This window comes from Melospiza melodia, chromosome 3 (genome assembly GCF_035770615.1).
Source record: "Melospiza melodia melodia isolate bMelMel2 chromosome 3, bMelMel2.pri, whole genome shotgun sequence".
NCBI classification, from domain to species: domain Eukaryota; kingdom Metazoa; phylum Chordata; class Aves; order Passeriformes; family Passerellidae; genus Melospiza; species Melospiza melodia.
In genome coordinates, this window is record NC_086196.1 from 17330413 (window position 1) to 17402501 (window position 72089).

General features: G+C 41.5%; 1 protein-coding gene across 1 annotated transcript; it reads right to left on the reverse strand.

Annotated features, from left to right (window-relative positions):
- Positions 1-27460: 27460 nt before the first annotated feature.
- Positions 27461-34835, reverse strand: OSR1 (odd-skipped related transcription factor 1). The gene is made up of 3 exons (XM_063150884.1): positions 34541-34835; positions 28509-29201; positions 27461-27965 (listed from the first exon to the last, which is right to left on the reverse strand). Exons 2-3 carry the CDS (start codon positions 29153-29155, stop codon positions 27830-27832), a joined length of 783 nt encoding a protein of 260 aa, XP_063006954.1. The 5' UTR covers positions 29156-29201; positions 34541-34835; the 3' UTR covers positions 27461-27829.
- Between the last annotated feature and the right edge of the window lie 37254 nt (positions 34836-72089).

The following is a 72089-nucleotide window of genomic DNA, read 5'->3' on the forward strand; positions in this document are numbered from 1 at the left end:
AAGATTCCTGAGAAGATTAGAATTTGACAAACAGACAACATTTTATTTAGGTCTCTCATCTTGTAAATGACCATTGTAAAATGGAACCATACCTCCCACTGGATGAAAATTCAGTTTGTACAGTTACCCATGCAATTTATCCCAAAGAGGGTCTGGTAGCCGAGTATATTTTTGAGGTCAGAATTTCCTTGTAATGTTCTCTTGCTGAGAATTTCAATTTGTTCCAATTATTTTTAGTTTGTTGTTTGTTTTTTTTATGGGGTTTTATGTTTTGTTTTCTTCCTTGTGTTCTACTTATTACAAACTAAAAGAGTGAGTCTTGAGTTAATGTAAATCAGTAATTGTTGGGCCCTCTGAATTTTTAACTAAGCAGTTCTGCAAGAACAAGAAGTAAAAAAATACACAAATGGCAAACACAAAAGTGCTGAAGGGGATACCCATATATGGTAAAACATATGAGTTAAATATCAAAATATTTGGCAGAAACACATGACAAGAATCCCTGTCCAGAGCCAAAGCCTCATAGACAAAGGGCAGAATTTACCACAAGCTCCCCTATCTCAGCTGCACACAAAGCACGTTTCTTTTTTGGATGCATCTGGACCATCATCCATTATGCATTCCATATGACACACATCTCAATGGGGTTTACTTCACCTGCTTTCATGAAATGAACCTTATTCTTCTTGCTCTCATATAATAAGAACATTTGCTACTGAATATTAAAATGTGTGCAACATGTGGCAGACATCTGTGGTGTGCTGCCATTGCACTTGACTTGCACAACAAAGTGAGCCATCTCACCTTCCAAAATCAACCCTGCCCCCTTCAAAATACATCTTATTTCACAAACACAGGTGCAAGGCAACGCACCTCAGCAAACACTGAACAGTTAAGAGCTTCAAAGAGGTTTTTTTTCCGCCGAGTTTTGCTTAGATGTGTCATGAAACAGCACAGGAATCAGTTTTCACTTGGTCTATTCCAGGAGCTTTCAGTAACTTGGGCTTTGGTTTTTCTTTTGTTCTGCTTTCACTCATTCTTTTTTTCACCAAAATTTAAAATGATCCCTAAACATGCAGGTGACTGTTAGTGGAAGGCAGTTTCGTGGATCCACAGCAGTGTGGTCCATTGGCCAAATCATGGCCATGAATGGATTTTTTAAACTCCAGTGGTGAGAGTGATGTGAAACACATGATCGTCTTTTACAGTAAAAGGGATTTGAATGAATACATCTTAATTCAGAGTTCCAATGTCTTAAGTGCATGCACATGCCAATACTTTGTAGAATGTGTTCTTTTAGGAACCAAAATAAGATAAATATAATTGAGATCCTTTCCTATTACATGGGTTCCTGAAACCTTTTCGTTATCATTACCTAATCCACTTTACCATCTGATTCTCACTGCTTCTCCCGAGCATCATTGTCTTCATCAAGTTCTGGCTTGCAGATTTGGAAAGTGGAAAATCTGCCTCTGCTCTTAGGCTGCACCCACAGAAGATGTATATGCGAATGTCAAGCCTCTCGTGCCCAAATATCAGCATGTGCTGCCTCTGTTCACATAACTTGGAGTAATCACTTGCACCTGTGCCATATGAGTTCAAAACTCAAGGGTTTCACTCTTATTTATTATCTGGCAATGCATGGACTTGAAATTTTATTTTTTTAAGCATCATTCTAATCAACTTGAAATTTAATTTTTTTAACATCATTCTAATTGACACTAAGAGCATATTAAAATAAGTTCTCTCTCTCTCATCACCTCCTTCAGTGGTATATATTTACACTTGCTTTGCACTTGCCTGGTCACCAACTTGAGGCACAAGCCTGAAAAACTCAACCCATTTTGTGCAGAAGCTGAACTTTTTTCTTGTATTAGAAATTTTTCCCCTGATCAGATATTAGTATGTAAATGAAAAGGTATTCAAAATTTGTTCATCTTGCATTAGAATGAGAAAGATCATTAAATAAATTCAAAACAGACAGGGTTTTTTGAATAGGTTCAAGTAATTCAAAAGGAAACAAATTAATTTCCAACACATAAGGAACTTCTACAAGCAGGTTATGGGTCATTCCAATCTGGTGTCTGCAGTTCCAGGATAGACAGTTCCAAGCTGTTCCAAGATAACTGCATCTACCACCTGACTGTGACCCTGTGCAATCTCTGTCAGTGCAAGAGGAGGTGATGTTCTGGCTGTTCACAGACAGGAACAGGAGCCACTTTAGTGGATACCATGTGCCACAAGGTCTGTGACAGTGCCAAAGTCCAATGCCCGCAGACACATATGCAGTAAAACCCTTACCCTTTGGAAAACAACTGGAGCAATGTCTGACATACATCACTATACTGGCTCTGCAAGGTTTACCACAGTGAGCTCTGTCATGAGTGTTGCAGGCATGGAACTCTTGTAATGGGTCATAATTACCATTATTAAATTAATTATTACAGAAATTGAAAGCAATTTTGACTGAAAAGGCCTTATTTTAATTCACAATTGGAGCACTTCCACCACCCTTGCAGCACAAAAATACCTTAACATGGATATAAGTAATCCAGTAATCCTAATCAATCCCTCTCCAAGGGACATTTATGCTGCTTTAGTGGAAAAATGAAAGTTTAGGCTGAGAACAATTCTGTGTGTAAGGCATTGGCTTTTTGGACCCATTGCTGATTGTTTCTTTGATGGCAGCACTTCAGGGCAAAGTACTTTTATGATTCTTCACAGCTTCACCATATCAAATTAAATATAGAAATATGCATATATTTCCCAGAGGGATGATCAATGCCCCATGGCTGTCAATGTTTAAGAGACCTTTGGAAAATGCCCTTAACACTAACTTTTGGTCATCTCTGTAGTTCTCAGGCAGTCGGAACATTGCAGGTGTCCTCCAACTGAAATATTCTATTCTACAGCATATAGGAAAATAATAAATCAATGGAAGCTATATACAGCCAGATCCAAACTCATGCTACAGTAAAATTTAAGATTGCCCTAAAAGCATGGTAGAAATCTGAACATACAGTGAAAAAATTATGCAGAAAAATTAGTCTGGTCTAAACAAACACTGTGTATTTACTTTAAGATACTCTGAGGCTTTTAATGATGTCTGATACCACAGTATTGTCATGAGGGAACCATTTTCTAAAATCCCCTGCTTGCAATTTCCGGCATCTCCTCACTGTGTTTTCAGGTGAATCCCAAGTTATTTGTTCCCTAAGGTGCTGTAAACATTTCCACACCTTATGCTTGTCACAGCATAAGCATGAAAGAACAGTGCTTGACTCTTTCCCCTGTCACCCTGCACTGCCTTTTGCAGTGACCAGGCCAACTGTGCACTCACAGCCATAGGTTGTGTTGCCAAGAACTTGTTTTGGTGGCTGTTTTGGTGACACTCAACCACAGAGCCACAGACCAGCCCCTACATCACTGTTAGATGTCTGTAGTTTGATGGACACAGGTGGGTATAGAACAACAAGTGTGTCCTGGCTTCCCTTGGTGTACTTGTGGAGGCTGACCTAGAAGAGAAACTAGACAGAGTTAAAGAACAAAGTAGGTATTTATGAGGAGGCCTCAGCAGATCCACCTCGGGTAGCACAAGAGCTCAGCCAGGGTTACACCCAAGATGAATCCAAAATGGTCACCAAAGGGGACAACTGGTCATGGGGTCTCACACTTTTATAAGTTCTGTCCATTTGGATATTGTCCAATTATAGTTAATATAGTTAATATAGGTAATTGTCCAATTATATCTTTAGCTTATGAAGTCCCATCCTTCTTGTCTTACTTTCTTCAGTCCACCATTGTTTATGCTCTTGGACCTGAAACTTGGATCATTTGTCTTTGGTCCTCAGGTAGAGAAGGAATTGTTTTGTCTACCTACTCTGTGAAGAGAGCTAACTATCCCCAAATATGAAGCTCAGAACTACACACTAAAGCAGTACAGAATCTGAAATATATAAAAGCTAAAACCTGAGGCATCAAGAGCACCTCTAAGCAGCAGCATCCAATGATGCCTGGAATAAAACACAGTCTTTCTAATACTGCTAAAACTCTTTAGGCATCACCAGAGGCATGAGGGAGCTGGTTCAGTGCAAATTGAAACCCCAGCATGCCAGATACCAATCTGCTGCTTTGCTAGGCAAACCCCTATTCCTCCTGCTCTATTAGAATGGTGAACTATTCAAGGCAAAGTCTTTTACTGGATGTCAATTTGCCACCTAAGTTCATTGAGCAGAGTTACAGAATCATAGGATGGCTTGAATTGGAAGAGACCATAAAGATCATCCCATTCCAGCTTCCCTGACATGGACAGGGATAGGGACAGGGACACCTATTAGAATAGCTTGCTCAGAGCCTCATCCTGGTCTTGAACATGGGCCATTCACAGCTTCCCTTGGCAGCCTGTTCCAGTGCCCAACCAACATGAAATAATTTTTTCCTATTTGGAAATTTATTGATTTTTGTTAAATCCAATAAAGAAGTCTATATAAATGCAGATATGGTATCTAACAGGAGGCATCATGTAGACAGGGAATTTGTCTAAGTCCTTGCAGAGCTGAGCAAGTCAGGGCAAGGCTTTGCAGGAAAAATTATGTGAATGTTGGAAGTAGCAGAGCCAAGTTAGCACATTGCTGCACCTGAACTAATAGTGCTGGCACCTGAACTAACAGTGCCATGCTGAGGTGATCACATCCTGATGTGGGCAAAGTTGGATCAGTAGTTCTGCATTATACTTTGTAATGTATCTGTGCCACAGGCTGTCCTTCCTCAGAAAAGTCATCATAACATGGCTGGCTCCAAGCTTTAAAGAGGGGCACTTTGTCTGCTGTTTGACTAAGCAAGGAAGATGCCATCAGTCTGTGCTGCAGGTACAGCTGTAGGTGGTGTGGCTCATGCCACACTAGGGAGGAATGGCTTCCCTGAGGACATCAGAGCCAGAGAAATAGGGAAAGTGAGATGTGAATTCAGTTGCATTCATTTTTTCCCTGTCCCAGCTGATGTGTGCAGAGAGTGAATGATCCTTGGCAGCAGACCAGGATGAAGGATATTGAGATCAAAGGAGTAACCAGCACACTATTCTGTACTTCACAGGATAGTGTGTATTTGGCACAGAAACACCTCTGATAAGCATTAAAAATATCTTTTTAATGGATATTATATTCTCTTGACAGAGACTATTTAGGTTTGAAAGTGACACAAAAGTAATTTATCCTCACATGTAAAAATGCACTCTGGAGATAGAGATATCACATTAATTTTACTTATTCATGTAACACTCTGAAAACTAATCTTGGGTTCCTCCCTCAACACTGTAGAAAGAAAAAATTAATTAACTTGAGTACAAGACAAGGAATTAATCTCCACCTGCTTTACTTTGAGATTCTGCTTTCAAAGTAAAAACCCTAGGTCATCTGCAAACAATCATTTTTTTTCTACTATAAATAATGCTTCATGATATATTTAATATTTCATTTACTTATTAGCACATTTGTTCATTAATTTCTATTTCACAGCACACTCCACAGTCCATCATGTTTTTAATATCTTCAGTCATCTGACATACAGTGCATAATGCTGCCATGGTTGCACTTTATATTTATGTACTCCCTTTCAACCGGAAGAATCCCAAAGCAGGTTCATAAACTAGCTTCTATAAACCCAATGGTTTAGGACAAATGTAATTGTGAATCCATTATACCTTCATATACATTTTTCCTGTCCTTTTCTAACAGGATATACATTGCAGATCTATCATAATATTGGCCCTTTAATACTTATTTTTCATGCTAATCAGGAAGCTTCTTCTCCTCTTCTTCATTCCAAACTTTCTCTTGGTTACTCCTGGTGTTCTTATCAAAATTATGAAGCATGGAAAAATTTAGCAAGATATTGCAAAGCTAGAAAAACTGACAGTGAAGGCTACAAGAGAGAACATTGTGTGCTTTCTTTGCAAGACTTCATTGCAACAAAACCAAAACAGAGGCCTGTGTTTGAAAACAGAAGTCCAGAATTCTTCTTTAAGGAAGCAAATTACACTTCAGAGGTAACAAAGGTAGGAAATTATTGGAATTGCCTATCTCCCACGGGGCAAATTTCAAGAGCTATTTACACAGCACTGCGAATTATCTAAGTCTCATGGAGCAGAATGAGAAAACTGCAGTTCAATGTGTTTCCTTGCTTAAAGACAGACAGACCCAAAGCATAAACCAGTACTTTTTGAAAGCTCCAGAAAGAACAGTTCTTTTATGTGGAGAAAAGACAATTTTGCTTTGAAATGAGATTAGTAAGTTGAAGTCAGTGTTACATTCATCTATATATAAAGCAACTGAAATAAGTATACCCCCCATATTTTTTGTACAGGTGTGTTTAAATATGGGACTGCATCCTTGGACAGTAGATCATACAAGATATGTTCCCTGAAATGAACATTAATATATTTTGGAGAGCATATTTCTCTTGGAAAATATTAAGGGCAACAAAACTTTTTCATCGATTTTTTCAAGGAAATCAAGCAGAATCATAGAACCATAGAATATACTGAGTTGAAAGGGACCCACAAGAATCATCAAGGTTCAATGCCTGGCCCTGCGCAGGAATCACATGTGTCTGAGTGGGTTGAACAAATGCTTCTTTAACTCCAGAAGCAAAACAAAATTTTAGAAAACACAGCCTCTGAAATGTTTTGGGGAGCTTGAAAATGAGCAGTTCTGATGCAAACTGCCTTCCAGCTCTTTCTTAGGGAAAGCAAACACTTTCTCTTTCATGGCTACATTTAGAGACTAAAGGCCTGAAAATATTAGTCTGGGAGTTTTTGATGAGCCATGCAGGCTGGTGAAATTCAGAACCAACCAAAGCTTTCTCTACTTAACTTTTGGAACTTTTGGACCTTTTCTCTGAAACAATGAGTCATCCAGCAGCTGGTCACACACCTTCCCTTTCCTTTATTAGCATCACCACCAGTAGATATGCTGGATAAAGTTCCTGTCCATGAATTTTGACTGTATTCCTAATGAAACAGGACAAGGTACAGGATCAGCCAGGTACATTCCTGTGATTTTCCCTGACAGTGAATTCCTAAGGTGCTTCAAGGTACAGCCCTGCATACAATGACTCACAGTGCCTCAGCACAGCTTGGAAATAGCACAAACCAAGCAACATTCCCACCCTGGACAGAGCCACCCTCTTCAAGGGGTGTTGAGGACAGGAACCACCCTCTGTCACTTAGCTTCAGGACCAAACAGCAGCTCTGCCTTATTTCATTTTAGAGTATGGATGTGATTGTGGTGAGATGAGTGATCCTACAGAAGTATCCTCCCATACTGCTGTTCGGGTGCTGGGAGCACTCTTCTGCAAACACAGTTGGAAAGTAGGATGAATTGACAGCCAAATGACTGATGGTATTTTATGGTTTCCCAAAAATATTTCATGTTGCAGCTAATATCAATTACCCTGTGAGTCTGATAGATCTTTAGGTGGTAGGTTTTCATCCTCCGAGTTAGGTTACATGTATCCATCAGACATATTTTATTGGTGAATTTGATTCTGCTATTAGAGTCTTCATATTTTTAGCTCTGATGGTCCTCAGTTTAATCCACAGAGCATCACAATGTCACTTTAGTATATTAATCTTCAACTGTTGATCTTACACCACTGTTGATTTCTGAGACAGAGTGTCCTGGATCTCTAATCTTACAAGGATCTGATTTATCAATAAGCAGATTAGGAGAATTTCATATGAATGTTCTAAATAAAAGTATCACAAAACATTCTCTGATGACACTGTTACTTACATGAAGTTATTTGGCTATTTTAGTCACTCTTAAATTACTCCCTTGTGTATGAAAATGTCCTTTCTACACCAAAAAGCCCTGAAATGCAGGAATGGCATATGTGCAGAGTAGGGTTAGATGAGATTCATCATTCATGCATTGAATTTCATAACATATATACAAGGCTCACTGTCTTCTGTGGTATTTCAATAAGACTTGAACCATTGCTTCGAGTCAAAACGTTCTGTGTTGTTTTTCTGAGCAAAATGGGCTTACATACATCCCCCATTGGTCTGCTGAACCAGCAATTCTAAGAGCAATTAGTATCAGCACAAAGACCCCCACCAAGACATGACACTGAAATTCAGCAAAGGCTGGATAAAATTGCAGCTTGCATTCTTTAAATATTTATACAGTACATCAAAACAAATGAAACTGGAGATTCCATTTCCAGCATGAGCTGCAACATTGCTCGAATGGGGTCTCCAGTGTCATGCCACTTATTTTCATTTCTTTGATGATTTTTTTTATGACACTTCTACTGAATTACTAATCAGGGACAAGGGACAGAGTCATACTGTTTAAAAAGTTCAGTATTCCTAAGAATAAACAGATATCCAGTGAAGCAAGTTAGTGCAAGCTTTAACTCTGAATTATTTTGAGAGCATGAAAATCACTTGCACAGATCAAATTCATCACAGCATGAAAAGATGTGTTTTTATTAAAATTTGTATACTCAAAAAAAACTCACCTAAGAAAAATATACTTTTTTAAAATAAATTCCTCATTTAATTGATCAGGCCTGAGATACATAGTTTCTCATGGAGGTTAATACTATCTCTGCAGGAAAAAAAATTGAAGTAGATTTTAATAGCAAGAATAATTTATCCCCTACTTTATTTCTCTGTTTTGATGCAATGTGAATGCAGTAGTAGATCAGCTGTAATAGGATTGACTTCCATGTGAGTATGACATTTCCAAATATTTAATAAAGTATTTAAATAAAAATTAGAATAGTAAAGTGTAGTCCTGCCACAGCACCTTCTTACAAGCTCTTGAACTTTGTGGTTACACAGAATTGTGGAATCCAATCCAAAGCAATGGTCTGTAAGGATAAAGTGCTGCACACACACAAGTTTCTGCTGTTATTACTTTAAATACAGATTTTTTTTCATCGCTTGACATAAATTTCTTTTACTAAAGAGAGAATGGAGTACCCAGAGTAAGGTCATATCCCAAATGTGAACTCAGTGTACAAAATAAAACTCTAAAAGAAGGGCATAATAACATATAATAGACTGCATCCAGGAAAATGGGAATAATACACTTTCTACTGAGGCTGAACAGACCAATAATAGTAGTTTGATAAAACTGAAATATGGAAGAGCCATTTTGGACCTTAGGCAATCACATTCGAACAGAAGTAAAATTTCTAGAGAAGTTGTAAACTCTTCATTATTGAGGGTCTCTAAAATAGATTAGAAGGACTTGTGTCAGAAATTACAGAAGTACAACCCTTTAAGGCAGGAGAAATGCTGGCAGTTTCTTGAGGCCATTCCCAGCTCTGTGATTCTGTAAGCAGTTCTTCTGCTGGTGCTTGGAGGAGGAGATGGGATGCTCTGAGTTTTCATCAAAATGATGTCCGTAAAGTTCATCCAGTTAAATATTGGAGGAAATGCCATTATCATTTTTCTCATCAAAAGAAAGCAACAATCCAAGATCTCTTGGGTTTTTTCTTCAGTTTCTTCATTCAGAAATGTAGTAGCAGAACACTGCCATCCAGTTTTTTGAATAGTGATGATTTCTATAGGAGAGAAAACCACAGAACCAAGTCAATAAAACCTTCAGCTGGTCCAGCCCATGGACTCCAGTAGTGACCAGTAGAAAGATGCCTACACAGGAACAGAGAGCACATCTGAACCATCATTCCTTGTTTCCTTTTACCTTTCTTCACAAGATTCTACAGACTTTTTCCAGTCCATTTAGTTTCTTTCACTGTAATGCACCATACTGCCCCATTTTGGAGAAGAAGGACAAGGCAGAAATGATAGCTTGATTCTTTTATTCTTTCTCTGGTAAGAATTCAGCATTTTGAATTACAATAATACCATTAATTTTAGTGAGTTAACATACTTTATTAAATGTCTGAAACCTTTGACACTGAAACTCTGCAACCATGGATGTCATTATTTCCCTGCATGGGGAGAGGAGACTTAGATTCTGTCCAAATTCCACAGTTTATCTTCTAAATAGTAGTTTAGAATTCATTATATGCCAGGAGGATGACTACTTACCTTATAAATCTTACCTACCTTACAAATCCCATAGATGAAATGCCATGTTTTAAAGCCTGTATTAAAAAATATTAAAATTTTATTCTCTTATGTCAGTGAAAGCAATTTTTTTCTTGCAACTTTGTTGATAAAGTTACAGTCCACTCAAAACTATCCAGAACTGTGTTGAGCCAGAAATAAAATTTCAAAATAATCTTCCAAATGAAGTGTATTTTCCCAACAAGGGTGTCTCATGTAAACGTGATCTCAGAGCACCAAAACTAAAAGCTGTGAATCCCCTGGCTGAACTTAATTCTAGAGTAATTCCCATCAATATGAATTTGTGCTATCCCAGGGACTTATGATCTTGTGCAGAATTTCTTCAAGCCCAGGTTCATTCAGCCATTTAAGCCTGAGTTTCAGAGTTCCTACTTTCAGAAACCTCCCCCTGCAAATTCAGAGCAAAACCAAATCCACCAGCTGAATCTCATCTGTTTATGTATTTAGGTATATGTATCATTTATTTATTTATTGGTCCTAGAATAGAAAGGGTATGAAATCCCCTGCCTGCTACTAGATTTTATTAAACACCATCTGCTTGAGCCAGGTTTACTAAAGAATTGCTAAGATTTGTATTCTATCCTTCCTCAGTTCATTACAGTAGTGGCCAAAGGCCAGTTCTTTCCTTTTCTTTCTCCATTTTCTCTCCCCAGCCTCATAGCAGAATATTACAGTGAATTTGCAGTTTCCCTCTGCCCCTGATCTGAGCATGCTCATGAAGTTTTCAGCTGTCAAGTTCCTGAAGAAATTCTGATTTGGCACAGCTTCAATTTCTACTTTTAAACACAAACACTACCTTCCTTGCCTTGGCACTCTCCTTGTTTTTTCTGTCAGCCTTTTCCCCTCCCTTCCTCCTTGCTCTGTCTGCCTTCCCCCTATCTCTCACTCAGCTCCTCAGTGAATTAAGCTAACACTCTTAGAAAGATCCATGTTTATACAGTGGTTGTCTTAGCTTAGAGCAGTGCTACTGGGCAACATCATAAATAAAACACTGTTACAGGGCACTGTTAGAAATCAATATCTTGCTCTTTCCTAAACTTGTATGTGTTTCTCTCATTTGAAAATTGTTTTACTCCTTGTCAATGTTTCCAACTGTTCTAATTTTGTAGGTTTGGGATGATGCTGCTTAAGGCTTGGCCTCACTATTGCACTGATTTTAGGAAACTAGAATTCGAGACTGAGCACTGCAATTTCCAGCAATGATAAAGTACTTCTGTGTGGCCTAAACTTTTCTGTGGTAAAAACTCAGAAGAAACATCTGTACCAACACCAGGAGCATCAGTGCAGACAGACCAGGAGCTGCTGAATGATCCTTGCGACAGCTCCACTCCCAACACCGAGCATTCTGCACTACGTGCCCAAGCTCCCAAGGAGCTCTGGATGCAGTCTCGCATCTGGGTACTAATGGAGAGGAGAAAATGATGTAACTGAACTTTGCCAACCTGTTACACAAAAGTCCTGCTGGAAGGAGGCTGTTTTATACCTTCTCAGCCTTTCTTAAGTGTACATGAGCATGCATGGTTAGCTCTCACCTAGTGAAAGAGGAATACTGCTGTCCTTGTGTAAGGAATCCTGGTAAATGCCTACTAAAATTAAGGCTGGGAGAAGCTGCTGCTCTGATGGTTTCTGTGGTAATTTTGCAATTGATCTCAACTGCGTGGGGATTGTCTTCTTTGGTTAAGATAAATGAGGTCTGTGGAAAGTTCTCAGAAGGTGACAGACATTTTATGGACAAAACAGAACTTGCAGACCATATTTGGGCTTTTCAAATATTTTTCTGACATGTGTACTAATTTACTAGGTTAAACTGCATTAAAAATATATCTGCTTATATGCATACTAATGTAACTTTTTAAATAGAGTATTACCACGTATTAAATTACAAAGATAGCCTTTGGGTTTTTTTTCCCCTTAGGGACTACATCTACTATTTATGATGTTTTCTTTCATTTACATTTGTGTTTTGAGACTTTCACAGGATCAACTAGTTGCTGCATTCATTGTGATTTATGTGCAAAGGGAAGCATATTCATATTAAGCATATAATAAGAGCCCTGGAGCATTAGTTTACATTTTGCTGGCAATCACAGTGGCTTTGGCAACAGATTTTAGATGACCTTGACATTCACATCTACAACACATGCAATAGCCAGCCTCAGCTTTCACCCAGCCGTTGCTCTTCTAAAACAGTGAACATAAGATAAAGATCTGTTGTGGTTCTCTTCTCAGCTCTCCATAACATTTCATAAATAGGTCAGTTTTAGCATGTTTATATAAATTGATTCCCCTTCTGGGAATGCTCAGCTGTGATAAACAGTTTTTTCCAATTAGTTGCTTTGGGTTTGTTTTTTTTTTTAATAGTTAGGGATTACTATTACAGCAAAAAAATATTTTAAATGTAACTATCTGCTAAGTCAAGAAATTTATTTTCTGTCTGTAAGTGACAGATGAACTGCAAATGCCTGCTCCTGTTCAGTTTAAAATCAATATATCAGTCTTTATGCATGTGGGCATCACTTTTTTTGACAACACAGAGCAAGATGAAGATCTAGTGGGCAGCACAGTGGCCACTACCATGAACCATTTTAGCCATAAAGAATGAATGATTGAGGCCAATGAGGCTTCTTTGGTTTCTAATCCCTGAGTTTAACAGACACAGTTGATCTTGTCATACTTGCTTTAGAAGTCATTCTGTTGGCTTACAGACTTGTGCATTCCTTCAGATGCCAGCCATCCTTTTAATTCTCATTAATAACCTATTTTATTTGATTTTGTTAAGTCCATTTCTAGAAACAATTTGCATGGAAAGTCATGCAATTGGTGAATCAGTCATCCAATAACTTTCATCAGCAATGAAGATGTAAGAAATGGTAAGAAAGCATCACACAGAACACAGTGGATTTCTAAGTTTTCAGCCATTATTACTTATCTTGATGATCATATCTTTCTTCAGAATACTTAACAGAAAGATGGTGACAAATCTTGTGCCTTGACTCCTATTTTATCATACATTGAACCTTGAGGGGAGAGACAGAGGCTCTGAGTGAGTCTAGCTCTGCTGCGCAGTTTGTGGTAGGTTAGATCTGACAGCAGATGGAATCCCTGAGACATGTCAATTTAATTTTAGGTTGTGTGTCAAATGCACATGTTGCCAATTACAGCAGTGTATGATGTCTTTCTAGGGAGGAGGTCTTTCTCTCTCCCACTGGGTGAACATTCTAAGGATAAATTTTGCAGAAGTTTTTTTAAATCTGGGCTCAGTCAAGTTTTAACAGCCCACATGAATAGGGGAATATCATTCAAAGATTATTTCTGACTCTCCAGAAAGAAGAGATGCCTCTCCCTCTACTCTCTTATCCAGTCTCTTAGTACTAAAACTCCCAGAAACAGAGCAAACCCTCCAGGTTTCAGATGGACTTCAGAGTTCATGTGGTTGCACAGTTTTGATCAAGACAGGAACTTCAAAATTCATTTGCCAGAGTCCCATGACCATACATAGGAGGAAGAAAAAATCCCTAAATGGGCTCTCAAATGAGTGTTCTGACCCAGATCGGTGCTACCTATCTTCTTGGTGGAGAAAAATACAGAAGAGACAGGAAAATAATATTAGTGTCCAAGTCAATTTACTGTTAAATGCAGGAGATCTTCTGACAGCACTTTTCCCTGGGAAGGAGGAGGAGGTGACATTTCCCTTATCCAAGTCTTCTAGCCCTTGGGAGCAGTGAAAGGAACGCTGCCTAGCAGAGTGAGGCAAATCCTTTGCCAGAGAAACTGTGGTGATTATTGAACTGCTGGGTAATTTTTTCTTTGAGAAAATATCATACCTAATGCTGGTTCTCTGTTCTAAAAAGACCTTGCCTGTTTTCCTCTCTATCCCATCACTTCTGGAAGCCTCCATTCCCTCTCACTGCATTGGCCTGGCTCCACAACCACACCAAACCATCACAGGACAGGACTCCAAATTAAGCTTTCCGCAGACTTCCTTTTATCAGGAGGTTTTAAAAAGCATTGCTCTTTTTCCTAAGGAATACATTCATGATACAACAGCTATAATTCCCAATTTTAAACATTGTCCTCCAGACATCATAAAAGGTTGAAATTATGGCATCCCAAAGATTGGTAGTTTTTTAACAGCGTGTGAGATAAGATGTTTTTTAAGATGTTTTTGTTGTATAAACAAAGACTTTAAGTGTTCATTTTAACGGTGTATTCATGTCTCAGAGTCAAGAGACCCATCCCTGACCCACTTCACAGGCTGGCACTTTTGTAGCTTCAGAAGCATGTTATCTAAAGAGCCAACACAGCCATGTGCAGTTTGGATGTTACCCTAAAGTCAATACAAGACACTGCAGCTGGGCTTTCTAGAGCTCAAACTCACCATTCAACCTTTGCAATAGCAAGAAACAATAAACTTATATGTGCGACATATAACTCATGCCAGCCTACTCAGACATCGTGTCTACAGAACACCCATAAAAAATTAAGTAGAACAATTTCTATTTGCATATAATGTAGATGAAAATGTCAAAATATTTAAGTAAAAGTATTTTATCCTCCTCTTCAAACTGATTTTTGCAACAAAAGCTCAAGTGTGGACATTGACTCAAAAATAGATACTGAGACATTCCAACTTGACTGTAAACCCTTCAGCATGATCATGATTTTTGCTTCTGGATACATGGATATTTGTTTGACCCTGGCAAGACACTACTCTGTGAATTAAAGAAAAAGAAAATAAGACATCTGGCTTCTGATTCACCGGTATGAGAGGAGCCACCAAGCGCCATCCAGCCACCACGTGAGTGCAGTGAGTTGTGGCTGACCATGTGAGTACAGTGAGTTGTGGCTGACCATCCAGCCACCATGAGTATGGTGAGTTATGGCTGACCATCCAGCCACCGTATGAGTACAGTGAGTTGTGGCTGACCATCCAGCCACCGTATGAGTACAGTGAGTTGTGGCTGACCATCCAGCCACCGTGTGGGTACAGTGAGTTGTGGCTGACCATCCAGCCACCGTATGAGTACAGTGAGTTGTGGCTGACCATCCAGCCACCGTATGAGTACAGTGAGTTGTGGCTGACCATCCAGCCACCATGAGTACAGTGAGTTATAGCTGACCATCCAGCCACCATGTGGGTACAGTGAGTTATAGCTGACCATCCAGCCACCATGTGAGTACAGTGAGTTATGGCTGACCATGTGAGTACAGTGAGTTGTGGCTGACCATGTGAGTACAGTGAGTTGTGGCTGACCATCCAGCCACCATGCGAGCACAGTGAGCTTCACCTCTGCTGCAAAGTCTAACTCTAAACACTACTCCTTCTCCTGCCAGATGACCCCTTTCTGCAAGCTCCCAAGCTTCACAAGACAAAGGGCAACATGCAAACTGTGTTCCAGTCCAACTTGAATCTGACCCAGTTGGAATAAGAGAAGAGAATAAAATGCCACCCACACACAGTTTGCAAGCAGGAAATAAAATTCAATTGTTTTATTTATGTATATTTATTTCTTTATAAGTATCTGCATTGTGTATTACCAGAGGATGAGTGTCTGGGTGTTAGGCTCGGGAAAACACTACAATTCATTTTGTATAGAAATATCCTTTTGCTGGTTTTGTTAATTAATATCATCAAGCCACAACTTCCTTGAATTTTGCTGGCACAATGAATTCAGACACCAGATTTAAAGGAGTCATATATGAGTATTCATGAAACCTAGAACTGCAAAAATATTAATTGGAAATATTACTCACACATCTAATCAGGAAAAAGGAATATTGCCAGGCAACCAGTCCGGCCAGTGACAGTTTGAAAAGCAAATATTGGCTGTCCACACACAATTTATGTAGCAAAGATTCTTTGGACAACATAAACACTAAAATACTCTCATATAGTAAATATTTGTTCATTAATTTGACTAATTTTGTATTATGCTTTAAACAAACATTCTGAATATATTTTTATTTTCTCCAATTTTGCCAAACTTCTGTTATAGATTGCTGTATCTAAGTTATGGACTTAAACACAAAGCCACATACTCTGTGGCTTCATATGCTGCACACATACAAGCATCAGTGCTAAGTAAGAAGAGTGGCTGCTTTGATTAAAGTGTTTTGATTCATTTTCTACTTCATCCTAAATCACAAATGCTGTTGATTTTTGTCTCTTCAAGACATGCTATCTAAAAGATTGACATCACATGGTGAATATGGGATGGTTGAGTTGCCACTGTGAAATGTTTCCATGACAAAAAGATTAAAATAATACAGGAAAAAGTTCTGAAATTGAAATATTACTGGGTGGTCTATACCATAAAGTGATCAGACAAACCTTTGGTACAACTAATTCACAATTTTAAAGCCAATGCCCATTTTGTAGCAAATTTCCTTTTGGCAGACCAATCCTCACTTCACATCAGCAGAAAAGGTGGAAGAGTTAAACCTAAGATTACCTTCCTCAATCACCTTGTCAGCATTTTGAAGGATTAATCATTCCCAAGATACAAAAACTCTTGAGGCTTTTCCTGAAATAGCTGAGAAAAACTAAAAGCTCTACCACGTACACAAGAAGTTCCCCGCACGTCAAAAAATGGTACATAAAAGCAGCCAAGGAGCCAGGCATGTGCCTATTCATACATGCATGTTCAGACAGGAATTACTGCCCTCAGCAATGCCAAACTCAAGAGTAGTTCATATTCTCAACAGGATTTGGTAGCTCTTGCTTCTGAGAGCAACAACATAAAAAAACCCCAAAGATGAATAAATACTATTTTGGAAATAGAGAGCCAGACTCGGTATGTCTTAACCAACTTTCAGTGTCCAATTTATTATTTTTTCAATCAAAAGTACAAGTTATAAATTCAAGATGTGCTGTTTTAAAAGTCCTTTTTATGCCTATAAAACTAGGCCGAAGAAACACTACAGTATTCTAGATAGTGTTGAAATATCACCATAAAGTGAATAATTTAATCCTAAATATATTTAAGCTATATTTCTACATGTTTTTGCATTTCTGCAATGCATTTTTTGTTTATATAAATATGCCAATTTTTCTTGCAAAGAACATTTGAACTTTTTGTCAACTGTTCAATTTCAATATGTTATGTAAAACTTCTTACCTGTGTTCCAAGAAGTTATTCTGCAATAAATTTTTGAATCCAGATCAAGAAAACAGCTTTTTAAGGACTGAACTGATTTATAGCTTTATTAATTCAAATGTGTTTATTTGCATTTTTTGTTTTATATCTTGACAGCAAAAAAAAAAACAAAAAAAAAAAAACAAAAATAAGGGGGGGGACATGGAATTCCCCATGGAGATCTCCACCTACCACATGAGAAATAAAATACTATTACATTATCAGTTTTTGGTCCACCGAGATTTTTGATAACCAGTTTAACAGTTAATAAACTTTCCTTCCACAAAGAGACAACACATGGAGAAAACAGCATCTCAGAACTTTCTTTATATTTTACAATGTTTCACTCTTGAAGTTTACTGAAGACTACAAGCAAATACATCAGTATTGTAATGAGAACCTGATGCAAACCTTTCCACATCTCAGGCTGACCTCCCAGTCTTTTATCAGCATAAAACTCAAATGTTGGAACTTAAAATTCAGTTTACATGACTTCTCTTACCCCTGCTAGAAAAGGGCTAATTGCTGTTCTGTGGTACTGCTGCTTGCTTTCTCCATAGCTGGGTTTTCATTACAGCAGCTGCTACATTGACTCATAGGGCTCAGTGTCTGAATTAGGGTTGGAGCCAAAGACAGAACTGCTGTGCCACAGCTCCCTCTGCAAAGCAGCAAATGATGCTGAATGCTTGGACATTTTAACATTAGTGAATCTATGGCATTCATTTAGTAGCATAACAAGACTGTGCTGCTGACCTACTTTGCTCGTTAAATTAATGGAAGTTGGAGAAACTAAAAAAGAAAATCCTAGAGGGGTTTCATTTCTGTGCCTACTTGGTTGGATCAGTAATTCCTTTTATTTTCATTTCTTTTCTCCTGGCTGTATAACCAGATGAACTTGTTTTAGATTATTTTCCTATTAACAAAAATTTCCCAGAGGTTCCTGGTATTTGCGTTCAGCTATTTCAGTAGCAGATATAACATTGCACTGGATACACCATCTACTGAAACAATGAAGTTATAAGGAAATCAGACACATGTTCCCTACAGATGTTTGACCTAAAGCATATTGGAGTTGCCAAATCCACCTTTGAGTCACACTCTTCTCCATCTGGAGATCTACAAACACTGGTCCAAATGCAAGGAGTGATTTATAAACTGGGTACACTACTGAAACCAACAATCATGAATTTAAGTTCCAAAATCAATGCTGTGAATGCTAAACACTTGCAGCCAACAAAGACTTTAGTTGGGACTTTCTGGCACTTTGTATCTCTGAAAATTGGGACACCATGAGTTTGGTGCTTGTATGTTAATTTTAGAAGTTTGGCTTTGGAATTCTGACTTTCAAATCCCTGTTCACACCTCCAGGTTTAGTCAAGCCTCTCTTGATCTTTTTCTTCCATATTGTCCACAGTGGCAGGACATTTCTGCTTCTTTGTTTGGCCATGGAATTGCCCAGAAGAGGGACTTGTTCTCTCATTCACCATTCAGTCCCTTCTGATGCATCTCATTGCTCTCACAGGAATGCCAGTGGTAATGAGAGCTTTGTCCTTATGATCAGCTTTATCTGTGCTCATTCTACTTTTGCAAGATTGCTTTTGAAGGGAATTTGGTGAGTCTCCTGCACCCCAGGAGAACAGGACAGTTTGTTCCATCCACCCAGGGATAAAATGCCTGTCTTGCTAAAATCATGATAACTGTGTAATAGATATTTCTCCCAAACTCAGAAGAAAAAAAATCCCCACCTGGTAAGGAATACAAGACATCAGTAAACAAGACAAAAAGTCTGAAGCTATATTTAAGACTTAAACTCTGTGCCAGAGGAAAAGAGAAGGAGACTTTGTGGATGACAGTTTCTGAGTAAAAGGCACGAATCACTGAGTCCTTCTTGCTGGCTGTTTTTTACTGAGTGAAATCTTTGCAGGAACTTAGTGTTGTTTCCATAGTGTGATAATCGAGCTGTTACCAGTCCAGTGGAAAGGTTGTGTTCCAGAATATTAACAACTCTATCTAGTTTCCCCTTCTGTTCTCTCCAGTGGAGGGAATTACTTTTGTTACCCTTCATATGGTTTATATGCTTGATTAGGTACATTGGAAAGCTAAGGAAACTGGACCATTTATTTAAACATTGAGGTGCAGAAAAAAGGGAGTTTGGTGAAAACACTGTGTCTCTGTGAATTTTCTTCCTTCTCCATGTTGAAAATCTAGTTTTCATTTTTGCAGCACTTTGACATAGACTTATTAATCCATTGAGGGAAATAAACAGCTGGAAATAAACATTTCCCAACTGCTGGAGAGACACTAACTGTTTCCTAAGCCATATCCAAGTGGTCACCAAATAAAAGCATAAGGGAAAACCAATTCTTGGCCTGGATCTAAGTCTGTGCTAATGAAGAAATCAACAGTAGAGGGCTGGGTGAGTCATCCTCCTTTAAGTATCATCAAATATCCAGATTCTTAATTATTTATTGGTTGCTATGACCAGCAGCCAACACTGTGCTCAGAGTTGTTCAGGGCAGCCTTCACCACACAGTCTAAATTTGGCATACCAGAAGTATCCAGCAATTCACTGGATGTTCAGTAGACATCCAGCAATGCACTTGAGGGGTGGTGAAAGCCAGAGATGTTTGTAAAGTGTTAGAGAAGTCATTTTCCAAGCAAAGTGCATTTTAAGGAGGAGCACAAAAATAAGTACACAATAGGCACCAAATGAATTAACTGGCAGTTCAAAGGGAAGTCATGGAAAGTGGCACATTCTTGATGGTCTGTGATTTCTCCTTCTGCCACAGATGATGTTATTTCTTGTGTCCCTTTCAAGAACACTTACATAAACCCAGTTTGTTGTGTGCAAAGAGATAGGGAAAAGAACCTATCTTACCTAGGGAAAAGCCAGCCTGTAGCCAATATAGTTTCACTCATAATACAAAATTTCCCATCTGAAGTGAAAAAAATTCATCTTGGGAAAAATAAAGAATTTTGTTAAAGTTCAGATCAAACCATTCCAAAACAAAAATAAAAGTGTGTAATTAGCTGTCCTATCACCATGCTCAGTTACAACAAAATGCAACTCACAAGCAAAAATTCATCCTCAAGCCCTCATGACAGTGTGGCCAGCTACAGCAAGCCCTGAGCAGGTCCCAGTGAGACCAGCTGAACGTCAGACTGGAAGAGGCACCAGCCTGAGGCTGCAGGTGCTCTCTGCATGCAGCAGAGACATCCAGGAAGGAGGAAAACATGCAGAGCAGAGGGGTCTGTGCCTGGAACATCGAGGTGGCCTCAGGAGTCTGTGTAAGTTTGGGAAGAAACATGGGGAATTGTTATTCTTGAGATTTGAGAGTTGGGCTACTATGAGATGGAAGAGCCTGAAAAGAGACTTTTCCTGGGTAGAGGAAGAGTCCCAGAGCCCTGTGCAGCTGTGTATTGCTGGCATCCTGCTTTGCTCTCTGCCATGCAGTGCAGTCCTCCCTCTGGACGTGTGTCTGTCCAGCCTCGAGGGCGATGGCAGATGAGGGAGGACAATAGGGTCAGGAACACACTCATCAAGATGGAGCTATTGCCAAAATAGCACACAGACCTCTCCTACCTCATATAACTTTAGCTGGGATCTGCTTTTACCTATTTTTATATTTTCTAACTGGGAAGTTTTCTCCTCTCTTCTCTGAAAATGTACCTGAGACTTCTTTTTTTGGCCTAGTACTGAATCCTGGAGAATGAATAGATAAAAAGCAAGCCTCTAAAGAAATTCCAAGACATATATAAACTGAAATATCTTTACATACATTTGGAAGAAAGCCATGTTGCGTCTGGACAATCCTTGAAAGGATAAAAAAATTGTTAAATAGATTAATCATTCACTCATAAAATGTGATTTGAGCAGCTCCAGTTTGAAACCAAAAGGCCAGAAAGAGAAAAGGTGTCATGATGAGAGAAGGCTGGAAATTATGAGGTTGTTTGAAACAAGTGAAGAAAGCAGGACCATGAAGAGATGAATTCAGAGACTTAGAAAAAGAAAGATTTGTAGTGAATTTTGTTCTGGAAGACTTACTTGAGCTTGATGAAGAAGATCAGAGGGCAGCAAAAAAAAAGGTCAGATTGAAATAGAGTCATCAGATCCAGTGATGTGGGCAATAAAAATAAAGTTTCAGCAGCATGTAGGGAAATTAAAATGGACCTGAATAAAAGGCAGAAACACAGATTAAAATGGGCGGGACATGAATTCTATCAAGACTGAGGAAGAAAAAAGATGAGAGAAAGAAGTATTAGAAATGTAAATTTAAAAAAAAAATCAATATTACCTGAGAAATAAAGATTGAAGAAGGAAAAAGAACCAAAAACTATAAGTCGCTATAAGTCTCTAGTACAAGTTGATATGTCCTGCTGAAAATCTAGTAACACTTCCTTTTTTTCCTCTCTCCTAAATGACATAGACTAATAGGGACAGAAGACAAATGGAAAAATAAAACTTAGGAAAATTAAAAGTAGACAAAAAAGTGATAGTTGGTCTGAATAGTATGTGTTTTGTGGCTGCAGCAAAACCATTACTAATTCACAACTTCAGCTATAAAACTAGAATAGCTCTGTTTGATTCAGTCAAGTTGATGTAAAAGAGATGAACAAGCCCATAATCTCAGATTTCTTTATTACACACAAATAATGTAAATAATATTGAAAATTAAATGTGACTTCCATCACTCAAAAATCTATCAAAGACAGAAGGCACATTAGAAATCAGGAAAAGAAGCATGACATTCATCCCTTGGGAAACAGCTGAGGGCCCTCATATGACCAGAACACATGTTCTTCTGCTCAGTAATACAGTTCTCTAGTTGTTCAAATTGACTGTTCCTTAGAAGATGCAATAAGAAAACAAAATTAACTGACCTTGCAAATAATTTAAGTGATTAGTGGTGACAAACTCTGTAGACAAACTTTTGGTAATCACTGACACTGATCAGATTGTTGGTTTACTTTTTAATAGCCACTGAGTCAGGAACTATAATGCTGCTATAAACTGGTTTGGTGCAATGTCAGACTCCAGTAAAGCATAGGAGTAAGGTGTAAGGGGAGTCAGCACCAGCAGCCAAGTCACAGGTAGAGGACAGAATGCCCCTTTTTAGTGATTTACCACACTCTCATCAGGTGTAACTGGTTGCCCCAGAGAGCAGCATAGAGGGAGATGTGAACTGGAAGGGGCAGAGACATTTGGGCACGACGGGGACCCTGGAAAAGCCAGATCGATAAAGGGCAGAGGGAACAGCCCGACACAGCCCCGTGCTGAAGCCACTGCCTTGCTCACAGGCCTGCTGCTGGTGCTCCTGCAGGACACTGCCCTCTGCATGGACACGGGTCTGCTGGGGACCAGTGGGACCTGCACTGAGCCCGTGGACAAATGCAGAGCTCCATCCAAAGCTGGGAACATTTCAGAGCAGCTAGGCTGCTGTTTCTTTGAAGTTCTGCTGGATGCTGAGCACACTTCAGCCACTCCTTGAGTTTAAATAAGGTAAACTTGACTGTGCAAAACAAGTCAATGGCTTTGCTTGTGTCTCCCAGACTGAGAAGTGATTCTTCCTGAGGGAAGGGAAGCTTCATTCACTGCTGTAGCTCTCTGAGCAGTTAAATATGCATGTGGCCAAACTTGGTCCTTGTAAAACCCAATTGACTTCATTCAAAAAACTCCTATAAAGATGACTGATGTCATTGGAGTCCCACCAGGGATGAATTTGGCCCATGCCACTCCTCCTGTGTAGTCACTGGATAGGAATGTAGAGAAGAAAAGCATACTGGGCTCTAGGACTCCATCTCTCAACAAAACTGCCAGGGCTGGAAAAGAATTACACGTGAATATAAATTTGTCGTCCACAGTCCATTAGATCACCCAGATCAGGCCCTGCTTTCAGTTGCCCTCAGACAAACTGGAGTTTCTCCTTTCACTACTGAGGGTTGAGCAGGAGTTTTTACATGAGTGTGCCAAGTCTCCTGGGACCAAAATCAGCAGCATTACCCCAATTTATAGATGAAGAAACCAAAAGAGGGAGCCTAAATTACTTCAGTTTACACGTGGTGACAGAGGTAGAAAAGTATTGAAACTACTTATGGCTCCTCACCACTTAGGCCATGTATTCTTGCAACATATCTTTTATTTTCCCTCTCCTTTCCCCATCTCTCTTCTCCCCTGCCCCCAACCCCATCCACATTGTCTCTAGACACACAACTGGGAAGCTGGGATTAATCCATCCCTAGGGAAACTGGGATTAATATACAACTCATGCGGAACCTTTAAAAACCCAATGATTTGTGGTCCCTTTTTCAGAGGCACATGCAATCCACAGCTGAAAAGTAACTATTTGCTGTTCCAGTGCACATTCTGAGAGAGGCTTTTGCTCTGTTTCATGAATGTGCACTGAAGACCCCATCTGACAGGATTTCTTCCTGCATCTAAAAAAAAAGACAGGCTTAGTAGGCTGTGCAGAATCAGGCTCTTGCGGAGTACTAACAGTTTATGGGCAGAAAAAGAATGACTGGAATGCAAAGAGGGGGAAAGAGAGCAAGAGATGTGCCAACACATCTTTATGTTTTCCTTCTGTAACTGGAAATGGTTAAAAAAATTATTAAAATTTAAAAATCTGTGCTTCCTTTATAAATCCTGCAGGAAGGGGCAACTGGAGTCAGGTGCCCGGTTTTTTACTCTTGCAAACTCCCATTCAGGGATGTTTTTATGATGAAAATGCAAAATTTAAAGCAACTGTGAAAACAGAATCAGCTCTCTCATTGGCAGACAGAGGCCTAAGTAAGTTTTATTCACTGCATGAATGTCAAATTAAAACATTTGCAAAGATAGAAAAGAAAAAGAAAGAGAGGGAAGGCAATTAATCATTTAAATTGTGATCCTGATTCAAAAGGCACATTTCCCATCTAATTCCTTTCATTTATTTTGGGGTTTAGTACAACTTATCTCTTCTGACTCATGATTTCATCTTTACTTTGCTTTCCTTGGACTCGCTGAACCGATACTGCCTAGCAAATTTCAAAATGCTGGAGGGAAAAGGCGAACTCTTCCCCCATGCAGCTGAGAGCATGACCAGATTAGATAGCCTTTGTTAGCACCAGGGCAAAAGTGGCCTTCTGGGAGGAGGAAATACATATTTAAGTGTAGTACAAGCGGCATTGAGAGGTTGTATGTGAATCCTGTGCTCGGCATGCCCACGTAGTTTTAATACATCTGCATTTCCAATTATGTCAGTTCTGGAGGTTTTCTTTTTCTTTTTAATTGCACATAAAAATGCAGGTCCCAAGAAATTCTTGGCAGTCAGATCCCCAAGCTTCGGCTTTTCAAATGAAACGCTTCTCATGCCCAGCTGGGAGGAGTGGTTTCTCCACCTTTGCGACCCCGCAGCTCTAATGGTTCCCAGGAACCAGTCACTGACACGGTTTCTTACCTCGCCACGGGTGTTTTGGTTTCCCGGTGTTAAGGAGGCGGTGGAGCGACCGTGGGAAAGCCTCAGCGGAGTGACCTGAGTCCCTTCCTCCCTCCCTGCGCACCCGACTCGGGTTTCTGCCTCGTAGTTACGACCCCTGAAAACCTGGTTCCGAGCGACAGTGCCCTTTACTTTCTCGCTCGGCGACAGGATCCCGGGTGCATCCTTGTTCCCTTACTTGGTGCCAGGAGCGACACAAGAGGGACGGGGAAGTCCATCGGGGATTTTCTCTCTGATTCTCCGTTTGGAAGGGCACGGAGGAGGATGAACCACCCAGCCTTCAGGCTGCGTGTCAGTGCTCGGGGCTGCCGGTCCGGCCTCGGCGCGGCGCGGGATGCGGTGCCCCTGGCGGGGCAGCCGGGCTGGCGTGTCGCACGGAGCGCTCCGGGGCAGCGACCCACGCCGCGGAAAGGCGGCCGCTCCCGCGGGGTTTGTGCAAGGCAATCCCTCTAAACCCCCACGGAGGACCGGGGAGAGGCGCGGGAGACGACACCCCCAAATTGCCTCCGAGAAGAGCCGCCGAGCAAACATGCCGAGCCAGCGCCGCGGCGGATGCTCCTCGCTGCGGCCGGGCTCCGCGCAGGAGATGCCGAAAGCGGAGCGGAGCAGCGCGCAGGGCTCCGCGCCCGTCCCGCCCTCCTCCCGCGCAGGGCCGGCCCTGCCGGCTGCCTGCAGGTTACTGCGGACCTCACCCCGCACCCCTCACTTGCTGCTTTTCAGCTGCCAAAGCCAAAAGCCTTCTCGCAGCGTGAGAAGCCAGCGCGCGTGGGAAGCAAAGCCGAAGCAATCCAGTTTCAAACTCTGTCCGTGCTCCTAGTCCCCGGAGCTGGATGCAGGCACAGGCGGCACTTCGCATCCCGAGCTCCCCGAGGGCCTTCCCACGTTGGAGGTGGGTCCGCAGCCCGTCCTGCAAGTGCCTTTTCATTAGTTACGGTGCGCTGGGATGGGTGTCCAATAAATAAGAGGGGGATAGAGGTTTCTTCCCCTTCCCCTTACACTAAATGAGTTAGAAACGCACCTTTTTCCCTGTCCCTGATAGGATTCTTTGACCAAATTAAGGAATAATTACTAAAAGCGGCAGGGGAAGGCGAAAGGAGCCGCACCGGACCGAGCGGCGGGCTCGGCGAGCATCCGCGCTCCGGCCGAGCATCCGCGCCGCGGCCGCGCAGGAGCCGCTGGGCAGCTCCGAGGTCACCTCTGCCCCGTCGCTAATTTGCAAAAAAAAGAGGCTTCTCTTATCGCGGGGGCACTGACTTGTGACGGGAGGAGGAAGGTTTAGGGTTTGCCGAGAGGACGAGAAAGGACGGCGGCAAGAGGCGCTTCAAAGGCTCGGGCGGATGCCCCAGCGCTGCGCTCTCCCCCGTCTCGATCCAAAGAGGTTTCGCAGAGGAATAAACATCTCTGATCTAAGACAGCTGCCGGGAATCAAAGGCCGCCCCAATCAGCGCGGAGCGGGCCGAAGATGTGACTGAAAAATGCCCTCTCTTGACAAAGGCGGGAATGGGGGTGCGAAGGCGTCTCTCCCCGCAGCGCCTCCAGGCACCGACAGCAGCCGCGGCTCGCCCATTACTCATCTGATTTGTTTTATAACACTTCTGACACCTAATCTTATCAGCTAATACCCACGATTTAGTTACCCAAGACGATTTTTTTTCCTCACTAGTGGCAAAATTATTGGACTCTCCGCAGATGTTTACTTTTGTCATGACTTAAACCCCTCCCCCCCCAAAAAAAAAAAAACGAAAAAGAAAATTAAAATGAAAAAAAAAAAAAAAAAAAAAACAGAAAAAAAAAAAAAGAAAAAGAGAAGAAAAGGAAAATTAGAAAGGTGAAAGCTAATGCATAGAAAAAAGATCCAGACTTTCTAGGTAGAACGGTAGAAATAACCACTGAGAAAATAACAACTTAACTAAGAAAAAGATATCAAAAAATAATACGTTCTGAATATTGACACAGAGGGTTTACCAGGGAAGAGATCAGAAACAAAACAAACACATATGTATTCCATGCAGACTTGCCTGTAAAATAACAATTTATTTTAATACTTAAAAACCACACACAATCCAGTGATAAATGTCAATTACCAATAATCAGCATAAAGTGCCAAACAGCCATACAACTTTTTTTTTTTTTAATAAACAGAACTTATTGGAATGTCTCTTAATTTGAATACACTGTTCAGAAAGCCAGCATTTAAAAAAATACGCTCTCAAGTTGAGATTTGTTCTCTCACACCAGGACACACGAAGACTTTAAGTACCACTAAAACCACGTTGTGCATACCGTCAGTTTGACGTATTGCCATCTTTCTTTCCTCTGGGTGTTTTAAATAAGTCCAGAAGTTACAAACTTCCTCACAGCACATTAGACCACAAGGTAATAAAAAAGTTCTCCATGTCCCATGAACACTGATTTGTCCCAACACCAGGAATGCGTGGGTCTGAGATCTGGATGCATTTTCTAACGCATGATAGAACTCCCCACTTGAGAGACTTAGGTCATTTCCAAACATTAATTTTCTTCTTTTCTGAAAACAAACTAGCAAATGAGATTTGCAAGTTGCCCCTCTTCTTGTCTTAATGGTACTGTGATGAGAAACCACCGTTTCAGTTCTTAATTGTCTTCTGGAATTCTTTGTATTTCCTGAAGTGTAAAAATAAGAAGCTTTATACAGTCAAAAAAAAAAGTATAAAATAAGAGTTTGGATTTTCTTAAGTAATACTTTTGGAAGCTACGATTTTCGTTGATTTTGGGTTTTTTTTTGGGTGGGGACAGGGTTGGTCGGGGGTGTCTTGTGGGGTTTTGTTTGGTTTTAAAGAGATTCCTGTCCAACACGTGAGCACCACCTTTTGGCATAAAGTTTATCAAAGCCACACAAGTTAGCTAGCACTCTCTGTATCATTCACGTATATTTTAAACTCAAAATAATCTTTTCACCCACGACTTAGGAAGTTAACTGCTTGGACAGGGAATTGAAGGGGCGCAGATTTTGCCCTTTTTAAAGTAGAAACAAAAGCAAAGCACAAAGTCCAGTGCTCCCATCCTGAAAGTTTTGTTTCTGCTCTAGTTTTGGTGTAAAGTCTGAAGGGGAGGAAAAGTTCATAGAAGATGGAGATTCAACACTTAAGTTTGGCAGGTTTCAGTTCCTTTACTTGCGTGTGCAGTGTCTTGTGGACCGCTAGTGTTCTGGACTGGCAAAATCCTTTCCCGCATTCTTGACACTTAAAAGGCTTTTCTTTAGAATGGATATATCTAGAGAGAGAAAAACAATTGACATGTCAGAAATAACTGGCCTAAACTCAGCAGCAAGCCACCTGAGGGAGAATGGGCTGAACATTTCTTACACCTACTGCTGAGACTGAGAGTGCTGGAGCGTGGTTCTTGGGCAAGTGTTGGTATGTATGCGTGCAAGAGAGGGCCCCATCAGAGGGTTATGGGGTGCCCTTCTTAGGGATAAAGAACTTCTCTTTTACTTTGGGGTCACCAGACTGTGTGTCTTCATGACACTTCTGAGTGATCATAGAGGCAGAGGACACATGATGCAAATGGAGGGTGAAAACATCTGTAGAAGTAAAAAGGAGGTTGTGAAAGTTGTCTTTCTGGAGTGAGTGAGGTATGTCTTCCACTGTGAGTTACCTGGGCTCTTCCACCAACAGTGGGCAGAGGAAAAACTAGAGGGAACACTCTTGGTTGGATGGGTACTTAACCTCTCTTATAAAAATCTTGAGTGTGGATTGGTAACTGGGAGAGTACAAATACACAAGGGAAAAAGAACAGGAAAAGAAAAATAGTTACCTGTGATCCCTCAGGTGATCCTGTCTTCTGAAAGCCTTGTGACAAATATCACATGTGTAGGGCCGTTCGTCGGTGTGGGTTCTTTCATGGATCAAAAGGTTGTAGGACTTGGTGAAGTGCCTGCCACAGAATTTACACACAAACTCCTTCTTGGTTTTGGACGGTAACCTTCCCCGCGTGGGTTTCTTTTCTGGAGAGAGTTTAGTCACCTCAAGCAAAGACCCCAGCCCTGCTGGTGAGCCCTGACTGTCTGCCTGTCCCAGTTTAGAGTGGTCCTCTTGCGTGGCAGCCACGGCTAAGTTGGCAAAGTCAAAGCGGGGTTTGGCTTTGAGGGTCATGTTGGCAGCCTCTTGCTTGGGCTGGATGACATGTGGGAAGAGCGGGAAGGTGGGCAGCTGGAACCGTGCATCCACCAGGCTGGAGACGCCGGGCACTTTGGAGAAGGAGGAGCGGGGCAGATGCATGGCCGGGTAGCCCAGAGTCCACTGGTGCAGGTGCACGGCGTGCAGGGCACTGAAGCCGTAGAGGTTGGAGAGGTGGTCGGAGGGCACGGCGGGCAGCCCGTTGAATGCTTGCAGGAAGGAGTAGTTGGTGAGCTGCAGGGAAGGATGGATGGGCACTGGCGCCGGCAGGGTTTTACTTCCCATGGTGGCCGCTCAGGAGGAGGATCTTCCGAATAGAGGAGGAAAATATCTGGAAAATAAAGATGGGAGGGGAAGAGGAAGAAGTAGATTTATATTAAAATCAAAGCGCCTTACCTTGCCCCTAATCAATACCTCTCTCCAAAGCCAAAGGAAGAGGTTGACTTGGATTTAGAGGCCTTGCCAGGTCTTTGCTGTTAGTGCATCCCCAGATTCTCCCTCTCCCCATCTCTCTCTTGCGCACAAATGTTGCACTGCATCCACAATCATTCACTTCCCAGCAGCATCCCCTGCTGTGCAGACTTCCAATGATCTTGTACACGGGGACAGCCGAGATGCCATTTTTGGCCCAAAAATCTCAGTCATTTCCCAGTAATTTATAATCCCTTCCTAGGTGACCTCAGCTTTTAGAAAATAGTGAGATACTGCCCGCTACATCTGTCCAGAGAAGCTGCATTTAGCCCTGGCTCTTGAGGTGACACAGGGAAGGGTGAGGAGCTTCCTGCTCCTGGGTCACTCAGCTCCCTGTGGTTTGGCCTCAGCCAAGACTCTGAGGTGATGAAGAACTACATGCTCTCCCTCTTTCAGAAAAATAAAATAATTTTGGTGAAAAAACATTATGGGGAAGATCCCTGCCAAAGTCCTCCCTCTTGTGTACTGCAAAAAGAAAGAGGAAAATGCTGAATTTCATGACAAACCTGAAATGCCATTTGCTCTTCCCAGGGAGAAGTGCCTGGCTTCAAACCCACTTCCTAATCTAAGCAATTGCTTAATTAGAGCTCTTCAAAAGGCTAAAAGACGAGGACTGGCGAGACCCTTCCCATGGGGCATCCAGACCAGCAGCTGCAGGGCCTCAGCCCTTCCCTGGGCTGGGTGCCACCACTTTGGTCTGGGTGTCAGGGTCCTGCCAAGCCCCTAGCCTCTCTTGTGGGCCAGATCCCTACATGTCCCACCCCACAAGACGGAGGGGAAAATGCTACAAGGCAGCAGCATTCAGGCACATCTGGCCCAGTCTGAAAATTCAGCCCTGGCTGCTGTCAACCATTTGGCAGTGGATGCCTCCCGAGGGTTGTTGGTGGGGACACAGCTTCCTCCCTTTGTGGGTGAGAGAGCACCCATGGCTTTTGGAAGAATCATATCCCTTCAGCCCATAGAGCCTCCTCCTTACTCCACAGCCCTTAACTTATACTCACTTTCCCCTCAGTGAGCTCTGGGATTTGTCTTCAGTGGGGCTATTTGCTGCCAGAGTCCCCACATGTTGGCTGCAGTATTCCCACAGGATCCACACAACAGGATCTTTGTAAGATCCCGACTGGGTTCCTGCTGAACCTCGGCAGGTTCCCCCACGAGATCCCCACAGGGTCCTCGCAGTATTCAGATTAGAGTTCATCCCCATGTGAAGAGTGAAGGTCCTTTGGAGAAAGAGGCAGCAAAGTACAGCAGAGCAGGAATTGTCCCTCTGAGCTGGAAGTCTGGGGGTGTGGAAACTGCTGGTGGAAGAGGTCTAAAGACCAGGGAAACAAATCTGATTTATATGTGTGCTGTTGCCTGGAAAGAGGAGCTGTGGCTGGGAGGGTGTGAGAGGGAGAAGCTTACTCTGAGCAGCTCTATACTCCAGGCCCACCTTTCACTCTGCTTTACATAAATCAGCAGCAGGAAGAGAGACTCAAACCTTAGAGGAATTCCACTGCAATGACCCAGAATAAGAGATTGTGACATTTTTTGGTTTTCAATTGGATACATTTCTGATAGTGACTGATGGAAAAATGCACACATTATATTCTCTAGTCTCCTCCCTTTCCTCTTTTTTTCCCTATTTCTATTTTTTTGGGGATTGGGTTTTTTTGTTTTGTTTTGTTTTGGTGGGAGTTTTTGTGCTTGGGGATTTTTTTGTTTTTTTTTTTTTTTTTTCCTAAACTATTTAAGGCTGTTGAACCAACCAGACTGTTTTGTTGCTCTACTGGGGATATACTTTTATTTAGTTAGTGCTGCCTATACACTAAGCATGTCCACATCACAGCACAAATGCCTCAGCTGGTGACCCCAAGAACAAAGTGCACAGAAAACACTCTTGTCCTCTCATCTGGGTACCTGAAAATGTCTGTTTCTGTCCTTCACAATGGCTCCACGTCCATTTCTCTGTCTAGATAGCTCTAGATCTCTCAAATATGAAACCAGCTACTGCAAATGATGTTTATCCCTCTTTCTTTCTTTGTATTCTTAGCAAACACTTAATATGGAATATATAAGCAGAAATCTACTACGTCAATATGGGTAAATTCTCGCTTGAAAATATTTTAAAAATTCGCTTTATATTTTCCCAATAAAGAACAAGGCACAAACCAAGGAGAAATGCAGTCAGGTCATAATAGCATCCCTTACACCCGCAGTTTTTTGGTTCTTGCTAGAAAAGTTCTGTTAAATTAAAAAAAAAATCCTAAAAAGGATGAAAAAGCAAAAGACGACAAGGGAAAAAAAAAAAAGAAAAAGAGAGAGGAGGAGAAAATAAGAAGGAAAGAGGAGGCAGGAGCAGACTGTTCATGTTACTACAAGTTTTTTGGCACTTTTCCAGAAATGTAAGCTACACTTTTGCTCTGTACGACCGGGATAGTCGAAAATATGGATGAAGAGCAGGCTATTTCACAAAGTCCCTCGCTTCGGGACATCAAAGCCAATGTGTCTCACAGTGTAGTAGCTCTCTGGTCTCCCACTTGCCCGCAGAGAGATCAACGTTTCTTTGATTTCGGTGTCACCTCCACCTTTAATTCTGCTTCATGTAAACAGATCGTTATCGGGTCTTCTTTTTTTTCTCTTTTTTTTACAGAAGAAGACCCCGCGACTTCTCTGCTTGAATCCCCCCATTGCAATAAAACTGTACGGCGTTTTCTTTTTTAACACAAAGTAGCTCGGTGAGTAATTAAGAACAAAATACTTGTGTTCTGACTGAAACAAAACCCACTCACGCCAAGATAAATTTACCCTGCAAAATAGGATCATAAACTTGAAAGTCTACATCTGTCTCCAGCTTTCTTACCCTTTGCCCTGAGTGAAGATACGGTAATGCTATTGTCCAGTTGCCACTGTTTTAAAACCATTTCAATCTTAACCTTCCTGATTAAATTCTACCTCCTCTATACGCCAGAAAAAAAAAATAGACCCGGTTTTCTCCTGGTAGCACAGCAAGAGGAGAAATTAAATGGATTTTTAAGTAATCTTGTGACTAGTCGGTATTTTTCCTTTCTACATTGAATTATCAATTTCCGATGTATCCTTTGAAAGGGATATTTGTTACATTAAATACCTGACTCATAAATAATGAGGTTTGCTAATTAGTTCCACATGGAAGAATGGAGAAGGTAAATTACCCTGAGAACGTTGCTTATTTTTACAAACATGACAAAGTAGCGGACATAAAACGATGCCTTCTTGCGACAAACTACAGCAATCAGGTTCTTCCGTAAAAAAAAATGTTCCCCAGTTTTGCTGAATTTTTTCAAGTCTGGTAGCCCTGTCCTTTCGGCTGCACGCACTGGTGTGCAGCATTTTGCCACCAGGTCGGTTATTTATTTTGTCTCCTTTGAGGGGAAGAAAGTTTCCCTTCCTAAAGTTAAAGCCGAGAAATGGAGCTTGTAAGTTATCTGTGTTTGGGAAACTAAGTGGAAAGGGAATAAAACTGCCCTTTCCCTCCGCATTTTTCGAGCGTGGTGCTCTTGAGGAATAAAATGCATTGTTCAACACAGATTTATTCAAAGTATTAATGAAGTGTGCAGAATCTATTAAAGCAGGTTTATTTGGGGCTAATTGAGCGTGAAAGAGTTAATTACTAACATTAATGAGGACTGGAAGGACTCAGTCAGCGTGCGCCTTGGATATCTCCGCTCAATCCTTATAAAATCATCATTCACATTTTATCACGAAATCGGTGTTGACAAGTCTCCCCAGACCACCACTGCGAGCGCGGGTGAGCGAGATGGGCTTTAGTTTCTCAAATAATAACACTAATAATAATAATAATAATAATAATAATAATAATAATAATAATAATAAAGAATAGGCGGGGGGCGAGTGCCCCGTCGCTGGCCGCACGGCCCGGGGCAGCGCTCCTTCTATGCAGAGCAGCGGAGATGCCGAGCTCGGCCCCGGGGGAGCAGCGGCTGCGGGGCCGCGGCGGGAGCGCGGCGGGCGTGGGTGGCGCGGCCGCAGGGGCAGCTCCTCACCTTCTGCCCGCACCGGTTCTTGGGCGGGTTTGGGGGTACTGTGCGTGTGCCTTTGCAATCCCCTCGGGTGTTGAAGGGCCCCCAGCACAACATTCGCCCTCTCTTTCTCCCTAGAGAAATACCCGCTGCCTCCGCTGCACGGGAATACATCGTCCTTCCTCTCTGCCGGCCGCAGGGAGGATTCCTTGCCCCTGCCCTCCTCGCTTCCCACGGCCACAGCGCTCACGGCGCGGGCAGGGGCGAGGCTTTGCGGTGCCAGCGCCGGGGCACGGCCGAGCATCCCCGGCGCGCTCCCGCTCCCGCTCCCGCAGCGGGCTCTGCCCTGAGCCGCAGCCCGGGCCCAGCGCTGCCGTGAGCTCGGGCCTCTGTCCCAGCTCACTCCGGACTCACTGAACTGGACCCACGGTGCACCTGTCCGGGGCCCTCCTGCCTGGCTCGCGATTTATCGAACAATTCCTGCGGCGCTACAATAATCTCCAAAATGCTCTGTTTTTATAGTTTCCCTGCCAAAAGCCAACTATAACAACCGTACTCTAATCCTTGGCTTTGCACTGACACTTTATAGGCTCGGCCTCGAGAGAAGCTTAGTCTCTCTTGCGCTGAACTTGTTTCGATCAGACAAATATAAACACCAGGCTCATTCCTGTTATGGTCTTGGGAAGAAAGAGAGAAGGCTTTTCTGATCCTAAAACACTGGAGTTGCAAGAAAAGAAGAAAAAGAAAAGAATAAACCTCTCTGAAATAAAGAAAGAAGAGAAAGAAGTGGAAAGACATGCCAATAATAGAAAGGAGAAAAGCTAGAAGTTCAAGGCCGTAAAGGACATGCAGGCTTCTGTTTTGCTCGTATGTGTCATTTTTAGCTCGGGTTTGAAACACTGCTTCTCCGCAAGGGGGGAGACACAACTTTGAAAGGGGAGGACAAATCTTAAAATAGCATCAAAATATCCGAGACCCATGTGAAGGCTTACCCCAGCCCTCCGCCCGCCCCAAAGAGAGCAGTCCTCCTCACGTGAACCACAATATCCACGCTTCTGCACCATCCAGCGGCTTGTGGGAGGGGATGGGGGCAAAGAAAGAAAGGAGGCGAAGTAAAGGAAGTGTTTCAATCGATATCCCCAACCCCCGAGGCTTGGCAAAACAAAACCAAACAGAATGAGTTGTTCTTTTTATTTACCTAATCCCGATCTGTGCTCCACCGCTGGCAGCAGTTAAAAGATCCTGGGCTAAATTTGAGCTGGTAAAATAAAATAATGGAAAAAAATAGGGGGGGAAAAAAAAAAGAAAAAAAAAAAAAAAAAAAAAAAAAGAAAAACGGAGGTTGGGCTAGGTCAGTGTCTGTGCTGGCCCTGGGGGGCACAGCTCACCCCACCCACCCCACTGCTCCTCCAGCGGGTACAGGCAGATCCGAGCGGGGCCAGGTGTCCAGGTGCTCCGGCCGGCGCGGCCGGAGGTGCTCTCCCTGCTCCCGCTCCCGGCGCCGGCTGCGTGCGCTGGAGTGCGAACGCGCCCGGGAGCGGCCGCGCTCAGACTGAACCGATCCCTTCGCTCCTGCCTCCTCCTTATTTCAACCCCCCCGCCCCGCTCCCCCCTCAGCCTCCCACCGCACTCCGGGCATGCGCACGCGGCCGCAAAGTTCCTGCCTGGGAAGAGCCAACTTTTCAGCCGCTTCTCCGGGAGGCGCAGCGGCCGGGGCTCGCAGCCCGCAAACCTCTCCTCGCTCCCCCCTCCCCGCTCCCGCAGCCTCTCCCGGAGCATCTCCCCGGGGCCCCTCCCCGCCGGAGCGTCCTCCCGGGGGATCCCCGCAGGCTCCCCGCGCAGCTCCGCGGGTTCGGGACGCTCTCCCGGCGCCGCTGAGCGGCAGCGCTGCCTGCGCCGATCCGGCCCCGCCGCTCCGCTCTGCCCCTCAGGGCTGCGAGCCGCGCCGAGCCGCGCCGAGCCGCGCCGCGCCCCCTCCCCGCCGGGCAGAGCCGCGGGACAGGACCCACCGGGACCTGCCCAGAGGGCGGGAGGGGGACAAAGGCAGGAAGGCTGAAAAAGTGGGGAGGAGGATGGAGGGAGGGATCTGCTCCCGCTGGAGGGATTTAGGGATCGCAAGTTGCTCTGCCTCTCTGAGAAGGTCCTCAGAGAGGATCCCGGGAGCCGCTTACCTGTGAGGGGTCCATCCCCGGGAGGACGCTTCCTCCGCCCGTCCCGGCATCCCTCCTGACCCCCACTTTCCGCCCCAGCGCCCCTGACCTGGGTGCCTTCCTCCTGCCCTTCCTCCCACGGATCGGGAGGGTCTCTCCCCGCTCCCCGGAGGGGATCCACGGCGTGCGAAACTCCGCGGGGTCCCCGTGGATGGGGAGCCGCAAAGCTTTGCTTGCATCCGGGGACGACTGCCCGGGCGACACAGGAAAAGCAAAATAACCCTCGAAAGAAAAAGGTTAAACGTGCTTTATAATAATCTGAGGCCGTAATCTCCTCGGTTATTTGTTTTTCTATTCATCCATCCATTCACACTCCTTTAGATCCGGGAAGGGGAGAAAATTGCTTGGGTATATTACATTGTCCCGAGAAGCCAGGGTAATATAACACGCGAGCGAAGACAGATCCGTCAGGATAACACGGTACCGTGCTCGGGGACACGCGTGTGTCTTTTTATTGTTCATGACACTCCTGTTATTACACCTTTTTCTTTTTTTCACCATCTCCGAAGGAAAAACAAGCAAACAAATAAAGCCAAAATCAATAAAACAGCAACAAGAAAACACTACGTTATCATCCTGCAGAATAAGTGCTCATGGGCATGACAGTAGCGTGGCGGAGCAAGCCTAGCCCTGCCGTTTCAACCCCAAATCCTCTCAATTTTTATGAACAATTTGTGGTCCAACATAGCACTCTGCTCCAGCCAGGCGAAGAGATTTTCCTTCCTTTTTTTTGTAAACGAGTGGCATTTTTATGAGGCAGAGGGGAAGCAAAGACGTTCCCAGTTCTTCCTCAGTTCTCTCGCTTTTCGTGTTGTTATTTTCTCTCTTTCTTTATCATAACCCTCACACACTCAATCTCCCTCCCAAAAAACCAAAAACCTACTAAAAAAACCCCCAGTTTTTAAGTCCAGTTTTCTGAATACAAATGTAAGATTCCCAAGTGTTTCCAGACCAAGACACAGACCGCAGATAAGCTCTTCTAACTGGAGATGAATCTTTTCACATAGGAAAAATCTTATTATAGCTGAGGGTGGGTGCATGCACTAATAAAACAAAAGTCGCAATTCTCTTTAGAGAAATAGCGGGTTAGCTGAGACGGTAAACACAAACCCAGCTACGATACCTGCACGTGCTGCCTTTGAGGAAAAAAAAAAATAAAAACCATGCTCTTCCAGGTACAAACCCCATCATTCTGAAATAAATACTTAAACATCGAAATGCGTGGCAGTAAATGATCTCATTGCCTACGGGGGAGGAAGACACAAAAAAAATTATTCCCACGCGAAAGTAGTTTATAATCAAAGCAGATCGTTGACAAATCATTCTGTTCTAGAATATTCCTGGAAGTTGGAGCTGAAAGCTGCCTGGATAATGTGTCGTCTAATATTTACGTATTTTCTAAAAAATAAAAATATTTGGACTTGTCAACCCACTGGCGATAGAAGTGAAGTTTCAGGTTAACTGTCTTGTTAAGTGTATTTGTTTTAAATATATGGCGTTTAAGTTATGAAGCGTATGTTGTTCCAAAACCTTTATTCTCGAATGGATTTTTATGATGTCCCTTGCTAATTTGCATTATGTTAACTTACAGCGGTGGGGAACCTAATACGGGGAACGGGGAACAAAACCACTCTGACACGCAGGGAATATGCTGCGCTTTTCCGCAGCTAAGATCTGCTGTCGATTAGGAATGTTACGACTTCAACAGAATTGTGAAAAGTGAAGGCATCTGCTCCCAAAGCTAGCCACGTTTGTAGGATTTAGACGTGACAGCGAAACCCAATTCGTTGCAAGACAAACCTGTGGGATGACTGGGGAGACCGGAGCCCCCCTTTCTGTTTCCCACCTGTATCCCCTTCCCAAAATCATCATCCCCGTCCCTATCCTGTCCCACGTATCTGCAGGTCAAAGGCCCCCAGTTCCACGCAGCCCGTTTTCGGGGAGCAGCATCCCGGACGCGGCACACCGGGACTGTCGTTCCGCTGCGCTCCCGCAGCGCCGGAGCCGCCGTCGGGCGCTGCCGCCTCGCCCCGGTGCCGTCGGTGCCGCTGCCGGTGCCCGAACCGGGGCGAGCGGCTCAGCGACACTTGCGGAGCAGACTCGGGGGGCACGGGGAGAACATCTGAGGGCATTTCTCCACCGCTCCCGTGGGGAGCCTGTTGCGTTTGTCACCTCCTCTCTAAGGAGTTCTGGGTTCAAGGGCTCTGGGGATCGCGCCTCCTCTGGTTCACGCTCCTCTGGATGCCGGTCATCCCTGGATGCACCTACACACGCCCTGGGAGAGGGTTACACAGCCGGACTGATGTTCCTCTTCCCTGCTGCTGCTGGAATACCCAACTTCACCCACTTAACCTTTGCAAGCAAAACGATTCCCTGCCCCATCCCATAACCATGGGCAGGATAAAACTCCTTTTTGCTTCCGTGGGACTTTCTGCCCACCGGGGAACTGCGCTAGTCCCTTAAAATTCTTTTACTGAGCAGAAACAACTGTGCTAGTCGCGAAGCATCATCCGCCGCTGGGGCTGGGGGAGCAGCGCTGCGGCGGAGCAGGGGGAGGTTCGTGCGCTCGGCGAGTCCAGGGCTCCATCGCCCCCGGAGCCTGGCGAGCGTGGAGGCGGAGGGTGGGGGATGGCTGGGCAAAGCCGCCTCCGCTCGGCAGCCCTGCAGCTCCCGGCGCTCCCGGGGAAAGGAAGCGGGAGCAGGACCGAGCAGCCGGCAGCGCTCGGCGGAGGTTGCGGAGCTTCACCGGGAGGATGGAGCAGCCCCGGCGGCAGACGCGCAGGGGAGAGCAGGCACAAGTGCACTCAGCATTGCCCTCACTCCTCCCCGGGCAAGGTGTAACGCCCCGCTATCTGTGGCACCCGGGATACAAATACATGTGTATGTGTATATATGTATTCTGCTTTTCTTGGCTTTGCCTGGTTTCTCCTCTTCCTTCGATTTTGTTGATGGTCGCGGTGAAGGATTAGAGCGTGTGGACTCTGCCCTCCCTGGGACGGCCGGGACTGAGCTGAAAAGGGAGCGTCAGGAAGGGGCAGGGAAGGCCACGGGCTCCGGGGGCCGAGCGCGGAGCGGGGCCGGGAGCTGCGGGCGGCGGAGGGCGCCGGGCAGGGCCCGCAGGCAGCGCGGGCGCTCCCGCACCCCCTTTCCCAAACTGACCCCCCGCTCCCTCCCGAACACAGCTCTCTCCTCGGGTTCCTTGTAGCCTTAGTATTTTAATAGCTGCTAATGACAAGAAAGGGAAGAATAGCGGCAAACAACGCGGGTGGAAACTGCTCCCGCGGTGCGAGTAAACGCTGTTCAAATAGCAGCTGCCGCCTCCATCCCTCAGAAAGAAAATCGGCGCAGAGATGGATATAGCGCTGTTCTGCTAGCTTTGGAATTTTGTGGGTTTTTTTTTTTTTTTTGGTTTTTTTTTTTTTTTTGTTTGTTTGTTTTTTGTTTGTTTTTTTCCCCAAACTTCTAGGGGTCCCTGAAAATAAAAGCCAAACTTTGGAACAGCTCCATTATGTTAACAAGGGAGAAATCGTTCTTGCTTGATTGCGATGCTGAGCTGTGACCCGGCGCTTTAATGTGTTACCGCCCTTCTCTGGGGAGTCACTGCGGCGGGGCAGAGATCCGCGGGCGCGCAGGTCCCGGCTGCCCCCCCGCCCTCCGCCCGCAACTGCTGCGGAGCAGGAAAGGAAACCCAGGGCACGGAACAGAGCGAGAGGGGATTTGTCTTCTTCAAGAATCACAATGGATTTTGCAAGCAACTAATTAAGCGCAAGATCCCCCCCACCGCAAGTTTCCCGCCCCACGCACCCCTTGTTTGCAAAGCGGTGTGAAGTGGGTTGTGTAAATGATTCCACTTCAACTTCCAGCCCCTTTAGATCACCAATAATGCCGTGGTGGTGCTGCTCACACTGGTGCAGTGAGAGTCAGCATTTCCATTATAATTTCCTATTTTCAGGAGTTTTTACAGTGGTCATAAAAATTCAATCCAGGCTCAAACTTGGCATCCTAGGGCTCCTCCCAGGAGTCATTTCTTTTTGTTGTATTTGAAAGAGGAAACCATTTATCTGTTTTTACATTGCGAGAGAGCAACAAAAGGAAGCAAAAGCGGGGTTTGCAGAACATTTTTGTATTTTATATCACTTGCTTTTCCTCAGCTTTACAGTATCTGCCATAGTTGTTAAAGGAGCACAGTACACAGTAATTAATAACACATGAAAAACCATCAGGTAATAGAGAAACCAGGGTCTGCAATCAGAACTGGTCGTATAAAATACTCTTTATCATTCTGAATTCCTTTGCTTTTCTAAACTAATAATTTATTAGCAATACATCCAAAATGTAATTTGATGCTGGGGGTCACTTTGATTCAAAATGAACTGATCATTTTGAAATCTGAGAAAGACTTTTGTATATGCTCATTTTTAAGGAAAATTTTGTAAAAGTACAGATGTTTTCATTGCAGATTTGAGGGGTCTATCCTTCAGCCTCCTCTAAGCAAGTATATGTACAGCAGACAATCTTTGGATTTAGGTGTCCCTAAGTATTCATTTATATGATTGATTGTAATGGCTATATGGTTCCCTTGAAACCATTATGTTCTATCAGGTCAAAACCAGCTTCTTAAAAAAGTTCATTTAATACAAGGGTGGCTGGAATGATTTGTGTACATTGCATTTGCTCACATACAATTCCCGTATCTGCTGGAAATTGAGTAAGGATTTAATGATCCCAGAGGAACTGGAGGCTTTGGTGACATGAGTTCCAAAGGGGCCTGTGAGACAAAGACCAGTGTGAATTGGGACACTGAAATGGAATGCCAGTGAAGCCTGGACATCACATCATTTTGCTGTGGATTATGCCTATGCCACATGTTTTAAAGGGAAATCCTTTCTCCACTGCTATAAAATATACATTTCTGCTAGCCTGGAAACCCAGTAGGGGTATCCTCTAACCCATCCAGCTCTGGTTTGGCTACGAAAAAGGATCACCAAGAGCAATCTCTCGGGATTCAAAGAGTTACTTCTAGGTAGTATCAAAAGATACATATGAAATAAGAGTTACATGTGCATGCATATAAATACATATACACTGGAAAAGGGAAGAACCTTTGTATGTATTTGTAGGTACAGAGAGATACTAACACAGACAGGTGTACAGGATGAACAATGGAAGCAGGAGGACATCTATATTGAATCAAGAAATATCAATGACCTTTATACTTTTAATTTTTTTTAATCTATGGAACTTGATAAGGCTTATATACTATTGTTAACACTTAAAAGAGGACTCCATAACGTCCAGTGAATAAAGATAAGATTTACATGCCATGGTCTGTCAATCACAGGACTGGAATCACAGGACTGGATTCCACAAGATTTATCTTCCATGGAGTGATTTCATCACAGTGCCACTGAGCTAGTGACCTCCAGTGGATCCAGCACTTCCTGGAAGCAGGGAACTTCCTGTTGAGATCATTTTATAGAAACCTTTCCTTTTTTTTTTTTTTTTTTTTTCATTGACCGTATGCTGGTGCATACACAGACCCAATGGTTCTTGTTTAAGGTATCTTAATTCATAGCCTGAAAGTTAGGGGATGAGTACAAGTCTTTTCTATTTCTACATTTTTATCAGGCTTTATCTTCAGAACTTAATGAAGTACAGATCTGCAGTAGTTTATAGATCATACACTCATGTGACAACAAGCTTGTTACAAATGAAAAAAATTAAACATTTTCTGCACCAGAAGTGGTTAGAAAAGCTTCTCCTAGTTTAATTATAGCAACATATCATGGCAGCAGTTCAGCATCTCCTTTGGGATTAGCAGGACTAGATACAGCAATATAAATTGACAGGGCTCCACAATTTACATCCTAATTATTTGGGATCTTGTTTTGGCTTTGTCCACTGCACAGGTATGTAATGAAGCAAGGCTCTGAGTTCAGTGAATTGCCAATACTCCCATCTCCTCATGCCAACAGACTGGACACTGGAGCCCAAAGGAACTTTCAATCCATGTCAGAGGTATGAGGAGTGAATGGACCATCCCTTGTGCCACAGAGCTCTAGCAATCTGTCAAGAGCTGTGAGCTTTCCATGCCTGTGACACAGCAGCTGCCACGCCTGTCTGGCACTGCAAACTGGGAGAAGAGGCGCTGAAGAATGGGAAGATCTTGTGCAAACCCACTCCGCAGTCTTGGACATGCTCCAGGGGCAGAACTGCTGGGCCAGGTCTGTAGAATCACAGCCTACAGCTCAGAAATGTGGGTGGTGTTTTAAATATCCTGAACCTGAACCTTGGAAAGAGATCCAGGGAGGGCAGAACCTGGCTCGGTACCCAATGGGAGTCAACTTTAAAAACATGTTTGGGTCCTTCACTCTTTCAGCAAATATTTGAAACTGCCAGTACTTCATGTCCTGTAAAATGATGGAAATTCACAACAGGACTGAGAGGTTCATGCACTGGGGTCACCTTCCCCATGTCTAGTCCATGGCTGCTGGTCCCAGCTCTGCTGCCCTTCCCTTGGCTGTAAGCTCATTGACCAGTGCTGCTGGCAGGCACAATGGCCAGCTCTCTGCAGGGGACAAGGGCATTTTAAATTAAATTACATCAGTCCTTGATCCTCTAAACCACATCTGTGGGCCCTCTCTGTAAAATGATGATTGCCAGAGGCCAGTTGGTCCTTAGCCATATGTACACTGCTGACATGACTGCATGACACTGAAGCAGCCACAGAGTTCAAGTATTCTTTCTCCCACAGAAAACCATATGATTTTTTATGATTGACTTCAGTGACATTAATATCTAACAACTATAGTATTGTGTCACTGCAGATCCAATTTCTTGGCTTTTACTCAGTGGAAAGGTGTTATTTTAAGAAAAAATGTTGGTTTTAATAATACAGGACTTGTGTCTGGCTAAAGTATGTAGAAATATTGATCTGGTGAGAATTTCATTATTTAGAACAACCCTAAAATAATGTTTGTTTAGGATAATGTATATGAAATCAGAATTTTAGTTGTATAATAACTCACAATGGTTTTCCTGTTTTTAGCAGTTTCTAAATATATAGCAGTACTATAGGAAAAAGAAAAAAAAGGGGTTTTTTTAGGGTTTGTTGTTTTTTTTTTAGTGTTAACTTTCAAAACCGATATAACTTCCCTTTGAAACTACATGCAAATAAACCTGAAGGGCCAACTAAAAGTCACAAAAGCAAAGGAAGTAAAGAGTCAAGTTGGAAAGACAATTTTCTGTCATACACAGTCATGTTGAAGTGTTAGAGATAAAGGTCACTTAACATGGGGGCTTTGTGCCATCAGGTGATCCTAAATACCAAATAAGCTGCAATACGCTGGCCCAAGGGGAAGATTAACTAGTGACAGAGTTTCAACCCTAACTGAGAACTTCCTGCTATTCGTGGTTTGAGGTCAGACCTTTAAGGTTATTTTGAGATGGGCTTTTGCCTTTAAAGCTGCAGGAATAATACAGTCAGGGCATCAGTGAACGAGAGACGGGACCATAAAAATCTCCTCTTGGAAGAGCAATCCTGACGAAAACCCGCCACCTGCTGGCCGAACGCCTCCCCGCGCTGCCCCCTCCGAGAGCTCCTGCTGAACTCGCTGTTTTCCAGTTCGCAGCAGCCGAAATAACCCGCAGTTCATGCTCTCGCCAGTTAAAGCCTTCATTTCGGGACCTTCTGTCTTAAAGCAAAAAAATAATTTTCATCTGAAATCTCTGTGTGACGCTGTGTTGCAGTGATGTTTGAAAATACTACGAATCAAATATTTCAGCATGAATAATAGTCCCTTGAGGCTTAAATATTTTTGTAAAAGTGAGTTACGTTAAATGCATTTTAAAACTTATACATCCTCTTTCTTTCCCTTATGATTACATCAGGAATCTTTGTGGTTTCTTTTGTGATATTTGTGTTGCCACAGGGTCTTTTATTTGCTGTTACTGCTTTTATTTACTGTTACTAAACAGTAACTGGAGATTTTTGACATCTCATTAGAAATAGTTCTCATTCCTGTAATGGGAAAGGGAACACCTCTCAATGCTAAGGCTTACCATCTAACTTTTTGTTAGGCCGACATTTTAGTAAGCAACTCTAGATTATTTAGTGATAACAGGATGTTTTGTCAATTGAATAAGTCAGGTATATAATGTTGCCTTTTTTCATTACTGTCTGCTCTACAGTCAGCTAAATTAGATGACAGATCTCATTGATTCCAAGCTAATTTGGGTAGACCATTACACAATAAACCAAAATACAATGTGAACACACTTCAGAACTAATACTGAGTTTACAATCTCTTGATGAGGATTGGGAATGCACAAGCCACAGGAAAAAATCTCCACAGCCAGCAGGTTCTGGACACAGCAAGGGAGGGGCACTGCAGGCTGGGCTCACCCAGACTCAGTGACAAAGTGTCCCATGGAAGGGGCAGTGGGCAGTGTGAGGCTGGTGTGCAGCAAGGCGTAGAAATTCATTTATCAATACAGCCAACAGTGGAGAAGGAAAAAAAAAACACATGGGTATCTTTCCAAAATGGAAGAGAGCAATAGAGAAACAGGTGAGATTTAAACCCTGTTAATTACAATTTATATTGCACTTGAATTTCAATTCAATACTCTACATAATGAAAATTACAAAAGTACTGAAGTTAAAAAAATGTAGAAAGCAGGAAGAGTGAAAATATAAAAAAAAAATAGGTATATAACATAAATGCAAGTATAATACTGAGAACCTAAGATAGAAATATTGGTTAGAAGATCCAAAAGAATTTAAAATGATCAATTGTTTTGAGTCATTTACCATTAACAAATCAGTCTCTCACAACTCCAAAATAATTCTGACTTAGTGTGTGGTAATAAGGATGATCAGAGAACAGTAGCAAAATAAACAAATTCACATGAAGCAGCTAAGGAGAGGATGTCTCTGGTCTAATGGTGAATGTGAATGCTAAAACCCACACTTTTCTACCCCAGAAAGGGGCAAAATAGACAAAAGCGGCTATGAATGAAGAGGTGTGGAATTAGATCAATTGCTTCTATCAAATTCATCTATAGCTTTGTTCAAAGTACTTGATCAATTCTCTGCTCTGGAATATACATCTGTAAAAGGTGCGTAAAAATGTTCACCTAACTGCCAGGGATATGTAAAGAAACACATTACATATCATATTTCAGAGAGGGGAAAATAGCTGCTGGCAATCTGCATTTTCTTCAGTTTGGCCTTGTCTCAGCTACTGTTGTATTCTGTCTTAGCTTAGTCACAATGCAATTTTTGAGCAATTTGGGGAACCTTTGCTTGGAAATGTCAGCTTGCCATAATTACTTCCTAAATTGTGAATGTTTTCTCAAAAACTTGCTCACATAAAGCAGTAGTAAGTTTCTAAACTGCTAGCCTCTCTTTGGGGGCAGATTTTGGGCAGGACTAGAGTCAAGGACTTCAACTTATAACTTGCTCTACTCTTCCTGACTCTGATGGAAAACAGCCAGGACATTCTGTCTGTCTTAGAGCGTCCTGGATAGGAGTGGAGCCTCAAAATTGAACCTTTCCTCTTCCACAACAATCATTCTCTGGTCAGACATCATGACTTCTGACCAGCGCTCACCACCACCCCCTCCCAAAGAAGAAGGGCAAGGCTGAAACCAGATAATGCTGCTTTGCTGCTTTTCTCATCTGTGGATAGTTATCCAAGAGAGAGGTCTGAACTTACATTTCTTGATCTCCTTTGGAAACTGCAGAGACTGCCTTTTGAGTTGTGACTCAGCATAATCCTCATGGAAGGAAAATAACTTAAAGGTACAACTCAGACCTTTAATTACAGGAGAAATTTATGGCTAGAAACTGAACTTGAATGGTTTTCCTGAGTCAGGTATCTGCTCTCTGGACGTCCAGGTTTGTATTTTTGTCATGATTTAGCCCCTGCCAGCAATTCAGATCCCCATAGCAGCTCACTCACTTCCTGTCAGTGGAATGGGGGGAAAAAGTGGAAGGGTAAAAGTGGGAAAACTCTTGGGTTGAGATAAAGGCAGCTTAATAGGTAAACTAAAAGCCTCACAGACAAAAATTGTACCTGAAAAGTAAAACAAGGATTTGGAAAACCATTTCCCCAGGTCCCAAGGGGAAGCAGGTGGTTACCACTTCCCAGGAAAGCTGGGCTCCATCACACAAAATGGTGATTAGGAAGACAAAATGCCATCACTCTGAATGTCCCCCCTCTTATTTATCCACCTCTATCTGTTGAGCATGATTCCATAAGATATGGGACATCCTTTGGGTCAGTTGGAGTCTACTGTCACAGCTGTGTCCACTTCCAGCTCCTTGTGCCCACCCAGCCTCCTCACTGGTGGGGTGGAGGGAAGACCTTGGCTCTGAGAGCTGCCCTGCAATAATGAAAACATCTCTGCACTATCTACAGCATTTCCAGAACAAATATAAAACACAGACCCATACTAGCTGCTGTAAAGAAAATTAACTCTGTCCCAATAAAACCAGTTCGATTGTCTTCACGTGGATTTCTTAAACATAATTGTAAAATTGCTGAGAATTATTTTTGGTGCTTTTTTCATGTTTTTATCTCTATTAGAAAGTCATATCAGGTTCTAACATCCCACATCTTACATCTCATGGGCAGTTTATTGTACCCATATGTTTTGGGCTAATTTAAACTGTTTATCTTCATTAATGTTCCTTTTCCTCAGTTTTCATATCCTAATGTAAACAAATCCTGTTCAGAAGGATGGATGCTTCATGTCCAATTTCCTTTTGATGAACTTTCTCTGCATCTCCTTCATTATGAATTAGTGGTCGTAATGGTGGCTTCTACAGCAATTTAAGTGCCAAAGGTATTTTGTACCCAAGGTACATGGTTATGCCATGTTTGCATCTATAGTCTTATTCATTCATACAAATAAACTTGATTAACATTGTCTGAAATACAGCCTCCTTTGAAGTAAGACCATGCTATTCACAAACTGGACAGTGGTACAATTTAGCTCTTTTTCCAACTCAGTAGACCTGAGCAATATTTGGTTACAAATCTCCTCTCTGAACAGACACATCCTGTCTGCACCCACCTCAGTTCTTGCAGCCTGGTTGTGTGCAGGCCAGCTGAGTGTCTTTGCTCTTCCATCTGCTTGAGGCTCTCTCATCTCTCTCTTGGCTCAAGGGAGAGTGTTTACTGAGGGAGGAGGGTATGGAAAAGGTTATGACTTTCAAAGATAAGATCCTTATTGTGGTTTACTCTACCCAAGCACCATTTCTTCCACTGAAATCCAGACAGTCCTGTCCACTGCATTGGGACTGGTCACGTTTCCATCTGGGGGCTGTTATCCTCTTCCAGGAATGTCTGCCATCAGCACTGTAAGGCTAATTCAAACCAAGAGGACAACTGCACCTGCTTCCTCTCATCCAACAGGGCAGCTGAGCATCCAGATGTTTATAGTTGTGGTTGGTTTTAGATATTTTTCATCTACTCACAGGAACTAACAGTATTGATTTCCAGCGACCATACAATCCTGACTTCCTGTCTTAGATGACTACAGTATCCTTTCCACCTTTTCTATCTTTGTCAAAGATCTTCCCTTTATATACATTTTTTAACATAAAACTTGTATCTGTGCTTTTTCGGTTCTTACTTTTAAAATTTAAAGACAGTGTTTAAGTCAACTATTGCTAGATTTAGCACAGCTACTGTATTGCTAAAGGACATGCTTGGGAATAATTGAGCTTAACTTTTCAGATCAGATGAAACTTTTATATTTCACACTCCATGACACTTTTCTTATGAATTTTGAATGGAAGCTCTTCTTAATCTGGCTTTATTTTATACTATTTGATGGATAGCATATTAAGTTTTTCATTTGGCAATGAATTGCTTGCAAGCTGTTTGCAATGGAGACTTATTTGTGTTTTCACATGTTCACTAATTTTCTGATCATATATTACTGTTCTACTTTGACTCAACCCATTGTGTTAGAGCTCTCAACATGCACATGTAAGCTGTAAACATTTTCACAGGACCACTACTTTCCCCAGATTTCCATGAAGACAGAATTTTACTCTCTAAGACATTCTTACCAAAAATCATGACCAAAAACACAAATTGGAATTTTTAGCTGAATGCTGCTTCTCAGATATTACTTTTGCATAATTTATATGCCTGATTTTGACTGTCAGGCTGAAGGTTCACTTCAAAGCCATCTTCTGCAATTCAGTTTTCCTTCAGTCTCTATGAATTTATAAGAAAAGTCATAACTGAGTTATGTTGAGAGTTTTCCACCCTGGTATATGTATAGGATTTATTATGAGCTAAAAAAGTGGGTGATACAGAGATATTAGCAAAAAGATTTTTTTTTTTTCAGTTTATATTTACTTGGATGGTTTTTTTTGCTTAACTTCAGTGACCAAAAGAGTGATTCCTGGCACTCACTACTAATCATAATGAAAGAATTCTCTTTTCTGGGCAGAAAGTGTGAAAAGCAATAGAGAATGGCCCTGTCTTATTCAGTTTTAGAAATCTGCAGTGTAGAAGTTTGCCTCTGGAGTAAGCTGCCTTGCCATCAGTGGGAAGAAGCAGGCAGTCACAGGGTGCTATTCATCTAACCTGTTTTAAAGCCTATTCTTTCAACACCTGCTGCACACAAACACACTCCTGCTATCAGAGAATCACTCTCTCATATTGCTCGTGGTCTTTGGCCCTTCAGGATTCAAGAGAGTGAAAAGGATGGCCCTCCTCATTTGATCTGTACCTCCTGTGCCAATGGTCCCAGTAAGCCTTGCCACATTATCCCAGTGGTGGGGCACAGCCTTTGCAATGCACAATCCTTTCTGCTAGGACCTGGCCTGGACTCATCAAATCTGTTGATTCATATTTAGTTAAGTGAAGGTGACATTATGACTTGATGATTTCTGTTAACCATATTTTTCCAAATAACACGTGAATATGGCTGAGCCTTTAAAATTTTATTAAAGATTAATGATTTGAAGGGGTTTTCTTTCTGGCAAGGATAACCACACCATTTATTTGTCATGAAAACTGAACCAATCAGTATAAGGGCAGAACACTTAGAATTCATTCTTGAAAAGGGTGTGTGTTAGGGGTGGGAGGACACATGGCTCTTGTTAACCTTCTTTGCCAGTTCTCATAACAAGGAAGGAAAGATGTCCAAGTTCAATTTTCCTCCTCTGCCATCTGTTCATTGATTATGCCATTGCCTTTTAAGCAGGTAGACATTTCCTGGTGGGATGGAGTTAGAGGCTGTCTCAATAAGGGACATTAATCCCTATGTCCTATTCCCTGCTGTAGGATATTGGTGTTTCTCACATTACAAAAGCAGTGGGGACAGAGTTTTGCCACCACCACACCACAGGAAAGGAAACAAGTTATCAGAGGGAGGGGGAATCTCTGCCTGTGTCCACGGCAGGTGAGAACAGCCCGCATGGATACACTGTTTGCAGCCTGGGCTGAGGTTTGGAGCTGAGCCTTAGGCTACACTACTTTCACTAGCCTTGCATTCAGTGTAAATATCTTCCATCCTGGTGTTATGCCATTGACTTATGGGCTGTGTTTAGTCCTATTTAAGATCAAAGGATAACATTTCTTACAAATGTTAGGAAAAAGGACCAAAAGGACAGATTTCCACAGTTCTCAGAGAGTAGTTCCAATACCTGGTTTCATGATTAAGCACCATTGGTGGGTGCAGAGAGGCACACTTGGGTGTTGGCATGTCTGTGTGTGTGCACACAGAAGAGTAACACACTTTGCCTTCTTTCATTGGCAGTCTTTGGGTACTTGGACTCAGGGTGGGAGCAAAAGGTCCAAACATCTTCAGGCTGGGCTGGGTCTGAACCAGCATCCCAGGAACAAGCAATGTAATAAAATATGTTTGTCTAGTTCCCATCTTTTTTTAAGAAAAGCAACTGTGCATTGAGCACTAGTATGCTCAGATTATCTTCCCTTTCAGGTTCTGGGCATTACAGGCCACCAGTGCTTAGGCTGTACTCAGTACTCAGCTGTCCTATCTCGGACACTGTGTATCTGTCTTGGTTATCTACAGAAGCACTCCAAAGTCAAAATTTTTTTTACATACTTTTTGGAATTAATAAAACTGGAATCATCAAACTATAACCCCCAAAATCTTTAGACAGGACTTAGGCAGATACAGCCTCCTGACTCCCAGTCTTTGCTTGTTGCACAAGGAGGAAAAAACTTTTCTCTCCTCAATTCTAGGGCTGTTCATACTGCTGTTAGTTTTGTTCTTTCTTCCCATCCTTTTTCTTTTTGCACTGGCGCACTTCCTACCTCACAACAGCTATTTTGTTTCCCAGCACTTGCCTCCAGCAGATTATATGTGGCAGAAGGTTTCTGCTGAGGCAATGAAGACATGGACACACTGAGGAGGTCTGTCTGTGGTGGGAGCAGAGTCAAAGGTGATTAACAGGAGTTTGTGCTTCAAAAGCCAAGTTTTGACAGTAAAAGTGTTTGCAAGCTGAATTTTCTCCATCAGGCAGGGGAGTAGCTTCCACAAAACCATGCACGTGGTAGAGAGCAAGTGAGGGATTTTTTGGACATTGAGACTGTTTGGACAAAAGTTAGCATACCCACCAGGGCTGAGGGGTGTGGGGACAAATTGTGATGCTTTTGCAACCTGGTTGGGCAGGATCTGGAACAGAGAGTGGCCCATATTGTATCATGGCTAGAGTGTATAAACACAGCATAGCCAAAATCCATGATCTAAGAAGACAGGTTCAGTGAAAAGCTCTTCACCTGCCAGCACTAAATTTTATAGGTTTCCATTTCTTGGGTCAGTGGCTTTATTAAGACCTGAAATACTGCAGGGTGAGTATTCTTTAACTTACTTCCAGCTGCTGGGGATATGCTTATTTTTAACATATTGGTTTTCCAGTAAGAGGGGAAGTTCAAAGAGAAATTGTGAGGAAAAAAGGGATGAATAATCCAGAAAACAGTTAGATTATACACCTAAATCCAGCTGTAACTCCAAGGTGTCTTTTTGGATGAATCCTGGAGATATCCAGGGTTTATCCACCGTGTCAATGCTTCCATACATACAATGTGAGTAAAAGGTGTCTTCTGCACAAATATACAACTCTCAGTCATTCTTTATAGCTATTTTTGAAGGCTCTAGAGCCCAAGTTTTTCAAGTTAATACACAGGCTACATCCCAAGCCAGAACTTTTTACCAAGCAAGCTAGGGAGAGCATCAGCCTTCATTCACATGCAGAGCAAAGGTGCCTCCTCCCTGGAGTCAAATACTGTGATTCAGGTTCCTTTTATGAATGAGGAAGAGGAGAATACATGGGGCTCTCACACACCAAATAACTTGTTTAATCTCTTCCCTTCAGATCACAAAAATATTGGGTCATTCATTGTGAGAAAGACATAATCTAGGGCAGGCACACAGCTTCAGGAGAGTGCTGAGTTTAAAGCCAAAGGTTGACTTCAGCTACAGATGGAGCAGGGCAGCAGCCAAAACTGGAAACCCATAAAACCTCAGTGTTCATTCTACCTACTTTTTCTATGGCAGGCCCCAGACATCAGGCTCTTATTTTACCTTGTTTCATGTCCAATTCCCTGAGCAGAGCAGCCTATTCTTGTCTTTGAAATGACACCTCTCATTTGAAATAAGCTTCTGATAAGTCTCAGATTGGTGCTGTGATATGGAGGGAGGCTGTCATTCCCTGAAAGGACAGAAGGAGTCTTCCAATGGAAGATTCCTTGGAGTGATCCAATGTCTTCTTTGGTTGTGCTGGGTTTTTTTTTTAACTAGTCCGGCAGTTATAAACAAAAGACAACATTTTCTTAGTCACTTGTGTAGAGAGTCACTTGACATTTTTTCAGGGGTTAAATGTTCCAGAGAAACACAAATTCCTTATGGTTAAGGTGGCACAGTGATAGAAATGCTGCCCAGGATTTATAAAAACCTAAGTAATAACATATTTCATTAGTATGGGACACAGGATTCGTGGAAGATCAATTAATGCCCTTTTATAATATGTTCGTTGTTATCTTAACTCAGCAGCTGAGGAAAATGCTTAGAAGTTCTAGGGCTTGGGGAATCTAAAACATCAAACTTCTATGTGCAAGGCATTAAATAAATTGTAAATAAGCATATGAATTGTACTTGAATTTGGGATGAAGGAAGAGCAGATCACCTTCAGGTTCCTTTGAAAGCCAGACTGATTTTTGAAAAGTTTCTTCCAGGGACCTGCCTATTTTCTCAGATGTTCATTAAGCAGTATTTTGTATTGTTGTTTTGAAGGACATATCTAATATATTAATTCATCTCAGAGTAAGATCACGTTGAATTAAGGCTGTTTGGATTTGATGGAAAAATTGGACAAAAATCTAACTATGTACATCATACATAAACAGCATTCTTGTTGCTAGACCATGGTACTGGTGCTAATTCTTTGCCCTATCTTTCTTCTGCAGGGGCTGAGATATTCCTGGTGCTTGATTTCTCCTATTCTGCTAACCAAATAAGGTCCTCAGCCTTCTTGCTGTAGGCTCCTCATCTTTCCTGAAACGGGAGTTTTGCTCAAAGTGCTCCAACAAGAAGCCACATTCTCTGTTGACTTCTTCAGTAACATTTTTGGCTTTAGCCTTTCTGTCTCTTAGTTTCCTCTGATGTAAAGAAAACGTAATAAAGTTTAGGGGTTTTTCTCCCTAAGACTATGTTGAGGTCTTCAGTAAATTACAGAACAATTCTACTTCCCCCAGGCTACAAATATTTTGGCTAAAAAGGATGTGTGATTTTCAGAGGTGCTTGCCCAACAATTTCTCCATCTTGGACTCCTGTGAGGTGTGTCATGCTAAGCACCACAACATGGACACACATTCACACACAAAACTTGTAAAAAATCCTGCTTTTGTTCTTCCTGCTTGGTGTTTGAAAAGCTATATCCAAATCAGTAAAAAGTAGCAATCTTCTATATAAAAGAGAAATATATATTTCCATACAAATGGTAATCTTTTACTTTTTGGATATGGAACACCTATTTTTAAATTCACAAATACTTTGCAAAATAAAATTTATCCTCACACACATTAAGCATTACATGGTTCCCTTCATAATGCATAAATTACATGTGCTGCCAATAATATTCCAGCAAAGCTGTCATTGGTAAGATATTGTTTTAACCGAATATACCCTGGGAGGGAGAAACCTCCATTAATAAACAACAAGTAAGAATCACCCATACAGGAAACGGTTAAAAGAGGCAGAAGTGCTGCAAGACAGAATCAGAGAACACACATAATCCCAGCTTGATGCAATTACTCTAACATGAATTTAAAATAAAATTAAAGTTAACAGTTTAAACTGATGTTTGAGGGGTTTTAAAAAGATTTAGTTTCCCTTGGAACCACTATGTTATTTGAGCCACTTATAATCTCAGAGCACAGTGCTCATAACTTCTCTCAAGCACTGTTACTACTAGATTATGCCCACAGGTTAAGTTACAAATGTCTAAAAACCTTAAAATTATTAAACCTAGATTAAAGTGTTTAGAGAATACAGTGTTATTTTAGTCTCCTGCCATATCCTACATTTACTATAAAACTGTTATATTGGCATTCTAATGAAATGTCATAAAGCAAGTATGTAAGGAGGTGTTTTGGGTTTGTTGCAGTCCGATGGAAGCCAAGTTAACATGGCAACCAAAATGTGTAACAGAAACACTTAAATGTTTTTCATAAACTGAAAACCTTGTAAGAGCCTAAGAGAATGTTGACTACTGGGCAGTGCATGACTGAAGATTACTGCCATATATTCTTGATGTTTCATCTTAAACCACTTTTACACAACTCAGTTATCTCAAGTGAATAACCTACTTTCTTTCAGCCACACTCTTGCCCATCAGAGTCCTTTGACTGCAGCAGCCACATTTAAGAGGAAGAAATTATTTATTCCTTGAACGTTAGGAGCAAAATTATTACACTCTGTCTGACATTTAGAAAGATTAGAGCTGGAAGGTGCCTATGTGATCCTCTGGCCTGTCTTATTTTTCTTGACATTCCTCATACCTTGAAGAATACCTTATTCTGATGCCTTTGAAATGGATATGCAACAATAACAAAGTCCACAGTGTCTGTAATGCCTTCCTTTCTGAATATGCTCCTCTTATTTTTCCTCTCTGTAATGCACATGTTCTTTGTTCTGGTACACAGTTGTTTCAACGTTCTTTATTTAATTTATTAAAGCAAAAGAAGAATCTCATTATTAGACCTTGCTGTTCACAAAAATGGAAGGGTTCAATGATGTCTGGACTACAGCTTAAAATTTTACCTCATGTCATGCTCATGAGAAGATAGAGACCATCACATACAAATTAGTGCTCTGTTCTTGTTATCAGGGAATAAAGTCTGCTCAGGTTCAGTTCTGAGAGAAAGAAAATAACTTGATAGAGTTCCTTTCATCTAATGAACTCCAGATGAATGCTTTAAAAATGCTCAGTTCATTCACTTGTGATAAGACTGTTTTATTCCTCAGTAGTAAATCCTCCACTGAGAGCATAGATAGCTAAATGAGTACATTCACATACAGTAGAGCAATAGAGAGAGGAAACCACACAGAGGTGTGAAGGAAGAGGCAGAGAGCTCCCTGAAAGACAAATGCCCGCACTCTAAGGGAATTTGCCTTATGTTTATTCTCCTCAGCCGATTGGAGAGAAAAATGCAAGAAGGTATTCTACTGCAAGAGTCAGTGTGACCATTTACAGACCAAAGAAAAGTTTGCATAATAACCACAACAATAACAACAACAACAAAAGACGTACAACTGACCAGAGAATGAGACAATGCACTTTGCATTGGTCAAAAGGGTTTGGGCAGTCTGGGGGTTAAAGTGCTAAGAGCATGGCTTGAAGGAAGCAGACACCTCAGAGATCCATAACAGAAAATCTTGAGGAATAGAAGGAGGCCTATTATAGAAACACAGGATAAGCTGATCCCATCAGGATCATCGAGTCCAACTCCTGTCTCTGCACAGGGCACCCCAAGTGTTACACCAGGTTCCTGAGAGCTTGAACTCTTGAACTCTGTCAGGTTTGGTGCTGTGACCACTTCCCTGGGGAGCCTGTTCCAGTGCCCAGCCACCCACTGGATGAAGAACCTTCTTCTAATGTCCAATCTAAGCCACCTTTGACTCAGTTTCAGGCCCTTCCCTCAAGTCCCTGGTCACAAGAGTGAAGAGATCAGTGTCTGTCCCTCTCTTCCCCTCCAAGGAAGCTGTAACTGCACTGAGCTCTGCCCTCAGGCTCGTCCAGGCTGAACAGAACAAGTGACTTCAGCCACTCCTCACACGGCTTATTACCACGCCTGTGTGGGTCGCAGCTGGTGAGAGAGAGAGACAGTGAATCTTGTTTCTAGATCAGAAGGCTTATTTATTAAGATATTATATATCATACATTATTACTATACTAATAGGATATAGAGAGAGGTTTGCAGAGCAGCTAGGCTAGGCTAAGAATAGATAGAAAAAGAATCTCATAACAAAGTTGTGGCCAAAGACTCAGTCCCCTAGCTTGCACTGGTGATTGGCCCTTAATTATAAACATAGGAAATGGGCCAATCAAGGTGTCCCTGTTGCATTCCCCAGCAGCTGATAATAATTGTTTATGTTCTCTTCTGAGGCCTCAGCATTCCAGAAGACACAGAAATCTGAAAGAAAGGGTTTCTGTGAAAAAATGTCTGTGACAACGGCTTCTCCTCAGGGCCCTTCACCATCCTTGTGACCTTCCTTAGATGCTCTCTAATGGCTTAACCTCTTTTTCATACTGTGGCACCCAGAGCTGCCCCAGCACAGGAGGTGAGGCTGCCCCAGAGCAGAGCAGAGCAGGACAATCCCCTCCCTTGCCCAGCTGGCCATGCTGTCCCTGATGGCCCCAGGACAGGGATGGCCCTCCTGGCTGCCAGGGCACTGCTGGCTCGTGTTCAACTGGTCAGTGATCTGAACCCACAGATCCCTTTCTGCAGCACTGCTCTCCAACCTCTCATTACAAATAGTAATGGTAATAATGATAACAACAATAATAATAAATTTAAAAGTGTTGTTAGTTAAAATTATTTAAAAAATGAAACAATATTAATCACAGTTTTAGCTGAAGCCATTCTGAATTAATAAAATACTTCCTGCTGAACAAGCATATAGAAAAACTCTACAAAATATTTAATTCTTGGTGTCTGTTCATCCCCTTCCAAACCCCTTCAAATCCCTACTAAATATTTTATTTTGAGACAATATTCAGAACTTGAGAAACTTTAAGTTTTGATCTAGGGAATAGATCTTTCAAAGATAAAATAAGGACACTTTTCATTTCAATAATATGGTGAATTTTCGATTATCCACTGTGTCTTGATAGCTTTCATTTTTGACAAAATAAAGAAACAAAACTTGAAAGCCAAAACACCTGAAAAGGAAGTGTTGACACAATCTCAGTTCCAACTGTGTCAGCAACAAAACCGAAAGTGAGGAATGAATATAGCAAAATGACTTAAAACTGCCCACTGATCTCTACTTAATTTGAGACTTCTTGATAGGAGTGTACAGGTCCAACTCTCTTACTGTCTGTCTGTCTGATGGTACCTGAACTTTGTCTCTGCTCAGAAACCCTGAGTGATGCCTAACAAGGAAGGTGCAGTTGTTGTGTAAATGAAAAGACGAGTCTGGAGCTAAGTACGATGCTCTCTCTGGTCAGAGCTTCTAAACTCTGAACTAATTAAATCCCAATTATTTGCAGCCCAAAGAAGAAAACAAAAGTGTTAAACTAGCATCTGCAAACCAATCACATCACCAAAATAGAAGTAGCTGTAACAATACTGCAAGAGGAAACTCATTATACAGGCAAGGCAGGGGCTGCTTCCTGTCAAATCTACTGTACTTGTTTCCAATCAAGCAGTGGTGAGGATCATTTAGAGCCCCATCTGTGCCTCACATTGTCTCATGGAAATGGAGTGCGAGAGTGCCGTTAAAGCTTATAAGTCTTTAACAGAGAACTCAAGTTTGCAGGCACTGGTGGCCCTGTACATCCCTTGGATCATTAATGGTTGGAGTGCATTGCATTTGAATGTCTCGTTTGGCTGGCTCAGAGGCATCTCTCTTTCTGTTGGTACAGCTGGCAGAACTCATAACCCTGTTCATTGTCAAAATATCTCCATTTCATGAGCTACAAACTTCTCTGCTACAGCTGACAGAACTCACCATGAGATAAGTGATTGTGCTTGAAAAGTCTTTTAGCACAAGATCTCACCATTCCCAAGAGGGAAACAACTGTGAGGCAAAGCAATTCCAACATTTTGCTGGTTCAAACAATAGAATGCATGGAGGACATAGTGGAGGAACTGTTGTGGCTCATGACATGTTCAACATTACAAATGGGAGCACTTACAAAATCTAGTTACAGAGGCAGGTTAGAAAAGGACCTTGAAGATTGCAAATACAAGTGTTACTGTTAGAATTTATAATCTTTGGTTTTAAAATTTTATTAACTGTTCATTAAAAGGAAAACAGTGCCAGAATCTTCTATAAACCTCACCAGAAATTGCTGATGGGGTCGGCATAGAACAGAATAGGGAATTGTTTTATCAAATGGGAAAATTTTTTAACATATCAAAATTTTATTCTCCAATATGTAGACAGACTCTTCAATTTTATGTAATTAAGGTAATTTTTCTCCTGTTTCTAGTGGACTAAAATTTCCTATGTGAATCAAGTGGAACATGAATTTCCCCATAACCTTCAGGCACTTCATAAAAGAACTATTTACTTCAGATAACTAGTTATGTTCTAAGGATAAGAAATTCCTTAACTGGAAAAATTATTCAAAGACATTTTCTGGAAAATGGTTATGTTTATGGACACAAGTTTTCATTTTGATAAATCAACATTTTTCAGCAGAACAAAACTAGCAAAGGGGAAAATCTCCAGTCTCCTCTTATATGGGTGCTTTTTATATTTCACATTGGTCCAGATTAAGAGATATTTTCATGCAGGTGGGGTCTTGAGAACTGCAGGAGATTTTGGAAACATATATTTTTTATGCAGAGAAGTGCATACACTTTGGTAATATCTATTATTCTTAATGAGACATATCAGGTATTGTTTTTAAAAATGTTTTATTGGGTCAAAGGGTTCTGACAAAGATCATTAATTCCTCAGCCTTGTTCAATTTCTCAGAAAACTCTCTTACCCCCAAAATAACTCTGAAGTAACAGAACTCTACTTTAGCAAAACATGATTGTAAAATCATACAGCTCAAAGACAGTTTAGGCAGACAGCTGATGTACACCTCTGCCCAAAGAAGAGCCATCCATACCTATGGTGTGATCTAAGATCTCCAGCAATGGAAACTTCACAACCTTTTCTGGTTAAGAAACACCAAGACAGTTAATTTTTCTTCCATTAGCACAGGACAGCAAACATTATGATATTTGCTATCTAATGCATGAAAAGAAAGATGCACCCTATACTTTTGTAGCTGTATTTTATTGGGAGGACCAATATAGATCATGTTCCAAGTCTTGATCTTTGGAGGCAAGATTTTATTTGCTGTCTCAGGCAATTATTTTTCAATATGGCTTTGGGTAACTCTGTCTCAGCAGTATTTTTTCCTCAGGAACATAATGGAAGCAGTACCATCCTCTTCCACCAGGAAGAGTAAGGAGAAAAATCTTCAAGGAGATTGACCCATTGCTGACAAATTTCCAGTAAAGTCACAAGGCTGTACTCTTCTGTAAATCAATCTTCCTGTCCTGGCGTATCAGGCCAAGACAGTGTCAGGATCTCAAAATCTCCTTTGAGATTCTTTGTTACTTGGTAACCCGGTTTTTGGTCGTAAAGAGGGGGCTGGTTTTGGCCAATGAGGTCATGACTTTCAGGATATTTCCCTACTAGTCAACCAAACTTGTGGAAGCATGAACAAAAACATTGTCTCATGACCATGCTCACAACTGTTGTCAGGATCCCTGTCCTGGTTTGGACCCACACTCATGAGCACTCTTCCTTACAGTGCCCAGGCATGCTGGAAAAGATTTTATGGACCAGAAACTGCTCTTGACAAAAAGTGTGAGACCAATCAGTTTGGAAATTCAGACTCAACAATGTAAACTTTACCAAGGTGCTTAAATGTCTGGAGGACAGGCATTGTGCCATTTTGTGTAATTGTGGGAGATGCAGTCACGGCTCTGAAGGCCAGGAATAGTCCAACTTGACTCTAACCCACCAGCAGGAAAAATGGCTGGGTTGCTGTAGCATGTAACTCTCTTCTGACAGTTCTTGAGGGGCATTACTACCCTACATAGTCAATCAGGAGAGAGAAGTACCTCAGAGACAGATGATAAACAAACATTGTGAGCCTTAGCTGGGTTAGCAGCTGTTAACATCAGGTTTAAGTTAAGTTACCAAATCACATTTAATGTAAGTAGCAACTGTAGTTTAAAAAGGGGAAAATCAGAGCATAGCAATGTGCTCCAGCATGAGAATTTCTAGCCCTGGTTCAGACCCAGACTGGTGTGTTAGTTTTCAATTCTTCCACAATCAGAGATGTTTCACAATAGATAAACCTATAATAATGTGGATGTACTGCAGAAGCCTTGCACACAGAACTCCTGCCAGCAGCCTTATTACACCTGAGTGATACCAACTCAAATTCCTCCCTTCATATCAACTTTAAAAGCACTGCTTCATGGGAAAAGAAAGCCAGTCTCTCAGGTAACCAAATCCCAAAACACTTAGGTCTTTATAGGTTAAAACCAACACCTTGAACTCAGCCCAGAAATTTATTGGCAGCCATTGCAGATTTTGGAGACTGGGGGGTTTTATGTCCTCTCTGCATGATGCTCCACTTAATAAACAGGTGGTTGAATTGTGCACACTAGATTCAGTTGCCAAATGGCCTCAAGATGTAGCCTCACACGGAGTGCATTAGAGTAATCTAACCTTGTGGTAAGAAAAGTATGGATAACTTGAGCAGGGACCACATGTGACAGGAAAGGTTGTGCTCTTCTTGCCAAACACAGCAGGAAGGGAAAAAACCCCTCTTGGCTGGCTGCATCTGCTACCACAGAATCAACAAGCTGCCCAAGATCTGTGTGCTCCAGGACCCAAATGCTCAATGGGAAGCTGGACCTAAGTTCTGAAATAAGTTGCTTGGATTCTCCAGTACTCTGGAGCAGGAGTCTGGAAATTATGTGACACATTCACTTAAATTGAATAATGGAAGTTTTCATGACTAAATGTAAAACGAACGATGTAGCCTGTAATATAGTCCTTGTGTTATTTATTCTGATACTAAATGTAATTTTATGCTGTTCCTACAATTTCCATGTGGAATGCGCTTACTATTTTGAATTCATAGGAGCACAAGTTCATCACTGAAGTGGGAATATGAGGTTTGGGAGAATGTGTGTGGGCCACTGAGGATCAGGAGAATGGTGGTGTGAAGTGTGGCACTAAAAGGCTGCTCCTGTTAAATCTGCCATCAATGAAACAGAGAAAAAATGTGGCCATCTTAACCTTCACTGTGTTGTCCAGCAAATTCTAAATGAAAGGACTATGTTGGAAATCAACATTGCATTTGTGCATTTCTTCCACATTTTCCCCACTGTCAGGAAGCTGAAATCAGTACCCTAACACAACAACAAAGATTTAGGGTGATGGAAAAAAATCAAATTCTCCAGCAAACAATCTCAGCTAACAGAAGCATGAGATGACTAAACCCTAGACTATCATAAAAATCATCCTGTTGATTTGCAGTACTGAAGAAGGGTAACAATACGAAATAAAGGGAATCCTCACTTTCCCGTGCCCAACTCTTTGACAGTTTCTTACAAGTTCTACCTCATCTCATTCTCATATATGTGTTAGCTTCTAATAGTAGTTTTCACTGGATTCTGTCCATCCTAGTTAAACAAGGATCCAAAAAGAAGTAGACTTCTACCAACTAAAAACTTAAACAAGCATTGTTTTTGTAAGTTTTGTAGCTTGTGTCAGTTTTTTCAGGTTGCATCTGTTGTTTCCAGGGACACAAACAGTTGCTCAAAAACTTACTAAAAAACCCCAGGCTTTCTCACTCCCAAATAAGTGAGAATATTCACCAGAGTATCTACACAGCGTAGGAACATACATTTTGCCTGCTTATGCAGTGTAAGTACCCTAATGTCTGTGCCCTATTGCCTTTACTGCTGTTTTGTAGTGTATACTGTAAAAAATAGACATACACAATGTAGCCCTTCCCCTGTTTTAATCAAAGTACATGGAAAAGAAAGGCTGTGGTAAAAGATTCACATGAAGCCCTAGTAAGTTACTGATACAGCTAAATAACTGATTTTAACCACAAGGAAAATGAAGAGTGGCTAATGCCCAGGTCTCTTTTGTTCACAACACTACTTATTCAGGGAACCTGTTATAGGTGCTGTTATCAGTCCACTCTACCTGAGAAACCTTTTCCTTTGAAACAAGTCTATTTGAGGACCACTGAAGGACTGTTCAACTTCTGTACCTGATCTTGGTGGGGATGAGGCTGACAGTGCAAGGGGGCTAACTGCACAGTACTTTGGTAAAATCAGTTTATTCTTTTATTGGCTTAAGCATTGCAGTGAAAACAGGATTTGCATGTCATTTTTATTATAATTTGGTTTCCTGTTCAGGCTAAAATGGCTTTTGAAACTGCAGTTTATCCACCCATGAACCAGAACGAGGTCTTGTAAAACTGTGCAGGGTTTACGCTGCTTTCCCTTATTTGAAACATGTGGAGAAGCTTATGGTTGTGATCTAGGATTAATACTGTTATAGGCTGGGTTAAATCTAGTTGGAACTGCTGGGTGTGACCGTCACTCTTCATTTAAGATAGTAGAAACAGGCTTATTTATGATGTGATAGCAGTATTTGAGTTGAAACAAAGGCACACCCAAGACCACTAAGGAATTCAAATTATCTCAGAGGATGGCTTTTCTGGCTGTTTTTTAGAAGGGTATTTGTGTACATGTATTCATATATCAGAGAGAGAGAGACAGAGAGAAAGAAACAATCAAAGGGCGCAGACACTCACACTATGAAACCTCTCATGGCAAAGTCAGGGTGAAGGATCCCTTTCAATTCCTCTCTTTTCTGCATGTTTTCCTCTGCTCTCCTCTTCTCCTCCTTTTCATCAGCTATTTCTGCTACTGAACCAATTTATGTGGCTCTGTTCTCAGGCATGTCTCTAAACTAGTTTACTTTAAAGAAAAAAAAAACCATTTATTTATCTGCCACTCTGCAACCAAATAATTTCCCTGGTTGAGAGCATTGCCACAGAAACAGTTCCATTGGCACAAAGAGAATTTGTACCAGGGTCAGAGAGGAAGCAGACAACTGGACAAGCTGCTGCAGTCCAGAAGGTTTAGGTTGGAAACCTTGACATAAAGGAATCCTAAACTATAGGAATTCAGATTTTCATAAAAATATTGAAAAATAACAAGTGGTAACATCACAGGCAATTCCAAACATTATTTTTGCTCTGATGTTGGTAAACACTAGGAGGACCAAACCACAAGTTTCCATTATGGAACAGGAGGAAACTTGGTGACAGAAGTTGTTTTCTTTGCTCTAATCTGTATTGGTCACTCCAAGTTTGCTACTGTACCTCTCACAAGAACCCTGTGTGCTCACTGAATCAGGAATCACAGAATGGCTGGGGTTGGAAGGGACCTCTGGAGACCCTGTAGTCCAACACCCCTGGTAAAGCAGGTTCACCCCGAGCAGGTTGCACAGGGTTGTGTCCAGGTGGGTTTTGAGTATCTCCAAAGAAGATGTGGGCAGATTTTCATTACAGTAGAGATTTGTTTCAGATCATTGTCCATTTAGACATCTATCACTCTGGGTTTGTATTGTCTGCAAATATTCTGGAGCAAACTGTTATAACAAATAAGTATGCATAGTTACAGCCAACCTCAAAACTGGGCATGCATCCATATCATGGGGTAAATGGTTGTGAATGTATCTCAAAAAAAAACCCCAAAACATTGGTAGAGTCGAACTATTAGTTTTGGACATTACAGTGTGAGATGATATGGTACAATTAGCTTTGTTGACTCAACAAATATACAATAAATCTTTCTCAAACTACTCTTATTTCAACTAGAAAAAACTTAGCAAAATTAAATGCTTACCAGGGATAGAGGAAACACAAGTCAAATTTTGTAAGTCATTTCAGTGATCAAGTAACTCAAAAATGACTAAAATTTCTACTTTGTTTCAATGTTGAATTTGATTGCATTTATTTTCAGTCATGACTTCTGATAAGATGAAGAACCGTTGCTATTAAGTGTCAGTTCATCCAGTCATGTCAAACTTGATTCTTGTCAACAGTGTCATTCACAGATAATACGGGTGGAGAGAGATTCCCAAGACTAAGCTGCAAAGGATCTTTCCTACAACTTTATGTCAAAGCTCTTTCTACCTCCGTGATCTCCTGCAGGAGTAAAGTTCAGCTCAAAGGGCAGCATCCTGGTAGTGGTTCCCATCACCACATCTAGAGCTAACACGACATCCTCCAGCTTCCTCTCCTCATGTTTATAAGAACTGTATTACCCTTTTTGTTTCAGTGCTGTACTGGGGATTTGAACTCATCTGCTTATCCTTTACACCTCACAAGCCATTTGCAGAGACACCTCCCTGGTCTGTAAATACAATCTGCTTCTACTGAAAGCTATTTAACTTGCCTGCAGCTGAGCACAGAAAGCAAATTGTTCAAAGTAACTGATTGTCTTTGCTATTAAGCATTCTTTCCTAATGATATCATCTCTAAAGAAGATATATAACAATTCTCTGTTTCCCTCCAATTCATCAATAAAAACATTAAATAGCAGTTACCATGAATTAAAGCTTAAATTGAACTACTTCATCTGAGATGCCTCACAAGTGATTTCTTGTTCACAATTCCACAAGGAAACCAGTCCTTTGTTTAATGGATTAATACTCTGAATTTATCACATATATATTTCTTGGTCAAAGTGAAAGAAAATTCAAGTCATATATCCTACAAAAATCTATATCAATATTATCACTGAATGTTTAATTTTCTCAAAGATGTGAAAGTACAGACATGAAAAAAAAAAAGATTCACAAAAAAATGTGTGCTCTCATTATTTTTTCATTCTGATATTCATTATGTACTTCTTTAATTCTTAATTAAAGAAGTGACTGATCCATTACATTATTCTGCCAGGGATTAATGCCAATGCTGACATCCTTATAGTTAAACTTCCACAGTGTTACCTCAGTTATAGCCTTTTTTTATACCTCTATAGTTTCTTCAGTGTTTCAAACAGCTCATGTTTTCCCTCTCTTCCCACTTGCAGATGGGGGAATCCTTACCTAGTGATTTATCAGCCTCCTGCTTTGCTCTAGAACTAGAAATGTTTTCAGTGCTGCCCTTTGATAAGAATGCCTCCTCCAGCTCCATTCTGGAATAAAAATCAGGAATGCCCATTGAACACTGCTTCCTCTATGTCATAAGTAACAGTTGGAATAATATTTCAAACTACATAATGTCATGGACACACTCTGGTTTTCCTTGGTGCTATTACACTTCTCTGGTTGAGCAAAGTGTTCCTCCTTTCATTCTTTGGCTTCTTTCAAAATTTTTGCTGCAGTTCCTTGTCTAATACTATTCTTTGCTGCTGGTTTTTGCTCTATTTCTCTTCCTACAAGATGAATTTTGATTTTCATGTCTCCCACCATTTCTCCTCTCTACTAGAATATTTTACTTTAGCACCATTAGCATCTTCTAATTCTAGGGTTGTGATTCTTGGATAAGAGAGAAAACTTTTTAAACACTTCCTCATGATCTCTTTTTTTATTGAACACTGTTTTCTACAGGTGATTTACACTCATCATTCTTGTCACTTTTGTGAAATTAGTTCTCCCAAAGCACAAGTCTGTAGCCACACACTAAATGCAGCAAAGGATGGATATTTACTTCAAGGCAATTATTAGATTTCCTCTCTAAAATTGCTTACTTTGTTTATCAAGATTTGAACCACTTAATTCCCTTTGATTGACTGCAAGTTTTATTATTTTTAGTTGTTACATATTACATTCAAAAATTCTGACTATTTAAACAGAATATGAGGATTCAAGTAAAAGTATTAGAATTCAAGTAAAATAATTAGAATAAGATAATGCAGCTTTTAAGGATTTTTCTGGCATGGAATAGATATAAGCAAATCAACCATTCAGTTTGCAATGCAGATTGTGTACTACAGACTATGATTTTCCTGTTAGAGCATGGATGTAGTAGCATGTACTTTTGGTTTTGTGTTTGACATAGAAACACATGGGTGAAGATCACCACCTCCTTGTCACTTTTGCTTGCTAATCCATTTTAAGTACGTTTCTACCCTTATGCCTACCATAAGATTGAGTTTCCTGGGCATTTCTTCCTTCTTCTTACAGAAAGTTTTATCTGGGAAGACTGGAAGGGGAAGCAGGCCTTATATATTTTCCTGGGACTTCCCTGTGGCTAATAGCTCTAAATAGCTGGAGATCTCCAACTCAGCAGAAGTTCATGGTGGGGGCTAATTCTGTGCCTCAGCCTTTATTTATAGGAAGCTCTGCAGCCACTCTATAACAGCTATTGTCAGTCCATCCCTTCTGGGAAGTATCTGTCTTTCCCAGGTAGCCTGTGTGCACAAGGCTACACAAAAACTAAGGTGAGAACATCAGAAAAAGCAGTATTTGATTGGATCGAAGTGTGTTCAGCCCAGCAGAGTGCTTCTGACAGTCAAGGAAATCTGGGGAAAATAGAACAAATAGGGCAACACAAAGTGCTGTTTGCCCAGGAAGCCTCCTCAGTTCCAGCCTTGAGATAATTAAGCACTTACAAAATTACAGGCAGTACCTTTGTGTTTAATAACTCTTGCAGTAACTCTCTTCAGTGGATGAGCCTCATCAGTTTTTGAATTCCCCTTGTCTTTTGGCATGTCTAGCCACCAGACATGAATTCCACTGTGAATGAAAAAAACTTGAATCTGCCACCCAATAGTTTTATCTGATACTTCTATTTTTGAAATAAAAACAAAAATATTTCCTATTCTAATGAAAAAATTGTTTCATGCACCTAAATTTCACGCAAAATATGATTTTATGTTTTCTCCCAGATGAGTTTTTTATAGTTTCTGTGTTTCATTGTGTTAGTACTGTTCCATGTATCTGATCACTTCTGTTGCTTTCTTTGCATTTTCCTTAGTTTTCCTATGGATTTTGGTGGATGCAGAACCAAACCTAAATTCAAGAGGGAAATGCACTGTGCATTTTTTCAGTGATTTGAAAAAGACTAGTGTTTAATCTTGAGTGTCACAATTTCATTTTAAATAAATAACAGTCTGATCCCCTTCTCCCGTTAGCTCTTGAGTTGGTATTCTCCTGACTCACCAGAAAAGCACATCCTCTCTATTTAATCCTTTCCTTCCATGCACACAGATCCTCTTTGTCCTTTCCATAACCAGCTTCACTTTTAGCTCTAACAAGGGCACTGAGACAGAGGCAAAAGCAGTGGCTGGACCTGATTGACTGCAGCCAGAGTCATTCACAGGGGTTGTCGTTTCCAGAAGCAGGATACAGAGACATTCGGGATGGATCTGGAGAGGAGCAGCACAAACCCAGCAAAGTTTTCCTCTCTGGGCTTTGTGCCACAACTCTTTGTAATGGGATCCCCTTCACTCAGGAGAAACCACTACCAAGAATTCTGATTCAACAGAGCCTTTCTGATGTGGCTGTTGCAGAAGTAGAGCAGTATGCTTTGCATTCAGGTTTTGAAATATTTCACAGTAATTCTCACCCCGGTGATTTTGGCTGCTCATCATCAAGACCACCACAGGGAAAAAGTGATCAGTAAGTGAAATAGGTGCCTGGAAAGCCTTGTACTAATCACCTCAGGTTCAGATAATTACAATCCACCCACATAAATTCTCACTATTATTCCACATGGGTAGGTGTTGAGGGACAAAATCAGGACAGTGATTTAGGTGATTATTTCCTTAAAACTTAACCAAATGGATGAACCAGGTTCGGAAAGCAGTTGTGCAGATTATTCACAAATTCCAGTATTTGGTATAAGGTTATACACATAACATGCATTTTAGATCAAAGGCACTTAAAAAAAAAAAAAAAAAAAGTAAAATTAGACAGGTATTATTCTAGTTCCTACTAACTGACAAAACAGTTTCATTCATATGCAAGAAAAATTGTGTTTTCTCCTTTTCCGATTTTTTTCCTGCAAAATTTTTCTCAAACTGACTCTGTCAGTACCAATTTATCCTGTAACATACAGTGGATTTCCAACTCTCAGGGACCTATGCTGACTCCCAATTGGTGCCTAATGCAATTATCATTCATTCCATTTGAATATTAGCATTAAAGAGGTGTATTTTTTTTCATAACAGTTTTGCGTATGTTCCGCATTAACATTCCAGTGCTGCTCAGTAAAAAGTGTTGGCCATCTGCCCACTTTTAAAGTAAATTTTTGGTTTACCATTTTTTAAATTTGGATTTCTAATTATAGCTAGCTCTTCATAAATAGTTTAGCAGAGCTGGAGAGAGTGTTAAGGACTGTATTTCTGAACCTTTCCTCTCTAATAAGTAACTGTAACCTGGCTCTGACACCTCCAAAATCCAATATATTTTTGTAATTTCCCCTTCTTTGTTCTGGAGACTTCCCTAAACTTGCTAAGGGAAAACATCCCTCTTGCCATTGACCCTGGCAGCAAACCATCATCCCTTCTGTTTGATGCCTCCCAACAAACCAGCTAGTGTCTTCAGCTGGACTGTGGGCCATCAGCTGGAGAGCTGCAGGTACTATGTCATCAGAGAGCTATTCTTTGATGATGTGGTCAGCCTTCCTCCAGTTTCTAGTAAGCCAGTCTTGGCAGGTTCATCTTGCCAATGTGCCAGCTAATACAGCTGTAATTATAATTGAATCCACAAAGTTAGATTTAGTCTTCCAAGTCCATATATCACCCTTAGTTACTGCAGTTTTCTGCTACTTAAGCATATTTAATTTACAAACTACTGTTCACATTATATTTCCAGTGGCTTTTGAGATGTGTGGATGGGTGTTGGTTCACATAGGAGGGACAAAAACTCAAGTAACCACACACATAAAAGAGGAAAAAATATAAGGCAGGCAATATGGAAGGATATAAACGCCTTTCGCTATAACAATATTTCAAATGAACTTACCACCAATCACAAGGGTGCAGCCAAAACTGGGCAGCAGTCCTGGGAGTGTCAAGCCAGAACCTTCTGTACAATTCCAGCTCACTTGTCAGGATAGAACTGCTCTTCCTATGGGTGACAGAGCACAGTGAAAGCACAGTACAATGTGGTGATGAATCATATTTTGGAGCTCTTCTCTGCCACACAAATGCCTTTCTGTGGTCAACAGGGAACTCTTAAAAGCCTCAAGTTTTCCAGAAATTTTTTTTGCTAGTGTAACTCTCTACAATGTTTGCACTAAAATCCTCATTGAACAAACATGTTCCTTTTCACTCCTTGTCTCCATCAGATTGTAAGGGGACAGGGCACAATGCTGCTATGCAACCCTGTCTTCCAAATCAGCTGCATGATTTCTCACCAGGATTTTTACATTCTACTCCTCTATTCCTTCAACATACTGTGCTCCAAATGACCTTCCATGGGAAATACTTTTCCAGTACCCGAAAATCATCTAACCAGTATCTGTTTGTATATCTTCATTCCAAAACCTTTAAAAACTGTACTATACTCATGCCATGGACAGATATAGAAGTATATTCCTATGTATATTTTTATATTGTCTAGTTTTCCTTCCATTTTCAAAAAAGATGTCTTTTATCAAGATGCATTCTCCAGATTTCTCCTGAGAAGGGACTTTTCTTTCATAAGTGTCTAGAAAGATTTTATTGTTTTCCAAAGTAACAAGAGTAAAGAGACAATTAATCATAAAACAAGTTTTGAGAGAAAATTATTTCTGAGGGGAGAGGACAGAAAAGACAAAAAAAGGGTATATATCTGAAAAGCACCAACAAAATTCTCCCTTGCACACAATTCAGACTATTTGATTTCAGATATTTTGATATGTCCTCTCATTGCAACTGACATGCTTCAAATTCCTACCTACTTTTATATATTGCAAACACACACACAGCCTGGATATTATTTCTTATGATGTCCTATGCCTGAGGACTTTGGTAGGAATCCCTGTTATAGTTCTTCATGAAAAATGTAGTTTAAAAAAAGAGTAAATTTAGGTAAAATGTAAGTTTAAGTCTAACAGAGGAAAAGTGGATATCAAAGGTAATCATCAGATGAGGATTATGAAATAATCTTCCCCCCTCCCCCCACATGGTTTAGGATTTATTGTTAAAAATATTTTCTGGCTATCTCAAACAGAAATCTTCAAGACTTTTCATTAAGAATGGTTAGAAAGAGGACTTGCTTTACTGCTCTCTGGAATACTGAAAACAAATTTCAGAAATCAGATCCTCTCTTTTAACAAAGATAACAAGCCATGAAGATCTTTCCTATTGCCAGCCTCACTCCGTGGGAACAGGACAGCTAACATGCTCTGTGAGGAAAAGTTAAAATGACAAATGGGTTTTTGCCTGTGACAATTGAAGGTAAATAAACAGTTAAACCACAAGTCTTGTTGCTGGACTCTGAATTAGAATTTCACAAGAAGTGAGAGTGAGTTTCTCTAGAATGATGTACCATGTTCTGATATTCCATTAATAAAAATATTTTATTTTTATATTAATTATTATATCAGTATCAACCAAAAAGCTTCATTTAAAGCATCTGTAGAATAAATTCATTAACATGTTGTTGTCTGTCAGAAAATGCTTTAAACAATACTGTAGGTTCTGATAAGCGTAGCTGATACAAGTGGCAGAGGACAAAAATGAGAAATCCTGAGCTGCTTCTCTTTCCTTGTTCAGCATCTCAAAATCTTGAAGGAAGCTTTGAAAAGTTCTGGAGAACCAGCTGCTTAGTCACTGTGCCATTGCAATGTAAATTTGCAAGTTTAATAACAGGTATGTAAGGGAAAAAGCAGCCTTAGGTTTAGGAACTGAGGCATGCAGAGGAATGGAGCCTCAGCCACAACATCTGAGAAGAATAACGTGGAGGCATGAAGCTGCTGGGATTTCCTGTCATCCTTTGCTCTCCCACTCCTAATCTCCTGAACTGCTTTAATTTTGACATAAGCCTGATTCTAGCATGTTCTTTCGATCGGCCTAAAGGACCGTGACAACACCCAAATTTTAAAAAGGTAACCTCAGGCACATCTTCCTCTCCCATCACTCTCTGGATGTTGCACTGCTCCTTGACACATTCTTCATGCTGCAAATTCACGGGGGCCCCATGGACGAGAGTCCCACAGAGGCTGGGGGTCTCCTTTAATGCGAACTGAAATATCCCATTGGCCACCTCAGCCACTGAGAAGAGCTTGGGCTAGGAGTGAGGGTCTCAGGATAAATATTTTGCCTTGAGATCACTCAGAAGGAATAGGACACGTTTGTAACCACTCAGTATCAACCTTTACCAAAACACCATCTTTACATTCGACAATCTGGCAACAGCTTGTGAAGTTCTTTGCTGACTGGTCCATCTCTGAAAAATTTTCATTATCAACTTTGTGTACAATCTGATTCTTCATTGTCTTAATCTTTTCCATTCTATATAACGCTTCGGCTGTGTAGATGTTAGCAGATTTGCAGTTTTAGAGAAAATACAGGCACATTTCAAATAAGAAAAGATTTTCATCTTTCTTGCTTTAAACTCTCATTCAGCTGTGTTAGATACCAAGCTGTTGTTCTGAAGATTTTTCTTTAGCATGTGTGTGACTTACTTGCTCTGGCTCTGTAACAGATGAAGTGCACTTATAAACCTCAATACCTGAGCAACTGTAATGTCTTAGCAATTTTATAATGAAATTCATATGGAATTTAGCAACCCAAGCCAGATTTGTGTCAGAATCTTTAACATGTTCCAGTTGCATGAAATACTAATTAAAGGCACTCATTGTTAACTGATATAAATAGTCCCCACTTAGCCCATTATAGGTATGGGTTGTAAAACAAACAATTATGTGACAGATGATACATGTTAACACAGAGAAATTCTGTAATGACATTTCTGTAACACTGTAACCTCTTCAACCACCATGTGTTCCACATTACAGGCTAAAGGGGGTGCTGATTGCAAAGGTGATGTACTTTCCAGTTTGTGACTTTTCTTCTAAGAATAGAAATGCCTTAGAGCACCTCTGAATTATTTACATTACAAATTTAGTTCAGGCAATGAAATCATTAATGCAAGCTTGATTTTAACTGCTGCATGTGTTTGCTATTCCATGTGCCAGTGCCAAGCAGTCGACTGTGCCTACCCAGCAAACACCACCTTACCCAGACACTGCCTTGGTAATCCAAGCAAACGATTGTTTCCTATTTGCCTTTTCTTTCATCCAATACCCATTTTCCCACCACTCTGTACTAGGAATAAAGTGATTTGGACCAAACAGGAAAGTGACTTCAGAATGCTCTTTTTTTTTTGTTTTGCTTTGTTTTGTTTTTAAATATGCCATCAAAACTTCAAGGTAATCATGGGATAGACGCAATCTCTTGGCATTTGGATAAGATACAGAAATTATTCAATTAGTGAAAAATGGTTTCTGCATTTCCACTAGCCAACATATTCCTGTAACATTAGAAGCAGGTGGCCTCCTTACTCAAAGCACAAACACGCAGAAGTTGCCTAGTGCATTTAACCTGCCAAAAAATATGTATTTGCACATCTGTGAACTTACAATCCTATGTTTAACCCTTGCAACTACCCAGTTTCTAAAGCAGCAGTAGAAGAAATGACCAAGATACATGTGCAGAAAATGAATGAAAAAGTTGCCTTGATCTATGGACAATACTACAAATTATATCAGCCATGAGTTTCAAAAGCAACTGCTGAAGATGGACACAGGGTAACTGAGCTTTTTTTTCAAAAAGCAAGACACTTATGTAAATACTAGCGTAGGACTCAGAAAACTCCAACTTTGACATCTACTTTTAAAAAATTTGGGTCTTAGAGAACAAGACGAAACTATTTGTTAGCAGATATTTGCCTCCAAAGTACTTTCTCAGAGATATATATTTCACCAGGACAATCCACCGTGAGCTATACCATGCACATGACAAAACTGAGCTTTTGCTAGTATTATGATGATTGATTTGCTGCTGAAAGTGAAAAAGTTGAAGCATGAGAGAACAGATGATGCAAAACTTAAACACTAATGGAAATAACCTTGTCTTACATCACAGCTAGAAATTGGCTCGGATGGAAACCCTGGAGCTCTTCAGATTTGTCCTTGGAGGCGCTTTTTATCTGGGTCTGGATCCAAACTTTTTGGCTTAGAGTTATCATCTGATAAAATGTGGAAAGTCCTTTGTGACACCTCACCCTCACAGTGAGTTGAGTGTTTTCCAAGTCCACTGGGTTGTCCTCTCT

Excerpts from the sequence above, each read along its gene's own strand:
- OSR1 (XM_063150884.1), bottom strand. The coding sequence starts at position 29,155 with ATGGGAAGTAAAACCCTGCCGGCGCCAGTGCCCATCCATCCTTCCCTG. Across the intron at positions 27,966-28,508 it reads GATCACCTGAGGGATCACAG|ATATATCCATTCTAAAGAAA; the intron begins GTAACTATTTTT and ends TTCTCTCTCTAG.